Source organism: Trichomycterus rosablanca, chromosome 2, assembly GCF_030014385.1.
Source record: "Trichomycterus rosablanca isolate fTriRos1 chromosome 2, fTriRos1.hap1, whole genome shotgun sequence".
Classification (NCBI taxonomy): domain Eukaryota; kingdom Metazoa; phylum Chordata; class Actinopteri; order Siluriformes; family Trichomycteridae; genus Trichomycterus; species Trichomycterus rosablanca.
The window spans coordinates 49677763-49749851 of record NC_085989.1 but is presented as its reverse complement, the minus strand read 5'-3'; the positions used below and the strand labels follow the sequence as shown (position 1 = coordinate 49749851).

At 37.2% G+C, this 72089-nt stretch overlaps 3 protein-coding genes across 4 annotated transcripts; all 3 read left to right on the top strand.

The window, feature by feature from the left end:
* Positions 1–20521: 20521 nt before the first annotated feature.
* LOC134309263 (uncharacterized) lies at positions 20522–31812 on the top strand. Of its 2 annotated transcripts, none has more exons than XM_062990913.1 (6): positions 20522–20630; positions 28377–28426; positions 28504–28910; positions 29086–29208; positions 31241–31314; positions 31434–31812. In XM_062990913.1, exons 1-5 carry the CDS (start codon positions 20530–20532, stop codon positions 31295–31297), a joined length of 738 nt encoding a protein of 245 aa, XP_062846983.1. In that variant the 5' UTR covers positions 20522–20529; the 3' UTR covers positions 31298–31314; positions 31434–31812. The 2 variants fall into 2 exon arrangements, with proteins under 2 accessions (XP_062846983.1, XP_062846982.1); XM_062990912.1 differs by having other exon boundaries at positions 20523–20630; positions 31241–31323.
* A 4734-nt stretch (positions 31813–36546) lies between these two features.
* LOC134309262 (uncharacterized) lies at positions 36547–40489 on the top strand. Its single transcript, XM_062990911.1, has 2 exons — positions 36547–36652; positions 39282–40489. The coding sequence occupies exons 1-2, from the start codon at positions 36557–36559 to the stop codon at positions 39900–39902; spliced, it is 717 nt and encodes a 238-aa protein (XP_062846981.1). The 5' UTR covers positions 36547–36556; the 3' UTR covers positions 39903–40489.
* Positions 40490–52805: 12316 nt separating this feature from the next.
* On the top strand, positions 52806–57925 carry LOC134309261 (uncharacterized). Its single transcript, XM_062990910.1, has 5 exons — positions 52806–52922; positions 54565–54611; positions 54712–55130; positions 55303–55425; positions 56943–57925. The coding sequence occupies exons 1-5, from the start codon at positions 52894–52896 to the stop codon at positions 57003–57005; spliced, it is 681 nt and encodes a 226-aa protein (XP_062846980.1). The 5' UTR covers positions 52806–52893; the 3' UTR covers positions 57006–57925.
* Positions 57926–72089: the final 14164 nt, after the last annotated feature.

Sequence of the window (72089 nt, the reverse complement as noted above, 5' to 3'; positions counted from 1 at the left end):
ATGTTTTCAAATGTGCTTGGTAAAGACTGCACAGAATAAGGCCAGCCTTGTTTTTGTGGGTGGCCCACAATGAAATTAAAACTGAGGACAGGCGTTCAAGGATAGCAAAGGAAGAAAGAGCATAAGAGCACTGTACATCCTGTGACTGTGGATGATCATTTGAAACAGAGAAAACACAAGCCTCAGAGTTAAAGAAAATAGTGACGCCAAGTTTGTGCATTAAATCACATCCCAACAAATTGAAAAATTAGTTAGGAATGACCACGAAAAGAACAGGTAGCACCTGTGTCCACAAGGAGGTCATGAACTCCCCCCAATAGTAAAGTATCAGATAGGGAGGTCAAGCAGGACCAATCTATTTGCACCTCAGGGTCTCTGGTGTGTATGCAAATTATTCAAACAAGTGTTGATAGCAAGACGTAAATCAGAACTATTTTTAAGAAATAGTCCTGCTCCGTTTTCCCAGGTTTTAACAAAACTAACTACAAAATCACTTTGTGTTTCTATCTTTTCAGGTTTACAATTAGAAACGATAGATTAATCAGCAGATTTACTATTCCTAAATGTTAGTAAGTCCAGAACATTTTACAAATCTGATACTGAAATAGATGTAATTTCAAACTGCGTATTGTTGCTGTAAGTCACCTTCACAAACAGTATTTACAATATATAAACCAAGATACAACTTAGAATTCATTGTTTGTCCTTGAGAAACAATCCCTACATTCTGTTTTCACTGTCTGACTTATAATATCAGGTTGACCTCAAATCAATACATACTCTGTATTCCTCTTATTCCCTACTTTCTTTTCTTTTCCATCTTACATTCATCCCAAATACCTTTTTTTCTCCATCCAAAAATCTAAACCAGTGTTCAAAATCTCGAGTCAACCCAGTCTAAAATGTATTAAAAAACTTACACTCTGCATCCCTCGGACTGCTAACACACAAAAACACTACAGGGAAGAGACGTACTGTGGTTGTATTGCATTAAGTTTTACAAAAATCCTCTCTTGTGAAGAGATGTGTCTGTGTTTGTTTCTGCTTTAAAGCATACGCGCCATGAACCAATCAGATTTAACATCATTAAAGAAGTTTATAGTTTACTTCTCAATTATTTGTAATTTTACCACTAGCACTGCTCATTGTCTGCATGGTTTCTCTGTAGCTCGGTTACGGCTCTCAAACTAAAACTCAAAAGAAGCTTTACTGGCATGACAAATAAGGACATTCGTATTGCCAAAGCAAGTTACAGAGAAATAATAAAAATAACAATAAAAAAGAACAAATATATACAAAACAGTTACATGTGCAAAAATAATAAAATATTAATAAAAACGCGCAAGTGCAATATAATAACAATAAAAATTATAATATTTACATTAATGAGGTAATGAGCTCTCTCTCTCTCTCTCTCTCTCTGTGTGTGTGTGTGTCGGTGTGTGTGTCGCTTGCTCTCTCTGCGATACTGAAAGTGATTTGAATTTCGACAATAAACAGCTCTTATTATGACTGATTAATTCCCTCTACTGATGGAAGCGGAATGGTTGAATTACAGCCAATAAGAACAGCACAGAAATATAAATATATATTATAACGGCTCCCAGAGGCACGACTCGGTTCCTTTTGTTTATTTTAAAGAGCCGTTCAATAGAATCGGATCATGCGCGAACGACTCATCACTATAGGCAACTCACGCAACCCGTGTTGACGTTGTAGCATGGGGAAAGGGGCGTGTGAGAAAAACTTTGATGTTTGAGGTGGCTAATGGAATACATTTTCATGATAAGTTGACTTTTTTGTATTTTATTATTTTATTTTTAATTTATTTCATAATATCAGTAACATGAGAATATTTTTGACGGCACCCCTGACGAAGCCAGACGGCACCCCGGTTGAGAAAGGCTGATCTAAACCATCCATCATAAATTTATTCTCCCAATCAGGGTTTCAATATTTATCCACTATACACAGTGTCTCAGGTCACAAATATTCAAATTCAAAACTTATGCATTTTATCCACTCATACAAATTATCAATCCAACTTTGTCCTAATCTATCAAGCTATTGTTTATGAGTTTCATGTGAATTTGGGACAATTACTGTTCTTAGAAACTTTGGCACCCATTTCAAACACAAAAGACAAGACAACAAAAGAGAAGGACTTCTTCTCTCACAGGAAATGTTCAATAAATGTTAAATATGCTAATAATTGAATAACAGTGGTATTTTGACCCAGACCAGAGTCATCAGATGGAAGAAGGTTTATGGAACCTTCATGCAGCACATACTCTAACTCTAAATGGCTGACCAGTTTCAGCCCACCGTTTCCGCTCGAGACCGACAATCCAGCAGATAAGTACATTTCTGAGAAAAATTACTTACCTGAACTGAGATTGCCCGATTCTGCACCATTTGTTAGAACATCAAGTCTTTTTGAAGAAAAATCTTGCTGCTCAGATCTTCTACTCCAGTGTCATTTACTGATTATGATAAAAGATGTCCTCTAAACCGTGCACATGGAAAGATACTCTTTATACACAGAGTGAATCTTCCAATTTATTAGGTGGATGAAGCAAGCTTATATAGTTTGTGTCTGCGTGAGTAATGTGAGCGTATGCATAAACTTAGTTACATTTTAATGGTGAGATTGCCTGAAGCTATGTTAATGGAAAAAAACATAAAACTTGTTAACACAGGTGCTGTGGTTAACTTACATTTACATTTTCAGCATTTAGCAGACGCCTTTATCCAAAGCAACTTACAGTACAGTTACAGTATACAGTTTGAGCAATTAAGGGATAAGGGCCTTGCTTAAGGGCCCAACAGCAGCAACCTGGCAGTTCTGGGGCTTGAACCAGCAACCCTCTGATCACTGGTCCAGTATCCTAACCACTAGGCTACAGCTGGCCTTAACTGGCTGGTGTTAACTATTACTACCATAATATCTACATACCATGTAGAATGTGTAATTGTATGAACATAGCGGTCAGAGTAAGATCAAGTGACTAAAAGTTTATGGACACCTTCATATTCTATCTATCAGTATTTCTAAAGATACACAAACTGTTTCTGAAAAAGTGCTGACTTGAGCTACTTTATTCACAAGTAATTAAATATTCTGTTCACTGGTTTGAACATCAACAAAAAAGCAGTTCTCTAATACCAGACTGATAGCACACAGATAGGCTGAAGCAAGCTGGAGCAGACTGAACTGTTAAAATCTCTGTTCTTTCACTGCCTTGATGTTTACAGCTAACTGGAGCTGTGATATCCCTCACAAAGAATTCCCTGTTGTTTCTCCCTGTGGTAAGTCCCTCTGACCATCTTTTGTGATTATCTGCTTGTTTCCTACAACAATCTTTTCAAAACTTACCTGACATTGTTTTTTTCCTGATTGTAGAACATCTGATGGACCCGCATTTCCACCAGTTTTTGAGAAACCAAGCTGCATCATCAACAGTGGGCGTTACATAACGAAAGTAAAGAAGAGTAACATGATGGTGGAGCATGTAGATTATGTGCGAGCATTTGTGCTGTTGTTACAGATGTTTGTTTTTATACAAAAAGCATCGCTCAGCTATCAGTGATAAGAAGACGTAACATGTTTGTCTCAGTTGTTGTTTTCTTTAGTTCATTGACATGAGAAGTGTTTTGTTTTGCTTTACTCTCATGCGATTCTACCGAAATAGCCGATTTGCTCAGCGCTCGACTTGAGCGATAAAACACTTCAAAGTTCCACGACACGAACAAACATCTGTGTGAAATAACCATCAAATCCAGTATAAAAGCTCCACATGTATCTGTGTTTAACTGGATTTACTTCACGTGTGTTTATGCAGCTCCAGGTTCTGAATCCGCTTTAAAAAGGCTTCACCTAAATAAAGAACCACACAGAAAGATTCAATTTATCTTCGTTATTACTGGTTATAAGTGTCTCTGTGCTGCCCAAATTAATCAGTCATTGTTTTAGTACAAGCAACAAGTGTCCGGGTCACTTTTATCACATCATATTCCACAGTTCATTTCTTTGGAAGTATTAGCAGCAAACTGGATTAAAATTGAATCAGGTGAACTTTAAAAGATGAAAGTGGTTTAAATTCTATGTAATGTTATAATTTCTTGTGAAAGCGTCCAAACCTCGACACCGTGACACGCCCACAGATGACATCACGGTTCAAGCTTAAAAACCCAGTATTCTGTGTTGCCAGATTTTTACATTTACTTTGACTTTTATTTGATGTCAGACAGGATGAAGCTGAGATATTTCATGTTTTATCTGCTCAACTTCATTTCATTTATTAATAAACATCCATTCCTGCATTTCAAACTTGCAACCAAAAAAGTTGGGAAGGTAAAGCATTTACCACATTGTAATGTTGCCGTTCCTTTTCACCACTTAAAAGAGGTTTTGGCACCGAGGAGACAGAGCGATGACGTGTTTAAGCTTTTATTTTGTCTCGTACTTCCTGCAAACACGTCTTAAGATGTGCAACATTACGGGCCGTCGTTCTACCATTTTTTGTTTTAAAATTCTCTATTGGGGACAGGTCAGGACTGCAGGCAGGCCAGTCCAGTACCCGTATCCTCTTCTTCCTCAGCCATGTTATTGTAATGTGTGCAGCAGGTGGTTTTGCATCGTCTTGTTGAAAAATGCTGGACGTGCCTGGAAAAGACGACGTCTTGAAGGCAGCACATGTTGCTCTAAGATCTCAATGTACTTTTCTGCATTAATGCTGCATCACAGCGGTGTAAATTACCTTTACCAAGGGCCCCAATACCATGACAGACCCTGGTACTGACACACCCTCATACTTTGACAGACCCTGGTACTGACACACCCTCATACTATGACAGAGCCTGGTACTGACACCCCACCCCCCCATACCATGACAGACCCTGGTACTGACACACCCTCATACTATGACAGAGCCTGGTACTGACACCCACCCCCCCATACCATGACAGACCCAGGCTTTTGGACTTGTTGCTGATAACAGTCTGGATGACAAACAATTTGTTGACAAACTGGATCCTCTGATCATCTTTACTCGTCAGAGACTCTCAGCCTTTCCTGAATTCTGCTTTTGTACCAAACCATGATTACAATCACCTGTTTGGAATCACATATTTCATATCACATCAGATTGGCGTATCTCAATTTCTGTTGGTAATCATTGCAATTCAAAACACATTAAACCATCCAGCATAACCAGTTCATTGTTAGTTTGTCATGTTCCCAGCAGACTGGTATCCAAACTGCTAAATCTGGGTGTCAGTCAGCACACATGTAGGTGGATTAAGGACTTTTTAACAAACCGCCCACAGTCTGTTAGGATGGGGGCCCATCTCTCCCCTGTTCTGACACTGAGTATTGGAGTTCCACAGGGCTGTGTGCTGAGCCCTCTTCTTTAATCCCTCTACACCCACGACTGTACACCAACCCACAGCACAAATTCAATCATCAAGTTTGCTATGCAGATGACACCACTGTAATTGGACTAATACAGAATGGAGATGAGTCTGCCTACAGGGAAGAAGTCCTCAAACTGTCTGAATGCTGCTCCATTAACAACCTGGCACTCAACACCTCTAAAACAAAAGAGATGGTCATCTGCTTCAGGAGACAGAGAGAGGAACCTACTCCCTTATACATCAGAGGAAACAGAGTAGAGAGAGTGTCTAATTTCAAATTCCTAGGCACACACATCTCCCAGGACCTCACATGGACTACCAACACCACCTCTCTAGTGAAAAAAGCACAGAAGCGACTCTACTTTTTAAGGACACTACAGAAAGCCAACCTGTCCAAGCAGCTACTGGTGTCCTTCTATCGCAGCTCTGTGGAAAGCATACTCACCCATGGCATTCTGGTGTGGTATGCCAGCTGCTCTGAGGCTGACAAGAAGGCTCTTCAGAGGGTCATCAAATCAGCTCAGAGAACCATCAACACTGAGCTGCCTTCACTAGAGAACATTTACAGAACCCGATGCCTGTGTCGGGCCACAAAAATAATTAAGGACTCATTTCACCCTTGTTGCAACCTGTTCTCTTTGTTGCCCTCTGGTAGGCGCTATAGAAGTATCAAGGCCCGTACTTCCAGACTCCTGAAAAGCTTTTACCCCTCTGCCATAAAAACACTAAACTATCAAACTTTACATCCTAGGAAATAATGTGCAATTTATAGGGACTGTACAATAACCTTCTTCTTCTTTTTTTTTCTGTAAAGTTCTTAAAACCACACGTTTATTTTTGTATCTAGATGTGTATGTTTATTTGTAAATAGATGTGTATATGTCTGTGTGTACATACATGTACCGTCAAGGAGATGCTCAAAAATTTCGTTGTGCACTGTGCAATGACAATAAAGGCATTCTATTCTAGTCTAGTCTAGTCTAGTCTAGTCTAGTCTAGTCTAGTCTAGTCTAGTCTAGTCTATGTTCTTCCCGACAAGTGTTTGTTAGGTTTTCTCCCACCTACTGTATAAAACATGCCGGATGACAGATAAATAGATCATCTAGTGCACAATACATTACTGAGAACGGTGGTGGCTGTTGCTTCTTTTCACCTGCTAGAGGAGGGTTGTATGGGTTGTAACCTTGAACTTTTCCTGGGAAGTCCAAGGTTACATCATGTTTGGTCTGTGGAGATTAGATGAAGATGAGAATCAGACTATGGCGACTACAGACTCTTGAATCTTGTATTCTTTAACAAAATGTCCCGACTTTTTTTAGGGCATTTTTTATTCAAAGCTTCTTACAGTTGTGAATACAATGCAGTCTTTTGAGGGTCTTGCTCATGAGTCCAACAGTTTGACCTTGGCAGTAGATAATCCAGCCTGTAACCACTGAGCTGATTCCATGCTAACTTACACTGTATTAACCACTGAGCTGATCCCATGCTAACACTGGATTTCTTATTTTGGCTGCATTAATAAAGCCTGGGTTTAGTTTGATAACTATAATTAATTATACTTGGTTTTTTTTATTATTAAGAACTGGCACTCTGGCTTGGTGGGTAGCACTGTTGCCTCACAGCAAGAAGGTCCTGGGTTTGATTACCCTCTGGAGGTAATGCATGTTCTCCCCATAGGTCAGCGTGGGTTTTCTCTGGGTGCTTTGTTTTTCTTTCACAGTACAAAAACATTGTCAGGTTAATTGTAGTTACTGTTTGATTTCCAGGTGGAGCTGTACCTATCATATTTCCTATCAGCTGTCCTATCATCTGTTTGAATTATTGCCTTCTGGAAAACGTTACAGATTAATCACAAGAAGGACAAATAGGATGAGGAAAAGCTTCTACCCCTGTGCAATAAGAGCTGAACTTAGCAATTTCACTAATTACAATCTAATATTGTGCAATAATTAGTCAACAATGCTACAAAACTAATCACAATCTAATAATGTGCAATAATTAGTCAACAATGCTACAAAACTAAGCACCTTAAATGTACCTCACATATTATGTCATGTGTATTGTGCAATAATTCTACATTTACATTTTCTGCATTTAGCAGACGCTCTTATCCAGAGCGACTTACAGAAGAGCTTCCATAGTGAACATTTCATTTCTCAAGTTTAAGTAAACAACAGTCGAAGAACACAAATCTGCTAAAACCTGTTAGAACCAAATTGTTTTTTCATTTTTTTTTGGAAATGGAAAAAGATTGTTAATAAATAATTAGCTTAAGTGCTTAGTAAAGAGGTGATGAAGGTTTTTAACCGTTTTTTTAAAGACAGCAAGAGACTCAGATGTTCGGACAGACAGAGGAAGTTCGTTCCACAACTTGGGTGCCAGTACAGAGAAGATCCTTAATGCTTGTCTTCCTCGAGTCCTGGGTGGAGGATCAAGTCGAGCGACACTAGTGGCTCGGAGATTGCGCGGTACAGAGCGGGGTTTGATTAGACCGCGAAGGTAGCTTGGGGCTGGTCCATTTTTGGCTTTGTAGGCAAGCATCAGTGTTTTAAACTGAATGCAAGCAGCTACAGGAAGCCAGTGAAGAGAAGGTAGGGTGTTGTGGTGGTGTTTAGGTTGGTTATAAATCAGACGAGTAGCTGCATTTTGAATGAGCTAGCTGGGTAGCTTCCCTGGAGAGAAATGGTCGAATCTTCCTGATGTTGTAGAGGAGGAACCGGCACCATCTTGTCATGTTGGCTATATAAGGAGAGAAGGTCAGCTGGTTATCCAGGACAACACCAAGTCTTCTTACCTTATCAGATGGTCTGATCTGGGAGTCATCAAGAGAGATGACTAGGTCCTGGGTTGGAGATTGATCTCCAGGAATGAGCAACATCTCTGTCTTGCTGGGATTGAGTTTTAGATGATGAGCTGACATCCATTGTGAGATATCTCGCAGACATGCTGAGATGCGAGCTGAGACTTGTGTGTCAGAAGGAGGAAATGACAGAATGAGCTGTCTCAAGTTCTACAGTCTCAAGCACCTTATATGTACTTCATTATAGTGTATATGTATGTGTGCTCCTTGTACATATTGTTATATCTTGTATGATAGCACAGACGGGTCTGCTTTCAATTTAGCTGTACTGCATGCAGTGGAGTGACAATAAAGTATTCTATTCTATTCTATTCTTTCTGTGTGGAGTTTGCATGTTCTCCTGTATGGATTTCCTTTGGGAGCTTCAGTTTGCACCAGATACTAAAATTGTCCATGACTGTGTTTGACAATAAAAACTTGAACTGATGAATCTTGGGTAATAAGTAACTACCCATCCTGTCATGAATGTAACCAAAGTGTAAAACATGACGTTAAAATCCTAATTTGTAGACGACATGACTGATGTGTTTCCTGCCTTTCTCTTAATAAATTGGACACACAGTGACCCTGACCAGGATGAGCCAGTGGTAAAACCGTGAATAAATAAATACATAAATGAATGGATGAATAATTAAGAGGGTAATTGCTTTTTACACAGAGCCAGTTGAAAGCAAACTGCTCTCTGCTGTCCTTGTTTCTGTATATTTGTCACACATTATTGTTTCAGGATTTTTCCTTTGCGGATTAGATTTTTGTTCAGTGGTGCTCGAGCTGCCAGAATAACATGCAACCTTCAGGTTTGCTGCCACCTACCGAATAAAAAGATGTAAAGAAATAAATAATCTGGGCCCTAAACATGCTCATTATATCATGTACAATAAATGTGGTGTACTACGGAGCCCCTTAGGGGTCACTAAGGAAAAAAATATGTGAAGACAAAATCCGTACCCTCGGTTTAGTAAACCGTACCCTCGGTTTAGTAAACCGTACCCTCGGTTTAGTAAACCGTACGCACGGATTTGTAAACTGTACTCTTAGTTTAAAGTCCGTCCGCGGTCACGCTAACTGCGCTACAAGTTTTACTGTGCGCCTAAAACCCGTTTTACGGTAATACAGTTGCGAAGCATTGAAGAGGATAAAGCATCTTTTTTGCAGCTTAATATACTATATATTAGATATTATATACAGTGTATCACAAAAGTGAGTACACCCCTCACATTTCTGCAGATATTTAAGTATATCTTTTCCTGGGACAACACTGACAAAATGACACTTTGACACAATGAAAAGTAGTCTGTGTGCAGCTTATATAACAGTGTAAATTTATTCTTCCCTCAAAATAACTCAATATACAGCCATTAATGTCTAAACCACTGGCAACAAAAGTGAGTACACCCCTAAGAGACTACACCCCTCAATGTCCAAATTGAGCACTGCTTGTCATTTTCCCTCCAAAATGTCATGTGATTTGTTAGTTTTACTAGGTCTCAGGTGTGCATAGGGAGCAGGTGTGTAGTACAGCTCTCACACTCTCTCATACTGGTCACTGAAAGTTCCAACATGACACCTCATGGCAAAGAACTCTCTGAGGATCTTAAAAGACGAATTGTTGCGCTACATGAAGATGGCCAAGGCTACAAGAAGATTGCCAACACCCTGAAACTGAGCTGCAGCACAGTGGCCAAGATCATCCAGCGTTTTAAAAGAGCAGGGTCCACTCAGAACAGACCTCGCGTTGGTCGTCCAAAGAAGCTGAGTGCACGTGCTCAGCGTCACATCCAACTGGTGTCTCTGAAAGATAGGCGCAGGAGTGCTGTCAGCATTGCTGCAGAGATTGAAAAGGTGGGGGGTCAGCCTGTCAGTGCTCAGACCATACGCCGCACACTACATCAAATTGGTCTGCATGGCTGTCACCCCAGAAGGAAGCCTCTTCTGAGGTCTCTACACAAGAAAGCCCGCAAACAGTTTGCTGAAGACATGTCAACAAAGGACATGGATTACTGGAACCATGTCCTATGGTCTGATGAGACCAAGATTAATTTGTTTGGTTCAGATGGTCTCAAGCATGTGTGGCGGCAATCAGGTGAGGAGTACAAAGATAAGTGTGTCATGCCTACAGTCAAGCATGGAGGTGGGAATGCCATGGTCTGGGGCTGCATGAGTGCAGCAGGTGTTGGGGAGTTACATTTCATTGAGGGACACATGAACTCCAATATGTACTGTGAAATACTGAAGCAGAGCATGATCCCCTCCCTCCGGAAACTAGGTCGCAGGGCAGTGTTCCAGCATGATAATGACCCCAAACACACCTCTAAGACGACCACTGCTTTATTGAAGAGGCTGAGGGTAAAGGTGATGGACTGGCCAAGCATGTCTCCAGACCTAAACCCAATAGAACATCTTTGGGGCATCCTCAAGCGGAAGGTGGAGGAGCACAAAGTCTCGAATATCCGCCAGCTCCGTGATGTCGTCATGGAGGAGTGGAAAAGCATTCCAGTGGCAACCTGTGAAGCTCTGGTAAACTCCATGCCCAGGAGAGTTAAGGCAGTTCTGGGAAATAATGGTGGCCACACAAAATATTGACACTTTAGGAACTTTCACTAAGGGGTGTACTCACTTTTGTTGCCGGTGGTTTAGACATTAATGGCTGTATATTGAGTTATTTTGAGGGAAGAATAAATTTACACTGTTATATAAGCTGCACACAGACTACTTTTCATTGTGTCAAAGTGTCATTTTGTCAGTGTTGTCCCATGAAAAGATATACTTAAATATCTGCAGAAATGTGAGGGGTGTACTCACTTTTGTGATACACTGTATATATATATATACAGTCCCTGACAGAAGTTCTGTCGCTTATCCATGTTGTGGAAACAAAAGCTTATAACCTGACTTTAAATTCATCCATTGGTTTTAGAAATGACTCATATGAAAGCTGAAACCCTCCCAAATGAGGTTTAATTTACGAAAATAAATTTGCTTCACTGCAGAAATATTGATCATTTAATGAACACAGAAAGGTCAGATTTTGGCAAGACAAAAGTTTTGTCGCCCACAGAAAGTAATGCGAAAATCAAACAAATAATTTACTTCAAATACAAAGATATGTTTCATAACATTGGTGAATGAAGTTGTGGTGCTATTAGAGCCATATTTAATATTTTGTGTGACTTCCATGAGCTTTAAGGACTGCATCCATGCGGTTCGACAATGATTCATACAATTTATTGATGAAGTCATCAGGAATAGCAAAGAATGCAGTCTTACATGCCTTGGTTTTGTCTTCCAAGCTTCCTCTTTCATCCTACCCCAAACATGCTCAATGATGTTCATGTCTGGTGACTGGGCTGGCCAGTCCTGGAGCACCTTGATCTTCTTCGCCTTGAGGAACTTTGATGTAGAGATGGATGTATGAGATGGAGCACCATCCTGCTGCAAAATTTGACCCCTTTTATGATTGGGAATGTAAGAGGTAGCTAATACTTCTTGATATTTTAGGCTATTGATATTGCCTTCCACCTTGCAAATGTTTTGCACACCCCCATACTGAATGTAACCCCAGACCATGATCTTTCCACCACCAAACTTAACAGTTTTCTGGGTGAATCTTGGATCCATACGGGCTCCAGTAGGTCTCCTGCAGTATTTGCGGCGGCTGTGGTGTAATTCAACTGAAGATTCATCTGAGAAATCCACCTTCTGCCACTTTTCCAGCGTCCATCCGTTTAGCAGGCTGTGGGCCTTTTAATTGCCTTTTGTTTAGTGCTGGCTTCTGGGCACTGATTCGACCATGGAGGCCATTTCGAGACAGAATCCTACAAACTGTTCTAGTTGACACAGGGACTTGAGGTGACCAGGCCTGGTGGAGCTCTGCTGCAGTGGAAGAGGGGCTGGCTTTGGATTTTCTAACCAACAAACGTTCCTCCTTAGCAGTTGTCTTGCGGGGTCTGCCGGACCTGGGCTTGTCAAAAACATCTCCAGTCTCTTCAAATCTTTTTTTAATTCTTTGTACTTGACGCTGAGACACATTAAAGGTGCCAGCCACCTCTGCAGTGGATCTGGTCTTCAGCCTCTTGATAATCAAGGTTTTGGTCGCAGGGTGGATTTTTGGCATGTTGTCAGAGGTGAAGTTGCAGTTCAAGTGAAGGTTTGGGGTGCTGGGGTTCTTTTTATACACACCCACTAATTAACCGATCAATTAGTGAGCACAGGTGAGGCTGTAAACTAGGATTGGGTGCATTATATGACAAGGCGACAAAACTTTTGTCTTGCCAAAATCTGACCTTTCTGTGTTCATTAAATGATCAATATTTCTGCAGTGAAGCAAATTTATTTTCGTAAATTAAACCTCATTTGGGAGGGTTTCAGCTTTCATATGAGTCATTTCTAAAACCAATGGATGAATTTAAAGTCAGGTTATAAGCTTTTGTTTCCACAACATGGATAAACGACAGAACTTCTGTCAGGGACTGTATATATATATATATATATATATATATATATATATATATATATGTGTGTGTGTGTGTGTGTGTGTGTGTGTGTGTGTGTGTGTGTTATATATAGTATATTAAGCTGCAAAAAGATGCTTTATCCTCTTCAATGCTTCACAACTATATATATATATATATATATATATATATATATATATATATATAGGCAACAAAAGCACATAACATGGTAAAATTATGCAAATGTATAATTTTAAAATTCCATTAAACAAGTGGAATTGTTACAGACCAATTTGAAAGGTCTAAAATAAGGAAATCAAATCAAAGCACTCCACTTTTTTCTTTAAGAGCATTAACTCTTTTATTAATGGAATACATTTCAGTAAAGATGTCTTTACTGTAGTAATCTGGTGTGATGGGATAGCAAACTTATTAAAAAGTCAAATCAATAACAATAAATAAACAATAAATAAATCAATAAATAACACTAGTACTCTTCTTGTGATTTTGAGACTATTTTACCCTAGGAATTTAGAATAATAGGATTGCAAACCAACGTAAAGTGAAATGCAAATCAAATTATTATCAAATCACCCCATCAGACTCTTAAAGAATACTCCTACTTCTACTTACTGACTTTATGAGTCTCAGACATTTATACTGTACATTTCACTTTTTACGTTGGTTTGCAATCCTATTATTCTAAATTCCTACGGTAAAATAGTCTCAAATCACAAGATGAGTACTCGTGTTATTTATGATTGTGGGGTGGCATTTGATAAGATTTTGATTTGACTTTTTAATAAGTTTGCTATCCCATCACCCCAGCTGTAAAAAGATGCTTTATTCTCTTCAATGCTTCGCAACTGTATTACCGTAAAACGGGGTGTGGGCGCACAGTAAAACTTGTAGCGCAGACAATCTGTGCGTACGGTTTACTAAACCGAGGGTACAGATTACTAAACCGAGGGTACAGATTACTAAACCGAGGGTACGGTTTACTAAACCGAGGGTACGGTTTACAAAACCGAGGGTACGGTTTACAAAACCGAGGGTACGGATTACTAAACCGAGGGTACGGTTTACTAAACCGAGGGTACGGTTTACTAAACCGAGGGTACGGATTACGCTCTTCATATATATTTTTTTCCTTAGTGACCCCTAAGAGGCTCCGTAGTGTACAGTGTAAAATGTGTTCTTATAGGCCATCCCCTCATCAGTAATCAGTTATGGTTCAGGAACTGAGGACAACAATCTTTTAGTTGTAAAAGTACAGTTTTACCCCTTTTTGCTTCATATAATACAACTCCAAATCAGAGAAAAGGGAATGGCATGGAAAATAAAAATAAAAAAATAAAAGTTTCTTAAATTTACTTTAAGTATCATTTGTTTGCAGACAGGATGAACCTGAGATATTCCAAAAAACATTACAAAAAAGTTGGGACAATTTAGGGCTAGTAATGAGGTGAAAATACGAAATAATGATGTGACTCCAAACAGGTGATTGTAATCTTGGTTTGGTACAAAAGCAGCATCCAGAAAAGGCTGAGAGTCTCTGATGAGTAAAGATGATCAGAGGATCCAGTTTATCAACAAATATGTAAAAAAATGATTTTAATGTTTAAAAACAATGAACCTTAAAGAATGATTGAAAGGGATTTGCATGTTCTCCCTCTACAGGGCAGAATATCATTAAACCATTCAAAGAATCAGTAGGAATTTCAGTGTGTAAAAGCCAAGGGTGCAAGCTTAATCTGAACGCCTATAATCTTCCATCCCTCAGACGAGGCTGCATCAAGAACCTCCACTCAACAATAGCTGATATAACCACATGGGTGAGGGATTAGTTTATCAAACCTTTATCAAGCTCTACAATATAGAGTTACTGCACAAATGATACTTAAAACTTTACTTTGCAAAAAAGAAGCCTCATGTTAACCATGTCCAGAAGCGGCATCGACTTCTCTGGGCTCAGAGACATCTAGGATGGACCATCACACAGTGAAAAAGTGTATTGTGGTCAGATGAATCAGCATTCCAGGTCTTTTTGGAAAAAAACACACTGTTGTATCATACTCAAATTCATTAATGACAACATAAAAACAATAAGGGAGAACGCGAATATATTAGGAGACAACGCAAATGTTTTAAGGTGAAACGCAATTACGTTAAGGGAGAATGCAATGAAATTAAGGAAAACACAAATACAAATCCTACACCGGAAATTCTCCCAGTCACTAGGAGGCACCTCTATATTTTATTATCTTGATAAACATTGCAGCAAAAAAGCAAGAAGCAGCGCAGTGTATTGCCGAGAATCTGGCTTCAGTTTAACTTTAACGTTCAGTGCTGTGATTCTAAATAAAGCACTTACTGTATATAAGTGGTTTAATAAACACCTTATAAGACTTAAATGAATTCTTACACATGAAAATAGGCAACATACTTAAAAGCAATTTCATTTTAATTTTAAGATCGCGTCTATTTTTTTAAAGAAAACTAATGGGAAAACTGAGAAATATTTATAACATATATTGTGCATTTATTTTTCATAAAAATGAATCCATTAAAGTGCCATATAATTAACTAAACTAATTTTTATACACACACACACCAATGTCTCTCACCTTCTACAAACCTTGTACAAAACAATACAAAACTTGTATTGAATTTCTTTTATAATAATGTTATTGTGCAATAAATAAATAAATACATCTATTTAAATCTTCTATCATTTGATTAATGTCAAACCATTTTATATAGACACATAAATGGACACATAAATATAAAATACAATTATTATACAATTATTATATGTAAAAAAAGGTTTGTAGTATAGGTGAGGGGCATGTATGTGTATATATAAAATTATTTACGTTAATAAATACAATCATATCAAATAATTCTATAATTTATAATTATCCTTTATGAAATAAGATAATGAATCCTTTATTTATCATATATACATATACAGATGATGATGATCATTTATTTACATTTACATTTTCTGCATTTAGCAGACGCTCTTATCCAGAGCGACTTACAGAAGTGCTTCCACAGTAAACATTTCATTTCTCAAGTTTTAGTAAAGAACAGTAAAAGAACACAAATCTGCTGAAACCTGTTAGAACCAAAGTGTTTCTTTTGTTTGTTTGTTTGTTTTTTGGAAATGGAAAAAAAAAATAAGTAAATAAGTACAAGTCAGCTTAAGTGTTTAGTAAAAAGGTGGATTTATTTATTGATCTTAATTATAAATTCAAATAAATAAAGGTTTGTAGTAAATGGGAAACACTGATGTTTGTATTAATAAATGAAATTATACGAGATGTTTATAGATTAATTCATCTCCAATATAACATTATCACAGATTTATTGATCTTTGTTTAAAATTAATCTAAAAACAGAGTGTGTCGTAGGTGAGGAACATTGATGTGTTTGTATTAAAATGGTTTGACATGAATTTATCAAAATCTCACTTTTATTTAGAATTACAGCACTGAACATTAAAGTTAACCTGAAGCCAGATTCTCGGCACTACGCTGCTTCTTGCTTCTTTTGCTGCATGTTCATAAAGATAATAAAATATAAAGGGTGTCTCCTAGTGACTGGGAACATTTCCAATGTGGGAATTGTATTTGTGTTCTTCTTAATTTCATTGCATTCTCCCTTAATGTAATTGCGTTCCACCTTAAAGCATTTGTGTTGTCCTTAATGAATTCGTGTTTTTTCCTTAATGTTGTTGTGCTTTCCTTAATGTTTTTCATGTATTATTTTTTTTGTGTTCTCCTTTATGTTTTTACGTTGTCAGCTTTTGTTTGTTTTGTAAATGTTTTGACTCAGCAGGCCACCGTACTCATCTGATAACAGCATTAAATTGTACTGTCCTTCTGTCCATCTAAGATAAGCTGGGGTCAATATAATTAATGTACACCTTTCTCTTTAAATAATAGACTCTGAAAGACCTAAAGACTTCTAGACTGACTCACATTTCTATCCACTAGTCTCCCACTGTCCACTTTTTACTTTTATTACACTTAAAGTGTGTTGCAGACATAACATTCTAAATGTGTTTCTATTTACAAAATATCTGTCCAATTAAAACAATGAAAATCTTTACTGTCTACAAAACCCCACAACCATGTTAAAAGCCTTTACAGAAGAGTGGAGACTGTAATCGCTGCAAAGGACACATATTAAACGTGCCAATGTTACTAATGCTGGAACACTGCTATCACCTAGAGGTGAATTTAGTTAACTTACATGACAGAGTTCATTCCAGAAGTGTTCAAATAAAATTCCAAGGAATCCAGACTTAAGTTACTCATTAGCAAAAGATTGAATCATCATAAAGTTAGTTCTTCGTACAGCTAGATGATGTTATGGAACTGGTCCTGCCTCACTGCAGAGGTGCCAGGTGAAACCCTTCATCTGTGAGGTTGTAAGGTATGAATCCAATATACAGGATGCTTAACCAAGACAGAACAATACTTTGGCTGAAGAGTGACAAAAAAGGGCAGAGGAAATAAAACCAAACAAAATCTGCAGCCCAAAGCAGAGAAAGTGGGTCACCTCACAGGGACAGAAGTCCACACTTCTACCAGCAAACATGAGTAAACTCAGATGGATCTGCTCTTGCCTCACAGGAACATCAGTGATATACCCCCAATGAAGCACACAATGTTTTACCAGAGCATTTAGGAACACTTTAGCATTCGCAGTGACTTTATATTTTACTGTGGTATAAATATGAGGTGAAAATGAGATTTAATAAATCAGTTAATAGCTTTACAAGAAAAGCTAATCATCCAAAAATGCTCATAATCACTGTGAGAGAAAGAAGTGTGACCGGTGCTGTGTGTACAGTGATGAATATAATCCTTTCTGTCAGATATAGTGAAGAATAAAATGTGTGGATATCGCCATCTATGGCTCTGTCCTGGTAAAGATTGACGGTTTTCTTACTGTACCCATACTGTAGGACCTTTATTTTATACTAATACTAATCATTTTTATTGTATTAAATTTTTACATTTCTTGATTTTTAGTAATCCCATTGTTATTGTAACTATACTGTACGTACAGGTGTAGTAAAGTGGTACATTTTTACTAGGTAAGTACGGCAATGTTTATTATTTTAAAATGTATTGTGGCGCCGGCGAGCAGGAAGGCGAGCGTCGGGACCTCGAGTGAGCTGCCCTTGGCAGATCTCTCAGTGGTTTAGGACGTACACTCATACATACACACATACATTCATACAACAGACAAACATATAAGCTACCTATCCAGCTCTCACCGCAGCCACCCAGTCTGCCACACTGGGATACACGCTGACGGTAAGCCTGGATACCACGGCTCCTCCCACTGACGCTACAGTATATTTATTTATTGCTAGTGATTTTTACACGATTTTTTTTACTATAGCCATACACTAGGCTTTTTATTCTGTAATACAGGTATAGCAAATATATTGCACATATTGTTATATACATGTATATTGTGTTCATATATAATATCCAACATTACATAACTACATTACTTTAAAAAAACTTTAAGAAACTTTTTGTGTAGACTACACACTGTGTGCAAATCGTGTAACTAGAAACTTGAGTCCGTATTTATGTTTTTAATTTTTAAGGTTTTTTTGTCAGTTGTCTGTTTTCTTTTCTTTCTTTTCTTTTCCCATCGTTCTTTGTACTGCAGTGAGCAGTGATCATTAAATTTACTGGTGGGTGGTCAGGATTGTGGACATGAACATGTATTATTCATTTTTTGTTCAGTAATATTTTTCCACTGTTTGTTTGTTTATTAGAATTTTAACGTCATGTTTTACACTTTGGTTACATTCATGACAGGAACGGTAGGTTCACAAGGTTCATCAGTTCACAAGTTCATATCAAACACAGTCATGGACAATTTAGTATCTCCAATTCACCTTACTTGCATGTTTTTGGACTGTGGGAGGAAACCTGGAGGAAACTTACACAGACAATGGGAGAACATGCAAACTCCATACAGAAAGAACTGCCCCACCTGGGAATTGAACCCAGGACCTTTTTGCTGTGAGGCGACATTTTACCACTGTACTGGGGCTAAGTTTGTTGGTTTTTTATATATTTGATCACATATAAGGTTGTTTCATACCATCATACCATCTTCAAAACATTATGTGGTATACAGTGGGAGGGGTGTAAATTTACAGTGTAATCACAGTATTCAAATGTTTTATTACAAAAAATAAAACAATCAGAATGTCAAACGTTGCTTATCCTATCTGATAAGTGTAAATGCGTCTCTGGGAGCCGTTGTATATATTTTTATTTCTGCACAGTTCTTATCGGCTGTAATTCACCCATTCTGTTTCCAATGAAATTCTAATCTGAACACTTTCAGTATCGCAGAGAGAGCAAGTGAGACACACACACACACACACACACACACACAGATGAGGGACAGTGGGTGACCATGTCTCTCTCTCTCACACACACACACAATTTTGTTCTTATTATTGCTTAAATTTAGTTCATGTCACTATTAATTTTTATTTCTTAAATTGTTACTATTTGCACTGTTTTTCTTACATCTTTATATGTATATCTGTATTTTTATATATTGTATGTTTTTAATTATTTTTAATTGTATTTCCTAAATATGTAACTAAGCTTTGGTGATACAAATGTCCATATTCTGCCAGGTTTGAGTTGGAGTTGAGTTGAGTTGAGTTGGAGTTGGAGTTGGAGTTGAGTTGGAGTTTGAGTTGGAGTTGAGTTTGAGTTTGAGTTGAGTTGAGTTTGATTTGAGTTGAGTTGGAGTTTGAGTTGGAGTTGAATTGAGATAAAGTTGGAGTTGAGTTGGAGTTGAGTTGAGTTTGAGTTTGATTGAAGTTGAGTTTGAGTTTGAGTTGGAGTTGAATTGAGATAAAGTTGGAGTTGAGTTGAGTTTGAGTTGAGTTTGAGTTGAGTTGAGTTGAGTTGAGCTGAGTTGGAGTTTGAGTTGAGTTGAGTTTGATTTGAGTTGAGTTGGAGTTTGAGTTGGAGTTGAATTTAGATAAATTTGGAGTTGAGATGGCGTTTGAGTTGGAGTTGAATTGAGATAAATTTGGAGTTGAGATGGAGTTTGAGTTGTTGAGTTGAGTTGGAGTTGGAGTTGGAGTTTGAGTTGAGTTGAGTTGAGTTGAGTTGAGTTGAGTTTGAGTTGAGTTGAGTTCAGTTGAGTTGGAGTTGAATTGAGATAAATTTGGAGTTGAGTTGGAGTTTGAGTTGAGTTGAGTTTGATTTGTGTTGAGTTGAAGGCTGAGTTGGAGTTGAATTGAGATAAATTTGGAGTTGAGTTGAGTTGAGTTTGAGTTGAGTTGAAGTCTGAGTTGGAGTTGAATTGAGATAAAGTTGGAGTTGAGTCGGAGTTGAGTTGGAGTTGAGTTGAGTTGAGTTTGATTTGTGTTGAGTTGAAGGCTGAGTTGGAGTTGAATTGAGATAAATTTGGAGTTGAGTTGAGTTGAGTTGGAGTTTGAGTTGAGTTGAGTTTGAGTTGAGTTGAAGTCTGAGTTGGAGTTGAGTTGAGTGTCCGGTAGATGGCAGCAGCTCCACATAGAAACTTCTTTGTAGCTCTTAATGAAGAAAATCATCAAAACAAAAGCGAAAGTGTTTTTTTTTTAGCTCTCTGTTGTTACCATATTCATTAAAATGATAAACCAAAAATTTATCAACAATAAGTGTTGAATTTTGTTTATGTACAGACAGACTTTATGTGTAAAGTACCTTTAAATAAACTGTTCACGCCAACGCCGCCCTGTAGCTCGTTGTGCGCATGCTCGTTGACAGTGTTTATATGCAGCATTTTTACCTTCACCAGCGCAGCGCAGATCCAGAGAAACGCACAAAGACTCGTTTTACATTATTAACAATGAGGTAAGTTTACTTTATTTATATTATATAACACGCCTACACTTATTAAACCCCTCACATATTTTTAACATTTTCACCTGAAATGTATTTATACATTTATTTTGTACTAACTGCTCCATCCTGGTCTGGGTCGAGGTGATTCAGTAAATGTCTAAAACCCTGAACGTCATGTTTATTAGGATTATAACGGTATGTTTATCAGGATTTTAACGTCATGTTTATTAGGATTATAACGTCATGTTTATCAGGATTATAACGGCATGTTTATCAGGATTATAACGGCATGTTTATCAGGATTATAACGTCATGTTTATCAGGATTATAACGGCATGTTTATCAGGATTTTAAAGTCATGTTTATCAGGATTGTAACGGCATGTTTATCAGGATTATAACGTCATGTTTATCAGGATTTTAACGTCATGTTTATCAGGATTTTAACGTCATGTTTATCAGGATTATAATGTCATGTTTATCAGGATTATAATGTCACGTTTATCAGGATTGTAACGTCATGTTTATCAGGATTTTAACGTCATGTTTATCAGGATTGTAACGGCATGTTTATCAGGATTATAACGTCATGTTTATCAGGATTATAACGGCACGTTTATCAGGATTGTAACGTCATGTTTATCAGGATTGTAACGGCATGTTTATCAGGATTGTAACGGCACGTTTATCAGGATTGTAACGGCATGTTTATCAGGATTGTAACGGCATGTTTATCAGGATTGTAACGGCATGTTTATCAGGATTATAACGTCATGTTTATCAGGATTTTAACGTCATGTTTATCAGGATTATAACGGCATGTTTATCAGGATTTTAAAGTCATGTTTATTAGGATTATAACGTCATGTTTATCAGGATTTTAAAGTCATGTTTATCAGGATTATAACGTCGTGTTCATCAGGATTATAACGGCATGTTTTTCAGGATTGTAACGTCATGTTTATCAGGATTTTAACGTCATGTTTATCAGGATTATAACGTCATGTTTATTAGGATTATAATGTCATGTTTATCAGGATTATAACGTCATGTTTATTAGGATTATTAACGTCATGTTTATCAGGATTGTAACGTCATGTTTATCAGGATTATAACGTCATGTTTATCAGGATTATATAACGGCATGTTTATTAGGATTATAACGTCATGTTTATCAGGATTGTATCGTCATGTTTATTAGGATTATAATGGCATGTTTATCAGGATTGTAACGTCATGTTTATCAGGATTATATAACGGCATGTTTATCAGGATTATATAACGTCATGTTTATCAGGATTATAACGTCATGTTTATCAGGATTGTGACGTCATGTTTATCAGGATTATATAACGTCATGTTTATCAGGATTATATAACGGCATGTTTATTAGGATTATAACGTCATGTTTATCAGGATTGTAACGTCATGTTTATCAGGATTATATAACGGCATGTTTATCAGGATTGTAACGTCATGTTTATCAGGATTATATAACGGCATGTTTATCAGGATTATATAACGTCATGTTTATCAGGATTATAACGTCATGTTTATCAGGATTATATAACGGCATGTTTATTAGGATTATAACGTCATGTTTATCAGGATTGTAACGTCATGTTTATTAGGATTATAATGGCATGTTTATCAGGATTGTAACGTCATGTTTATCAGGATTATAACGTCATGTTTATTAGGATTATTAACGTCATGTTTTACACTTTGGTTACATTCATGGCATGAACGATAGTTACTCATTACACAAGATTCACCACTTCACAACACTGGAGGTAGAATTTTAAAATGCTTTCCCCAGTCATATTTGACCTTTAATAGTCACCGGGACTACTACAATTGTTCTTGTCTCTTATTAATAAGTACAACTACTACAAATAATAATGTATTAATAAGAAGACAAAGATGAAGAGTAAGAATAATAAGAACAATTAGAGATGGACCGATTAGGTTTTTTGGCACCGATTCCGATCTCCGATCTCCTTTCAGGGATATCGGCCGATAACCGATTCCGATCGGGGGGGGGGGGGGGGGTAAATAAAGTAAATAAACTTAAAAAGAGCCCCACAGTGAAGATAAACGGGAGCAGTGCGCGCGCGCGTGTGTGTGCCTTTAAGAGAGACGGACGCTTTGTTCTCAGTATTGCTGTAAGTGATTCATTGATTCATGAGTCGATTCGTTTTGTGCAAAGCGTAAGTTTCTCTTCTCAGTTATCTCTCCGTGTTTACTGTTATTAATTAAATGTCGTGGTTTTAAATAAACATCAGCTACTACAGAACATTTTGTGTGACTCTCTTACATTAAAACGCTTAATTAAAAAGCTTAATTAAACTGCTATTACCACAGATCTGTAACCGAGTCAGACTCGTTCCGTCTAAAAGTTTTCTGATTATCCTAAAGGTTCAGCAGATGATCCTGAACTAACGAATTTGGTAATGAATAAACTTTTGCCTCTGATTGGCTCTGTAACGTTTCTGTTCTCATCTACATCACAAGCAAGAACCGCTTACGATTTACCAAAGTGAACCAGGAGTTTATATAACGTGCTCATAGAATCGACTCAGATGTGACCGGGTTGAATTATCTTTTTAAAGTAAATATTACAATCAGCAAAATTGCATCGTATGTATGATGCACAATGTTAATGATGTTATTTTAGGTCGTGAGGAGCTTTCATGATGGTTTCTGTACGATGGTTGATGAATGGTGATGTGATGGTTGGTGCTTCGTAGCTGAAAGTCTGGATCAATCCACTGAGCTGTTAACTTAACGTGATCTTTTATATATCACACGATCGGATCGGCTACATTTAGGAAATATCGACCGATCGCCGATAGCATATTTTGATTAAAAATCGGCCGATACCGATTCATAGCCGATCGATCGGTCCATCTCTAAGAACAATATTAACAAAAATGTACATACATTAAGCACTCAGTGTTTGTGCATCTCTTGTAAGCACTTTGAGATATTACCTATGAAAATACTCTGTAAAATATATATACTTTATTATAATTTTAAGTACAATATATAGAGTACAGTTAAAACAGTAACAGAAAAAAACAAATGTACACCAAAACACATTTATCTTTTTTTTTGTTTATATATATTTTATTTATTATTAGTTTGCCAAAAACTTTGTCTTGTCAAAAAAGTTTGTCTTGCCATAATTGACTGCTGATCTCCTGCCACACACTGGTCTTTAATTCTGGAATGAAAACAAAAACAGAATTTAATGCTATTTTTTTACAGATAAATGTGGATCTTATTCATCTTATTCAACATTTTTAGATCCAGTTAGTGGCATCACTACCAGCAGTATCCAGAACAGTGCTAGAGCAGAAGAAACAGTGCTTTTAGTAGGCTGAAGAACATGAGCGCATACTTATAAGACTTGTAAATATGTGCTTTAGACATGATAATGTGCTTTTTTGATGATAATATTTTCGGAGTGTCTATTTGCACCCGGGTACACATAGCATTCCCCACACAGTACAGCTATTCGTAGCCCAAAAAGAAAAAGAGCAAACAAACTCAACTGTGCATGTCTACCAACAAACTCAACTGTGCATGTCTACCAACAAACTCAACTGTGCATGTCTACCAACGACTGCTCTGCTGTAGGGCGGAGTTGCAGAAAAGGCGCCACTTTGAAGTTTGGACGCTTCCAACAAAAGCTCTTTTGCTCTTTGGAATTATCAGTGTCACCACTGCAAATTTAAATTAACTTTTTTTATATGTGACAAGCCTCATTGTCCCAAAGCAGCTTAACAGAAATAAGGGTCCAAGCAAAAGGATAGCTAAAAAGCTAAGTCTAATTATTAGACAGTTACACAAAGGTGTGAATGGTATATATTTCTCTTTATATTAGGGTACAAAAAAAAGACATCACTGTTTACACATGAATGTATAAATTGCTGTTTGCTACAGGTTGTATATTTGTATTAGTTTTACACTAGTATATAAACACTATACATGGACATGCTAAAGGTCAAGGGATAGCAGTAAGTTGTTCATGAAGTGTTGTTACCTGGGGACGGCTTGGGAATGCCCATATCTGTATAGGTTGTGAGGTATTATCTTGTGAGTAAGGCTGACCACTGGCCAGTGTGCTCATGGCAAGGCGATGCGAATTAATGGAGTTTGAGTGAGGCTAGATTGTGGGTACCAGATGAGTGGGACATTTAACATTACTTATTCCAGTGTCACATGTACTGGGAATATGTCATAGAGGGACCAGAGATCCTGCACCTACAAATACCACTGACCTGTGGGTGGCTATCCAGATGGCACGGGTCAACACCCCTCCAGATATTTCCGTCCACTTGTGGAACCAATGCCTGCTGCAATTAGCCAGGCTAAAGGGGTACCTAACATGCTACTAGTTCCTGTACCAATACTTTTGGCATGTCAGTATATATTGTGATTTTACACCTGGGTGTAGATAATTTTTAATGTAAATAATACAGTCTGAAAATAATATAAAAAATAATGAAATTATTTGTAATCTTGTGATATTTACACCTGGGTGTAAATAGTATAAATTGCTGTTTACACCAGGGTACAAATGGCATCTGCCTAATATTTTACAGTGTTATGTACAGTGCTTGTGTGCAGTATCCCTAATCAATCTTGAAAATGTCTTTTAAACTGTATGTTGATAAAAGCAGCTATTGTAAACATCTTACCAAGATCAGTGAAGGCCAAATAACAGAAGGTGGCTGTGTGAGCTGGATTCAAGAGTGCACAAAAAGTCACTGCAGAAATATAAACACTTCATTAGTTCAGTCATTCAATCAAGGAAATTCATAAAGACTTGTAATTATGTGCTTTAGGCATGATGATGTGCTTTGTCTTTGTAAACATGTTTTCAGGATTAATTTATGCCAGCCAATGACAAAAGAATGTAAGAAGTAAAAAAGAATGTAAGTTTTTATAATATTGTCAACTGCCAAGAAGAGGGAACTAAATCCAGCCTTTTATATACATCACGCCCCTTACAGAAAAAAAACCACCCGCTCCATACAGCTGTAGCTGTGACGTCTTCCCTAACACCAGCACAGGTAACTAATGTCATCGTTTTAAATATTATGTTTGTAATATAACTTCGTATTTATAATATCACTGTAAGTTACGTTTAGATGTATGTTTCAAATTAATTTTGATACCCTTTTGCTGCCATTTTTATTTATAGCTGGCTAGAGAGTTAGTTTAACGTACCTGACAAGCTAGCATTTTTGGCAATGTTAAAACATAGCTATAATACATTTATTTAATATCAAAAATACAAAATAATTTGATTATATCTTTTGTTCTGTTACTACAATATATCAGTATTTTTGATATAATGTTTTATTAAGTTTTAGTCCTAAAGACCAGCAGTTAACGTTACTTTGAAATCCTCAGTGAATAACTGATAAAGATAACAGATTTTTTATATTTAAACTGAACTAAATGCACGAGGCTCCTCGTGCTTGTTTTCAGGGGAACTTTGGTGTTGAAGTAGTGAACTGATTCAATCTGACATCACCGTGTATTAACGTTAAGGTCGTTGTCAAAAATCACTTGTCAGTTATCATTGTTATAAACAGTTATCATTGTTTATAGTACGTACACCTGGTTCAAGTCAAACAAGCTTATCAAACGACTAAAATTATTTTACACATACATTAACAACTATTAAACTGGATTTAAAAAGTTGAGAGACATTTTCTGTATGTCTAGTACTTTACATATCTTTGTAAAAAATATTTTATAATAGTGAATATGATTTTTTTTTTACAGTTCACATTACACCCTCCAGCAGTTGTGGGATGCCCTGCAGTCAGCATGGCTCCAGATACCTGTCACATACCAGCACCTGACTGAGTCACTCCCAGTTTGTCTAGCTGCACACTGCACCCTCTGGATATTAGCTGGTCATAATAATGTGACTCGACTGTGTATAGCCTATATTTGAATTCATAAATTAATATTTAAATTTTTTTTCCATTTGCACCCGTCCAGATTGTTTATTTATTATTTATTTTACTTGTTATTGACTTTTGCAAAGTTTGGTACAAGGTAAATATTCCTAATGAATTTATTGTGGCGTGTGTTGGGGCAAGGACTATGTATAACTGCCCAGTAGTTCATCCTTGGGAGCAAGATAAGTAAGCACATTAATTACATTTAAATGAGTTGGGTTTATTTATTCATGACACATGGTCATTTTGATTTTGCACACATTAAACTTCTGATGTAAAAATATATAGAAAATGCCTGTCCTATAATAAAATATTTTATCCATATCATATTTTGTGGTCTTTTTCGCGTGTGGTCTGTTTAATGCCACTGGTGATTGGCAGAGCTGCGTCCCAGCTAGCACGATAGATCTGGGCCAATTTAATTTATTTATTCTTTTATTCATATAGACATATATAGTTTGTTACTCAACCTAGAAACACTTTATACCAGTGTGAGCCATGATAATTGCAACAAAAGCAAAAGGCAGCGGGTGAAAGGTTCTTTCACATTTAGTCCAGTGTTGAAGTGGGGATTGCAAAAAATCTCTGATCAGTGCATGATGCTAAAACTTTGCAGTGACATTGTCTCAGTCTGCCGACAGTGCCAACATTCGGTCATATTCGGGCCAGATGCGGAGTGCCGCAATCTCTCCATGTCTCAGTCAGCCGACACTGTCAACATGCAGCCGTATTCAGGTCAGATGCGGGGCGCCGAGCCGACAGACAGTCGACACTGCCGACCCTGAGCTGGAATCGGCCCAGATCTATCGTGCTAGCTGCAACCCCCCCTGAACGTGAAGAAAGCTTACTCTGGTTTAATTTGCTAAAACAAGGACCTAGGAACACCAAACTTGTCTCATTTCATACTGGTCACGAGTGATGTCTACTGCTGAAATGACCAACCTGTGGTCCAAAAGAACAATAATAATTTTATGTTAAAGGTTTTCCCCCCATTTTTATTATAAGAACAAAGCGTAACGTTGCTTAAATGTACTAAAACAATGACCCAGGAACACCAAACAGTCAAGGGTGTTTAGCTTATGCGTGTGTCCTTGCCCTTTACACAGTGTATAATGATATTATTCACTGTAGAGGGATAAACATGTAAAACCCTTTCAATATTTTTTGATAAACATTGTATTTAAATTAACAAACTGATCCTCTGCTGATCTTTGCTCCAGCTTTGTTTTTATATCAAACTGAATTACAAACACCTGTTGATATTTTCATCTTTATTTAGTTCTCGTAACCTCATTACTAACCCTAAATTGCCTCGTCCCAACTTCTTTTGTAATGTGTGGCAGGTCTGAAATGCAGGAATGGATGTTTATTACCAAAAACAATGAAGTTGATTAGACAAAACATAAAATATGTTGGGTTCAAACTGTCATAAAAGTCAAAGTAAATGTTAGAAACACTGTTTTTTATATATTGGCTTTTTTATGCCATCCAAAGTTGTTCTGATTGAGGTTGTATTAGTTAAACTGTTGGTCAGTCTGTTGTTCTGCTTTGTAAAAACAAAAGCCTGCAGTTACTCTGCAGTCACTACTTTTGGATAAGCTTGGTCATCCCTCTTCTACAGCCTTCAGTCTGCATTAATTGAACCACTACCTACTGCTGTGAATCAGTTTGATTTTGGTCCATTAAGCCACATTAAGCTTTTACTTTGTAAAATCATAGTTCAAAGAGAGAAAGTTTATTTACAGCATTTCTTTTGTCTCTTTATCATGTAGCAAGCAAAACGACATTGAGAAGGATTTTCTTCAGCCGGATCTTAAAAAAGGTAACTTTTGTATCATGGATTAATTTTTTTAAACAGCCAGGATTAAATGTTGTTTTATTAATGATTTTCTTGTTCAGATGGGAAAAGTAAATATTTCGAGAAGATTGGTGTGGTCGTCAAAAAACATCGTGATTCACAGATTGAGTTAAACACAAAGACAGCAGCTAAGCAGGAGAAGTACAGATTTAGAGTCGGGTCTTTTGAAGATACATCATTCAAACAGTATCCTGACATGTTAGGAGAGTGGGAGCAGTTCTACCTACCAGATGAAATGAAGATGAAGGTTTTTGGTGTTCTGGAAGATTTTCCCTGTGACAGCTCTGATGATAAACTGGTGTTGATGGTGTGTGAGGACGGTAAAGTGTTTGGCTATGAAGAAGAGATGCTGCATGTGGTGGCCGACAACCTGAATGAGCTCTTTGAAAGTGGGTTTCAGTTTCCAGGCACTAAACAATTCTACAGAGGCCAAAGCTTTGAGGACGTGGTGAGTAGGAAATAAAACATAAAACAAAGAAAGTTACAGTTTTCTTAGCACATGTAGCTGACATTTACCTAATAAGTAAATATGACTAAAACTACTGTTTTGATAAAAGACTGAAGCTTAGTAAAAATGTGCTGCTTTTATCGCATTATTAAAATATATCATGTTTCATTTATAGACAGGTGATGAATGGGATGAATTAAAAGAAAGGAGTCAGATGATGAAGGAACACAAGAAATTTTTAAAGAAAGAAGAGCCTTCCTACCTAGCGAGTCTGAAGAGCATCATGGAGCCAGAACATGTAAGTGTTGTTAACTCTTTCACTAAGATACAAACTGGTTAATCTAAAATTAAATCCTTGGAAAGAATAAAGTATCTATCTCAAGTTACCTAACTGGTTCTTACAAATGTAATGCTATGCCTTAGCTAAACACTGAGCTAAACTAAATTAAGCAGGCATTTAGCTTTTATACTGCTCTTAGATTGTACAATTTATAAGCGAACGTCAAAAGAGACAAGCAAGCAAACTGCCGAGCTGAACACTAAACACAGTGGAGCAGCATTTAGCTTTAACCTGCTTTCAGATGGAACCAAATGTTAGAAACACTCATACATTTCTAAATCTAAACAGAAAAACAATGAACACTTGTTTTAGAAATACAACATCCTGATGCATCAATCCTATAGTGCATGTACACAGTAAACAATGCAAGGAACTAGTGGTGGGTGGATCAATCCAAATATTTATATTATCGATACCAATGTTGGTATTGGTATCAGATCGATACTAGTGTGATGGGATCGATACTTTAGTTTCACCTTTCTCTCCGCTACATTCAGCACATTTCTCCCGTTTCGTTAGAAAGTAAAGATCGTGTGTGTATAGACTCGCCTCTCTCACATCTTACATTCTCACATCGCTCCTCCCCTCCCGCTCTGCTGTGTTTTGTTGTGGTACCGTCACGTTTTTATGTTGTTAAAATCCTAACAGACATTAGTACATTGGTAGGCATTGGAAGATTGTAAGTTTTTGAATACTTTGATTTGCAGATACAGAAATAGGGGCGGTTTTATGGAAATAATAGTGTAAACTATACGTACATAAAGTAAGGATGCACCTTACGCACTTTGCGCACCCTACGCAAATGAATCGAGGCATGTAATGAGGCTCTTATTCCATGTTTTGGTGAATGAGAGCGCTTTTTTTTTACTTTGTGCTTATAAATGTAAACAAAATAGCATAGACTTTTTATTTTAAATTAACAAGGACACGTGTGTTCGGTCAGTATTAAAAATGTACATATTTATTCACCCAGCAAACACAACTATGTGGTATGAGTTAGCCTTTTTGTTGTGAGAAAGTAAAGCACCAGAAACAAGAAATCTGACTGCTTTAAACAACTGAATTTATTTACATCCCTACTGAGAGCAGATACTTACAAAAATGTATGAATTACAATAATACATTTAAATGTCATTAAAATTCATTTAGATTTAGCAATTTGATGATGCATCTACCTTAATTATTAAAAAGTATCGGTATCGGATCGTTATCAGCGATACTGGCCCTGTATTTACTTGGTATCGGATCGATACCAAATTTTGCAGTATCGCACACCACTACAAGGAACATTGAGAATTTTCAGTACATATAGGGCAAGGATGCAGGCCTAAGCTGAACACTTGTGATTAGGGCTGCAGCTATTGATTATTTTTGTAATCGAGTATTCTACTGATTATTCCAGCGATTAATCGAGTAATGGGATAAGAAATACTTTTGCTTTAATAAAGAGCTAAAATAAATACATATAAGATTAAATAAGACTCTTAAAACAAACTGTATGTTTATCAAGACAATACAAAACCACCTGCTGCACACATTACAAAGGCGTGGCTGTGGAAGAAGAGGGTACGGGTACTGGACTGGCCTGCCTGCAGTCCTGACCTGTCCCCCAATATGGAATGTGTGGAGGATTTTGAAAGACAAAATGTCTGACATCAAATACAAGTAAACGTAGAAATCACTGTTTTACTTTCATTAGCATTTTCCATGCTGTCCTAACTTAGGGATATAAAGGCTACCACTGGCCTAGTGGTTAGAGCTTTGGGCTATCAATGGAAAGGTTAGTTTAAATCCGGCTTTGGCATGCAGCTACTGTTGGGTTCTTGAGCCAGGCTCTTAACCCTCTCTGCTTCAGGGGCGCTGTACAATAGGTGACCCTGCACTCTGACCCCAACTTCCAAAAGAATTTGTTTTTAATTGTACTGTAGATGTGTATATGTGTATGTAACAAAGGCGTTCATTCTGTTCTTCTGTGTTTGTTTTGCTACAGCAACATGATCCTGCTCGAATGGGGGGAGCAGCAAATGAAGTTGAACCAGTTTTTTAAAGAAGTACAAGAATCAAGTACATGGAGTATAAAAAAATAAATCTCTCTTTATTTGCTGTTATTTCTCTAAAAGTAAAAAATGTTTCAGTTAAACTGATGTAAAACTTTTTGTGTTTCTCTTACTGTTCAATCTCAGATACTGGAGTGTGTAAACTGTTCACTTCACACTTTCTGGATTGTGGATATCATTCTGAAGACCTACAACATTCATGTGTTAATCAAAAACTGTTCACCTTCACTTGTCAGTATACTAATATGATATTATGTGTGTTTCTCTATAAAATCAGTATAAACACAATGTGGAATTAAATGTACAATTGTGATCGGAATATTCTAGATTTATTCTTAGTAAATTTCCTCTGTACAGTTTAACTTTGTCATGTGGTAAAGGACATAACATGACTGTTCAATGAAGAAGCTCATTCCTCAAAGTTCAGTGATTAACTGATCAATCAACAAGGTCAATGTTTATAGATTAATCCATAAACATCCATTAAAAGATAATTCTGACAGTCTTTACTGTATTTGTTTACTTCATAAGGAAATAATGTTGATGTGAATTGTAAAATCTGCTAATAATTCATTTAAAATGAGATCGTCCTGTTTTCATGAGTTCTAAGAGGGCAAGTGGTCATCAAACCCCACAACACACAGCTTCATGGGTACTCCACATTTGCCAAGTGTTTAGGTTGGGTTATGGTAAAACAGAGTGCATTTGGTAATGTATATAGTTGTATAGATATTTTAATATAGTTTAAATATCCTTGTCTCTTTATTAGGATTACATATAATTTATCATATAACACGTATCCTGTGAGTACAAGTTGTAGGTGTAGAGCTGGAAACTAGAGCTGCTTCTTTTTTTAATGCACAATATGTTGATCTTGCTTCAGTCTCAATATTTCTGTTATTAGCTGACAGAAATGTTTTTTTTACTGAAGCCCTATGTGATCTACTGCTGTTTTAGTCTTAGGGTTCGGGAAGTTAAAAAAATTTGACCAGTTTGCCTGGCATCACTAACCATACCATTATCAGTTAGTGAAATCACAGTTTCTATATTCTGAGTTTGATGTGAACTGGATTAACTGTATATTTACATAAAGGTTCATAAGAAAGAGGCTGGTGAGTGAATACAGTGTACAATAAACACAAACCATATTAAATCCCACAACATACCTGAGACACCAGACCCTCTCATTGTATGCATAAAGCAATCATGCCTACAAAGTTCTCTTGGTGTTTACCACAATGTGCTCGCCCACTTTTAAAGTTTAGGTTTTAAGACAAATCATCTATTTACCTGAAAATATTTTCTTTTAAATACATTTGGAGTTTGATAGCTGCAACATACTCAAAAAAGTTGGGACAAAGGCAAAGTAAGAGTGAAATGTTTATAGAATATTGAAGTTACACAATAAGCCTGTGAATTAGTAACAGGTAAGAGAATCATGACTGGGTACAAAAGCAGGATCCCTTAACGGATCAGTCTTTGCAAGCATTGATTTGTTCATTTGTTGTGGCTCACCACTGCAAAACTGAGAAAATTGAAATTAAATCAAATACAAAATTTCTTAATGCAAGATTGAACATATTTTAGGTCTTTCACCATCTACTGTACACAACATTTTGAAAAGATTTTGGGAATCTGGAGAAATATCAGTCTGTTTTTGGCAAGGCTGAATACCACTGTTGAATGTGTATGACCTTTGAGCTATCAGATGACACTGACTGAGATACCATCATGCTGTTGGAATAAATATAGCCACATGAGCTCTAGAGTACTTTTGAAAACCCTTGTCACTGAATACAGCCTGACGCTTCTATTGTGCAGAAAAAAGCCTTACATTGATTGGTTGATTGATTGATTACTTTATTAATCCCTGAAGGGAAATTGCGGTGTTACAGCAGCTATTCACAATTTTCACAAACATCACATACGACATGACAATGTAGTACAGGAAAAAAAAAATAAGACAGTAATCAAATATATATATAATAAGAATATAAGACATCTAACAGAACAAAAACTAACCTAGACTAAAAGGTGCAGTTATAGACAGTGTGCAATTAAAGCAGTGCAAATAAAAATAGTACCATGTACAAATTGCAGATCAAGTAGCTCTAATTACAAGGTTTATTGTGTTATGTGGGTACTATAGGTTCTGCATTTTTACTTGCACCAATGAGAGTTATTGTAGGTTGCCACAGCTGTGAGCAGAAATGACTTCCTGTAGCGCTCTTTGTTGCAGCGTAGTTGGCGGAAACTACCACCCCTCCCCCCCTCGTCTACACAGGGTCTAAGAAAAAAAAACTTCATCAGCAGTTTCACAATAAAAGCTTCTCTTTTGTACTGAGCTGCTAGAAAACATTTACTTTAACATGAATATGGAACGTATCAGCAGCCTTCCTTATAAGCTTGTTCAGCTTCTGGGAGTCTTTGGCTCTGGTGCTGCTTACTCACTAGATACTGTAGAACAACAAATTACACTTTCCACTACAGATAAAAATATGTAGCATCTTGCTGCATATGTTAAAAGAACCTGAGCCTCCTTAAAAATATTCTGTTACATTAATTCTATGCAGAAACACCAGCAAGTTCAGTGAAAATATATCAAATCATAAATCCATCCATTTATCTATCAGACATTTGCCACCACCCTCTACACACACACATTTCCTCTTTTTACTGAGCAGGCCACTCCTTCTCCTTTTACATTTAGCCTAAAATCAACAGCAGCACAAAGCATCGACTTATCTTCTCCTGTTACAGTCAAGGTAAAGCTGCTCTGGTTTATAACTTATTTATTACCTGTGATTGATCTTTCTCTGATGTGTTTAATAATGTGCATTTTCTTTTTTAACAGATGACAGATAAATCAAAAAGGTACTGTGTACATCTGTGTAGATGAGTTTTAGAATTTGTCATACATTTACTAAGCAGAATTATTATAAGAATCTAATTTTACTTTTGTTTTGCTGTATGTTGTAAAGTCTTCTGCTGTGGAGAATTAAATCTGTTTACTCATTTCTCTTTCTCTGATCAATGTAATCATTTAACAGGGCAGAAGCATTCCTGAGGAGTGATGTTTTTCCTAAGAATGCCTTTGTCCTCATCAAAACTGCTACTGAGCTCGTCAGTAAAGCAAGGCATGAGAATAGACCTCTGTTGAAACAACTCCTGGAGAAGGTAGGTGTTATTTTCCTACATGCACATACAGGGGTTGGACAATGAAACTGAAACACCTGGTTTTAGACCACAATAATTTATTAGTATGGTGTAGGGCCTCCTTTTGCGGCCAATACAGCGTCAATTCGTCTTGGAAATGACATATACAAGTCCTGCACAGTGGTCAGAGGGATTTTAAGCCATTCTTCTTGCAGGATAGTGGCCAGGTCACTACGTGATGCTGGTGGAGGAAAACGTTTCCTGACTCGCTTCTCCAAAACACCCCAAAGTGGCTCAATAATATTTAGATCTGGTGACTGTGCAGGCCATGGGAGATGTTCAACTTCACTTTCATGTTCATCAAACCAATCTTTCACCAGTCTTGCTGTGTGTATTGGTGCATTGTCATCCTGATACACGGCACCGCCATTGGATGCACATGGTCCTCCAGAATGGTTCGGTAGTCCTTGGCAGTGACGCGCCCATCTAGCACAAGTTTTGGGCCAAGGGAATGCCATGATATGGCAGCCCAAACCATCACTGATCCACCCCCATGCTTCACTCTGGGCATGCAACAGTCTGGGTGGTACGCTTCTTTGGGGCTTCTCCACACCGTAACTCTCCCGGATGTGGGGAAAACAGTAAAGGTGGACTCATCAGAGAACAATACATGTTTCACATTGTCCACAGCCCAAGATTTGCGCTCCTTGCACCATTGAAACCGACATTTGGCATTGGCACGAGTGACCAAAGATTTGGCTATAGCAGCCCGGCCGTGTATATTGACCCTGTGGAGCTCCCGACGGACAGTTCTGGTGGAAACAGGAGAGTTGAGGTGCACATTTAATTCTGCCGTGATTTGGGCAACCGTGGTTTTATGTTTTTTTGGATACAATCCGGGTTAGCACCCGAACATCCCTTTCAGACAGCTTCCTCTTGCGTCCACAGTTAATCCTGTTGGATGTGGTTTGTCCTTCTTGGTGGTATGCTGACATTACCCTGGATACCGTGGCTCTTGATACATCACAAAGACTTGCTGTCTTGGTCACAGATGCGCCAGCAAGACGTGCACCAACAATTTGTCCTCTTTTGAACTCTGGTATGTCACCCATAATGTTGTGTGCATTGCAATATTTTGAGCAAAACTGTGCTCTTACCCTGCTAATTGAACCTTCACACTCTGCTCTTACTGGTGCAATGTGCAATTAATGAAGATTGGCCACCAGACTGGTCCAATTTAGCCATGAAACCTCCCACACTAAAATGACAGGTGTTTCAGTTATTTTGTCCAACCCCTGTATATTCTGTATGATTTTTATTTCCAGGATAATGCAAATTGGGAAAGTCAGGGAACTAGAAGGCAAAAACCACAAATTGTTGAGGGTCAACCACTCACCCGCTCACTCACCCACTCACTCACTCAAGTTTGTATTCATGAGCCAGCAGTTTGTACCACTTTCAATTAGTTTTTTTTTTTTCAGTAATTGTTATAACTATAATCTTGCTTTCATTTCTTTAAAAGTAGATGTATCGTGGGTAGATGTATCATTTTTCATCTGTTTCATTGTGGCCAGTTGATGGAGCATGCTATTATGAGTTTGGCTTTGTGATGGAGGAATTCTGGATTGGGAGAGTTGGTACCAGAACTTGCAGCATCGTTTTTCTATGTCAAAACTCAATGGGTACCTCGATTTACGTGAAGAATTTTTTTGCAGAATTGAAGATGAAATAATTCTGTTGGTGTTTTGTCCCAAACCTCATGATTTTTTATTTGTCATATAACAGTAAGGGTTGGATTATTGATTTGACTGTAATGGTTGGGTTGAATTTCGAATTGGTTTTTTAATATATAATATAATAAGCTCTGCGTGCCTTTTCTGTTAACATTGTTAATGATGGCTTGAGACTTTCTTATAAAGTTGAGAGTTTATTAACTTCCAAAAAAATCTAATATCTCTCTCTCTCTCTCTCTCTCTCTCTCTCTCTCTCTCACTCTGAAGATGCTTCACAGCATCTTTTTTATAGGACAGATTCGTCTGCCACCATTTACTCCAAAAGACATCTTTAAATATGACAAACAATTGAACAAGGGCATGTATAATGAAACTAAGGAAAAATTCCCTGGACCATTCACAGACTATGAAACACATGTGGCTGGACGGACACCTTTCTCCTACTTCCTGGAACTGGTTAGTGAGTTCTGTTCTTCCTTTTTATTTCTCTCACATTCATCATGCTTCATCATGATACATTTAAAATTGGTCACTCAACTATATTTAAAGTTACTGGATTTATCTGATTTGCCACTAGATTAATAAATAAAAGAGAAAACATGAATGTCACCCTTACTGGAATAACCAGTGAGATGTGTTTAAAGTCAGCTTTGATTTGTTAACTGGCTTCTATTCATTAACTAGCAAAAAATGTTACTTGATGCCACTGATAAAGGTACCATGTTCGGGAATGAAATGTTTCTATCACTAGGCTTTGTTACCAACTTAAAAACTTTAGTTTATAAAAATGTTAGGATAAGAAATAATGCAATTAAATGCAGAACTCAGTGATTTATAAATTACCTTTGCAAAATATGCATCAGAACAGTCTTTCTTCTTCCTTTGGCAGCTCTCGTTAGGGGTCGCCACAGCGGATCGTGATCGTGATTTAGCACAAGCACAGTTTTTATGCCGGATGCCCTTCCTGACACAACCCTCCCTATTTTATCCGGGCTTGGGACCAGCCCTACAATGCACTGGTTTATGAATCCTAGCAGCTGGTACCTATAGGACAATTCAGTGTCTCCAATTAGCCTGACTGCATGTTTTTTGGACTCCTTGCTGTGAGGCGACAGTGCTACCCACTGAGCCACTGTGCCACCCTAAAGCTTTAAGTAATTAGAAAAGACTTTATTAATCTTGTTAGGGAAAACAACCTGTTATACAATTCAAAAAACAATGAGAAAAAAACAGATGAGAACTAACAAATAGAGAAAGAAAGACACACAGACTTAGGTTAACAGTTACACGACAATTTGCAGTGTATATTTTACACAAAAGTTAATAAAAAAAAAAAAAGTAATGTACTTATGTATTGTAATATATTATATATGAAAACAATATACTGTTTATGTATATAACAATATATGCAACATAGTACATATTAACCCAGGACCTTCTTGCTGTGAGGCGACAGTGCTACCTACTTAGCCATCATGCCACCTATGCCACCAGTTTAATAACAGCAAATACAAAAGTGAGGCATCTAAATGCTCTACAGTGCAGAAAAATGTACTGTATATGTACATGTAACTCTTGTAGGTAAAGAACAAGGCGAAAAAGCACTACTGAATGCCTGTGACCTTTGATCTCTCAGACAGAATTCTGTGATGGATGTCACCACATGGGCTGAGAAATACTTGAACAAATTGTGGTCAGTAAGCACAGTTAGTTGCTGCGTTACTTACGTTACATATGTAAACTAACACTATGCTGTGATGAGCTAAAGCCATCCACCAACTTTTTTGGACTCAAGCTCACCTGAATGAAATGAATGTTTGATATGTTTATTAACAGCAGCAGAATTATGTTATTAAACATGTTAATTCATTTACTTAACCAGCAGTAAATATTCTATAGTTGATCATGTTGTTTAGGTGAAAGCTTAATTTTTTTTTTACCTAATGCAGTTATTAAATTTTTATTGTTTGTCATTATCCTATTTTATACTGAACAAAAATATAAACGCAACACTTTTGTTTTTGCTCACATTTTTCATGAGCTGAACTGAAAGAAGGCTTTTTTCTCTCAAATATTGTTCACAAATTTGTCTAAATCTGTGTTAGTGAGCACTTCTCCTTTGCCAAGATAATCCATCCACCTTACAGGTGTGGCATATCAAGATGCTGATTATACAGCATGATTATTGCACAGGTGTGCCTTAGGCTGGCCACAATAAAAGTCCATTCTAAAATGTGCACTTTTAGAATGGACAGAGAAAAAGGCCTTTCGTGTACTTAGGCAAAGTTTTAAATCTTTTAGTTGTTCAGTATACTTTAAAGTCGTGCACTATGTGAGATAGTACTTTTCAGGCCAGTTCCTCACACATGAATAGTTACAGATAAACGACTAGTGATCTGAATATTCTGTATATGTAAATAGCCTGCTATGAAGTCCAGGTAGTTTCTTCAAATTACTTTACTTTAGATTGATCTTTATCTAATTAATATAATTAAAGTTTGCTGTTTACATGACAATATAAATAATCAGACTATAGCATGAGTCAAACTGTTAGTCTGTAAATAAAAACACTTGTTTATAAAACGGATAGTTCCGGTCCTAAAATCTAATTGGCTGAGCCGTGTTCGAAGCCGTTGTAAAATCCCTGATAAACGCCTAAACACTTAGGACCACCTCTCATCATTCCATATTAATATGGACACTGTTAACAAACTACCTGGGGTCGCGGAAGAATGCTTTTTGTAAGTGTTTTTGTAAATAAAAACATTTATAAATTGAACATTGTTGTATTTTATTATATTTTATGTTGACCGCCGTTTTATAAAAGCAATAAGCCACTCGAGACTGTGCGTTACTGCTATGATTTTATCACGGGGATAGATGTTTTAGGCAAAACATCCTTCCCCGTGATAAAATTGCAGTAACGCACGGTCTCTCGTGGCTTATTGCTTTATTCTCTATCAGTGGTGCAGGTAAACATTGTTTTGCTATTAACTGCATCATATTAAACGATGTGACACTGTTAGATTTGACCCCAACATGTCAGTCTTTGGACTTTCAAATGTAAACTTTTAAAATTTTTCAGGTCTGGAGAGTCTACGGCAGAGACAATGACAGCGATGTAAGAAAACAACTGTCAGAGACACGTAGTGATTGTAGAAATTCTAATGGCAGATATGCATTGATACCTGCAGTCATTGTAGTCATACATGTCAGTGACAAACGTAACAAAAGAAAATACTATGGTGCATCTGTGAGCTGCATAGATAGATGCAAAGAGCTCCTGACGCTTCTGTCCTGTAGGCATGACTGGCATCCTGATGTTCAATCTGCTGTAATGTCTGTGTTTCCTGACAGAGAAGATAATGCAAGGCAGATACAACTAAGACCAGATGAAGTAAGTTGTAAGGCTTATGACATGCAAAATATCAGGGTGGAGATACCACCTTGTAAACGCTGCAATCAGCTTTACTGTCTGCCTAATCACACATACCATCTAAATCCTCCTGGTAACTGTGCTGAGACAGAAGCAATAAGCAACCTCCTCAAATCAGAAGTGAATGTGGTGCTTGAAAAGACCACCATTCCAGAACATCAGGATGCAATTAAGGAAGAAATGAGGAGTTACTTTAAAACAAACATTAAACCAAAACTGAAAGAAGCAAATAAATACAACATTGATCATGTTTATATTCCGGAAAACTAAATTGAAATTTAAGAGTTAAAATGACTAAATATCTCAATAAAGAAAGTTTTGTGATTATCTCACTGTTTGGCTGATTAACTCACTTTAACTGTAACTTATTTTTTGATCGGCATTTGCATTGTGCTTCCGGTATGTACAAGGGATCTTCAAAAAGTCTCCTCACTTTTATATTTAGGTTATAAGCGGTAAGGATGGGAGGAGTCATAATCGGTCGTGTCTGAGAGACTGATAGACGCTTATTAGCTCCATGAAGAAGATTTTCATGTGATGATGTGAAAGCAGCAGCGCATCAGTGGCTATGAGCTCAACTAAAAACATTTTTTGCTGGCAGCATTAAAATGATACGATGTTGGAAGAGTGCATCACAAAGGAAGGTGACTGTAGAAAAGTGAATTTAAAAAGTGTGGAAACCTTTTGAAGATCCCTCGTATTAGTTCAAGGCCAGCTAACAACATTTAAAAATACATCATATTTCAGAATTGTGCAGTAATTCTAATATGTAAATACTTTGTACTTTATTTTGTAGATATTTGTAAATAAAGTCATTTTATTTTAGAATCAGAATGTAGCAATAAGTAACCATTGTATGCAGATATACTGTAAATAAAGATATAAATAAAGACATTACATGTGAGTGGTGTATTTATAGTGAGTGGTGAAATTAGCAAGTAACAGTGAACAGTTAACCAAATATTTTAATGTTTTCATGAATCTTCATAATTGCATTTATGAAGACTAACACACGTCTGAGTGTTCACAATTTCATGAAGTGGACAAAAATATTTACAGATTTCACATAATCAGTTGAAATGAAATAAACTGTGCAGGTTACTAAAGTGATGTGCAAATATACACTGAGGAAAATAAGTATTTGATACACTGCCGATTTTGCAAGTTTTCCCACCTACAAAGAATGGAGAGGCCTGTAATTTTTATCGTAGATACACTTCAACTGTGAGAGACAGAATCTAAAAAAAATCCAGAAAATCACATTGTATGATTTTTAAATAATTAATTAGCATTTTATTGCATTTGATACAATAGAAAAACAGAACTTAATATTTGGTACAGAAACCTTTACAGAGGTCAGACGTTTCCTGTAGTTCTTGACCAAGTTTGCACACACTGCAGCAGGGATTTTGGCGCACTCCTCCATACAGATCTTCTCCAGATCTTTCAGGTTTCGGGGCTGTCGCTGGGCAACATTGAGTTTCAGCTTCCTCCAATGATTTTCTATTGGGTTCGGGTCTGGAGACTGGCTAGGCCACTCCAGGACCTGGAAATGCTTCTTACGGAGCCACTCCTTAGTTGCCCTGGCTGTGTGTTTCGGGTCATTGTCATGCTGGAAGACCCAGCCACAACCCATCTTCAATGCTCTTACTGAGGGAAGGAGGTTGTTGGCCAAAATCTCACTATACATGACCCCATCCATCCTCCCTTCAATACAGTGCAGTCGTCCTGTCCCCTTTGCAGAAAAGCACCCCCAAATTATGATGTTTCCACCCCCATGCTTCATGGTTGGGACGGGTTGTACTGATCCATCTTCTTCCTCCAAACACAGCGAGTGGAGTTGATACCAAAAAGCTCTATTTTGGTACCACATGACCTTCTCCCATGCCTCCTCTGGATTATCCAGATGGTCATTGGTGATCTTCAAACGGGCCTGGACATGCTGGCATGAGCAGGGGGACCTTGCGTGCCCTGCATGATTTTAATCCATGGCGGCATAGTGTGTTACTAACGGTAATCTTTGAGACTGTGGTCCCAGCTCTCTTCAGGTCATTTACCAGGTCCTCCCGTGTGGTTCTGGGCTGATTCCTGACCTTTCTCATGATCATCCTTACCCCACGAGGTGAGATCTTGCATGGAGCAGCAGACCGAGGAAGATTGACAGTAATCTTGGGTTTCTTCCATTTTCTAATTAATTGCGCCAACAGTTGTTGCCTTCTCACCAAGCTGCTTGCTATTGTCCTGTATCCCATCCCAGCCTTGTGCAGGTCTACAATTTTGTCCCTGGTGTACTTAGACAGCTCTTTGGTCTTGGCCATGTGAAGAGGTTGGAGTGTGAGTGATTGAGTGTGTGGACAGGTGTCTTTTATACAGGTTACAAGTTCAAACAGGTGCAATAAATACAGGTAATGAGTGCAGAATAGGAGGAGCTTCTTAAAGAAAAACTAACAGGTCTGTGAGAGCCAGAATTCTTGTTGGTTGGTAGGTGATCAAATACTTATTTCATGCAATAAAATGCAAATTAATTATTTAAAAATCATACAATGTGATTTTCTGGATTTTTTTTTAGATTCTGTCTCTCACAGTTGAAGTGTCCCTACGATAAAAATTACAGGCCTCTCCATTATTTGTAGGTGGGAAAACTTGCAAAATCAGCAGTGTATCAAATACTTATTTTCCCCACTGTATATGACTTTTTTTTATTAAATAATTACTACTTGTTTAAATTTTGCAAGCGGTAACATGAGAAACTGGGACTGTTGTGGAGGGTCCAATAAGCCGACCTTAATTCTGCTCAATCAGGCAATAAAAATGAGACTCAGGCAGAGTAAAAACATTAACATCATGTAACTATTTAATCAACTTTCACGAAAACAGTTTTGAACACAATGTGCAGGTTTTAAACTTTACACAAAGTTCCATTGCTATTTTGTTTTCAGTTTTTAAGTTCTTTGTTCTTGTTGGATATTCTTTCTAGAAATCACAAAGCTGGTCTCGACTGCTCTAGTCCTGGATGTGAAAAGCTTAATTAAAAAAAAAAAAAATCCTTGTTGCTTCTGCAGTTCAGATGTGATGCTCTGCACCATACAAGTTCAAGTATTTCTCTGTGTTTAGTACTGTGTTGTGTTTAAGGATTTTAATTTCAATCACAATTAATATAGTCACCACAAAGTAAACACACAGCTTTACATCTGACTTAAATAAATAAATACTTAGACGTCCATGTCTTGTTAAAAACTCTTACAGCTTGTATCAATCACACACACTGTTCTATTAGCCAACATGTTACAGTAAAGCTGAATATGCTCGCATACATGCACAAATGTACACATTTAGGTAAACTGGAAAAATAACAGTCCCTTTAAAATAAAAACAATGATATTGTATTGTGATCATGTTAAATAATGGTTCCCAGATGCTTCCTTATGGGAGGAAGTGGGAGTGGAAGGGAGTGGGAGTGGGAGTGGGAGGAAGTGGTGCATGTTTCCTTCAAAAATAGATATCTTTTACACAGTTTTGTGTGTGTTCAACTCTAAGTTGCTAGCATCACACCAAACCACCAGAAGGACTTGAAATCATCATTTAAAACCATTGTTGTAAAGTAAATAGAGCTGGAGAGAAAGTAAGTTCCTTTGTGGAGCACCATTGTTGAGAATTAGTGGGTCTGAGATGTTATCAGGCACCATAACACTGTTATCGTTGGACATTTCTGTTTCACTTTCAAAGTAAATATTTTCATCACATCCATGCATTACATAATATTAGATCATTTTAAACATTCATTTTAAATTAACACTGATAAAATACAAATGAAAACAAAAATCAGTAATGAGTAAAAAAATCAGTAATGTATGTACTGTTTTACATGTGCTAAATAAAAGATATTTGTTGCCTTATGAATTTTGTTAATTTTGTAAATATATACTACATTTATATATTACATTTTCTAATGTGATGCCTGCAAAAAATGTCACAAGGAGAGTGATAAAAAATAAAGTTTTAGAAGTTTCCACAAGTAAACAGGTGAAAACAACGTATAAAGCTTTATATAGAATGAAAAATGTATCCATTCGAGGTTACAAGATGGACTAAGTACATCTGTAAGGGATGCAACTACAGAAGCCATACAGTCTCAGACTTCAGAATGGCACAACTGTGGGTGATCCTGTACATCTACATCATGCTTTAATGGGCTCTTTGCACAACTACTTCCGCATTTTCTTTAGTGCTGCTCCGGCGTTTCCGGTTTGGAGTTTCCGGTTTTCCACTACATTCGCAATGGCGGTATTTTTCAGTCGGTGTTTACAAGAGCTTCCAAAAATGAACGTTAAGGACGTTCATCGGATATGTAAGAAGACCAGTAAAGCCCCCTCTAGCAAGCTGAAGAAAGGCTTTAAATTGTATGCCTCATCATACGTCCAAAACTACGAAGGTAAGGAAATGCTTATCTTATATTTTAGGTTAGCCCGCGATGTACGGAAAGAAGCTAGTTAGCTAGCGTTAGCAAGGGTAACTACATTACTGTTAGCTGGGTTAGTTTGTCCTGTTGACAAGTGGAAGTCTTATGTTGAAACTGCAACTTGGCTGTTGTTCATGATATTTACTTCTAGGCATGTTTTCCATTAAAATTATTAAGTTTTATGTCTTTTTTCACCCTGTTATGCTATAATGGTCAGTATTGCTAACACAGCTTAACAGCATGAAAACGTTGCTAATTTGTTTACTAACCATGAGGTATCTAGCTATCTAATGTACTAACTGCACAGTTAATTTGTATGTTACTTTTATTCAGTGTCAAATAGGGACAGGCTGTCAGGGGAGGTCAGTGTGAGAGTGACAGATCCATGAAGAAGAACGAGTCAGCGCACAGTTTACGAGTAGGGAGGAAGTGTAGGGCTAAACCAGGGGTTTCAGACTTCACTCCTGTGTCCACAGCATTAAATAAAGTTAATGTTCACTTCTTATATAACTGTCTTGTTCTAAAATTGGAAAAAGCTGTTGACATAGTATGGTATAGGAACCCCTGAATTAAACAAAGTCATTACTAATTTTGCTTACCGCCTTACAGATCGGGCTACGTGATTCATCTCCTGTTGTGCTGACACACACATGCTGTTCATGTGTTGCAGGCACTGCCCTCTGCAACCACATAGTGGCTTTGCTTTTTCAAACTGCACATTTCTCTCAGCTCAGTGTGCCAGTAGTTCCTCCTGTAGACAGCTGTACTGAAACTGAACAGCGCTGACACCAACCTCGGACAATTGTAAGTTTATAATAATCACACTTGATAAGCATTCTAATTTAATGCACTGTCTGAACTACATTACAACAATATTTGTCTCTCTTATTAGGGTGTAAAGCCAGGACCAATCAACAGCATGATCACAAAACCTGTGCCAAATCGAAAGTCTCAAGGCGTAGTTAGGTAGGTGATTCATTACTTTACAAATCTGCTCATTAGACCTGCAGTTGTACAATTTACCTGCTCTACCACACCTGAAATGTATAAATAGTTATAATTAACTTTAATTTATTATTATCCTGAATGCTTATAGTTTGGGGTATTGTCTGTACTTAAATTTGTAGGAGTGGACTCTACAGGGGCATGGTGGGCCCTTTACCGGATCCATGCATGTTTAGAGTGGCAGAGGCTTATGAAAAATTCAGCCTTGAAGACAAGCCGCTGGTGACCACCATGGGCATGGAACTCAACAAGCCAGCTGTGCAGTGTGCATTTGGTATGGTGCAGGAGGGCAGTGTTCTGTCATATCGGCAGCCAGTTTTACAATTACGACACATCACGCTGCATCCTCCATCAACCCCACTTCTGCCTCTGAAAGACCACCACCTTGATGCACCCACCTGTGCTTTTGTGTGCACTGAACAGGAGCTTTTTGATATGGCTCACAAAATTGAGGTGTCAACTCGGGAGCAGAGTTCTTGGGCTGACTGGCATCTGCTCCGCAAGCCTAGAGTAACAAATAATGGATAAATAATAAATAATAATAATAAATAATAAAAAATAATGGAAACAGAATTTGTTTAGACTTAATGTTTTAATATACAAAATATTTACAGAACCTGGTGTGTCTAAATGTGCTCTTGTACAGTTTAATAAATACATAATTTGTGGACAGAAATGAGAAAATGTAAATATTGAATATTCTGTATACTTATTAAATTATAGGGTGTCACGGTGGCTAAGTGGGTAGCGCTGTCGCCTCACAGCAAGAATGTCCTGGGTTCGATCCCTAGGTGGGGCGGTCCGGGTCCTTTCTGTGTGGAGTTTGCATGTTCTCCCCGTGTCTGTGTGGGTTTCCTCCGGGTGCTCCGGTTTCCTCCCACAGTCCAAAGACATGCAAGTGAGGTGAACTGGAGATATAAAATTGTCTGTAACTTTTCAATATAACCTTGTGAACTGATGAATCTTGTGTAATGAGTAACTACCGTTCCTGTCATGAATGTAACCACAGTGTAAAACATGATATTAAAATCCTAATAAGACAAACAAAATTAAATCCTATGTTTACTTAATAAAAGAGTGTTTGTGTTTTTGTGAAACAGTGCATTGTGTTTTTATGTAAAGAACTGGTGTGTAATGCAAATTATTTACATGTTTGCTTAATTAAACCAGGAGCTGAATTTAAAGTGTTGAGAAATACAACAGTATAAACTACAGAGGGCATGGGGTCCCTAGGACTGGAGTTGATAACTACTGCTTTATTTTTATTTAACCCATACCTTAACTAGTGCTTTGTTTTGATAGTTTGACAACAGGCATGCCACTGTGAATAACTGGCTAATGTTTACTGTATGGGAAAGGGAAATTAATTAGCCGAGTGCTGTAGCCGTTCCATTCAAAAAGCAATGGTACTGCACCCTTCGTCAATCTTCTCCGATTTTCTGGAATTTTTGGTTCAACCAAGTAGTCTGGTAAGAAATGTCTGCTATAGACCTTCGTATGAGGCGAAATAGTAAAGTGGTCCTGATGGATATTTATTAGCCACTGCCTCCTGAGTTCACTCTGAGCTGGGAAGCTATGAAAACTTCCATTAAACTTCGCCGACGCTGAGCAAAGAGGCACACAACAGTGCTCTGAATATTTATTGAGCTGTTTCTGGAAATGTTCCGATTTAAAAACTTTACATCAGACACTCATTTTAATCTCACGAAGGTTTTGCGTATTCCGATGAATGTAAACAATACAACTGGAAACGATCAAGCCGCACTATTTGAAAACGGAAATCGTCACAGCCTTGAGTGCAAGGAGTCCATTTTATGTTTGGTCAGAAACATCTTTAGAGTTTTTGATAAGAGAAAATAAATGATGACACTAGCATTCAGCAAGATGAGATAAAAAATGTAAATGAATCAAAATCAAAACTGTGCACGGGTTCCACCAACCCTCAGACAGTACAGTGTTAAGTACTGTGGAAGCAGCCATATGCAGCCCTATTAACCATTTTGGGGACATGAAGTACTTCCATACCTACTAAATAAATGACATGCTTTACATGAAGTTGCTTTATCAGAAATGAATCCTAACTGAATGTAAAATAGTACTTTATTGCAATTCGATACCACAAAGTGTCTAGCATCAATCAGGTCAAATCATTGCATTTAGTTGAGAAGACAGTTTTATAACTTCTTCAGTTGCCACATCTGCATAAACAAGAGTGGTGTATAAAGTACTGGAAGGCCATACTTGAGTAAAAGTACAAGTATCTTAACAGAAATTTACTTTGATAGAAGTAAAAGTCACTGTTTAGAATATTACTTGAGTAAAAGTCTAAAAGTATCTGATGTTTAATGTACTTAAGTATCAAAAGTAATTTGATATTAAATGTACTTAAGTATTAAAAGTAGAAGTAAAAGTAAATGCTGTTAGTATAAATGGAAGCGGTCATTTTAAATATAAAGATTGTTCTTTTAAACCTGTAAACCACCTTAACAATTAACCTGTTTTCCTCCTTTCATCTAAACATGATTTGTGCCAATTCATGATCATAATCAACTGTTGACATCACCTGTTTGAAATCATGATATTATTTAGTTGTTTTTTTTAACTTATTACTAGCCCTAAATGTTCCTGTTCCAACGTTTTTAGAATATGAGTCGATGTAAATGTAAGAAACACTGTATCTATTTTATTTGCATTTTCTATACTGTCCCATTTTTTTTATTTGGGTAGTATATTTCAATAGCAAAAAAATAATTTTGGCATAATTAATTTAAAGCAAAACTCGAGAGTTTAACAAAACGTGTGGCACTTTTATCCCTTTAATGATTGTTCAACCATTAATTTAAATCAAAAAATATTTGAGTAAAATAATCTGTATTTAAATAATATTCTTTGGGGCCGTATCTACTCACTGAATGGCATGTGTTAAACTAAAAAAATATTGGTGTTCTTACTTTAAGAAAACACCATTTCTAACTTGAAGCCAACAGCTGAAAAATCATTAATAATAAGTTGGATAAGTTTATGAGTTCTTGTTGAGATGATTAAAGGGTTAAAGACGTGCTGCATGTTCCTCAGCACCATGAATCTCTCCTCTGGTCTAATACAGAAGTTATCTGAGGAAATATCTGTCCGCAGGTGAGTTTTTAAAACTTATGGACGTGTCTTCATGAGTTTTGCAGTCAATGAATTCCAAACAAATGTAATGATTTATGAAACGTTTTATTTGTGGTTCGAATGTAATCGGTAAAAATGGTAGGTAGATATCTGAACAATGTTAATGCTAATAATATAAAAAAAACCGCTGATGCTGCAGCTTTACTTTGTTAATCATTGTTAACTTACATCAGTGTTGGACGGGGAGATTCTGAAATCTCCATATTTGCGGGTCTTTGGGTGAACGACGCACTTTTAGAAAACTCCGACAGCTTTTAGAGAACGTTTGCACATGCGCATTAATGTGTTTAACCACCGTCTAACTTTCACCAAACCAGCGTGCAGTCCGTCACACATCTCACATCATTTACCTTCATTCTGTAGTAACGAGTAACGAATTTACATACAGCGAATGTAACGGTGTAAAAGTACACAATTTCTTTAGAAAATGTAGTGGAGTAAAAGTGAAAGTTGCCGAAAATTTTTATACTCCAGTAAAGTACAAATACTTCAAAAAACTACTTAAGTACTGTAACGAAGTATTATTACTTCATTACTGTACACCACTGGGCAGTTCGGGTCCTTTCTGTGTGGAGTTTGCATGTTCTCCCCGTGTCTGCATGGGTTTCCTCCTGGTGCTCCGGTTTCCTCCCACAGTCCAAAAACATGCAGCCAGGCTAACTGGAGACACTGAATTGTCCTATAGGTACCAGCCGCTAGGATGCATAAACCAGTGCACTGTAGTGCCGGTCCCAAGCCCAGATAAATAGGGAGGGTCGTGTCAGGAAGGGCATCCGGCATAAAAACTGTGCCAAATTAATAATGCGGATCACGATCCGCCGGCGACCCCTAACCAAGGAAATAGATAAAGTAGTATGCCAGGCCGCCATTGTAAATAAGAAGCTGTTCTAAATAACTTGCCTGCATGGTTAAATAGATTCAAGATTCAAGATTTACTTTATTGTCATTTTACTGAACACCGAAGTGTACAGAAAAAACGAGATTACGTGCATTAGTTCACATTAAAAACACCACAGGTTTAAAGAATAAGAAATATGTATAGAATAGTAATAGAATAGTAAAGTTAAATAATAGTAATAATAATAATAATACTGGCATTTACAAAAATTGCACATTGTAGTTAAAGTATTGCACATGCAGAAAAATTTCACAGTGGTTGCACATAATGATAATTATAATTATTGCACATTTTGTTATTGCACATTTGTTACTGCTTGTTAAGATATAATGATATTGCACACGTTATACCCGTAGATGAAAATATTTATCAGATTTGGGTTAATTTGTTCTGTTCAGAAGTCTGATGGCAGTTGGGTAGAAACTACTTCTGAAGCGGTCCGTGTTGCAGCGTAGACTACTGTACCTTTTACCCGAGGGCAGAAGGGTGAACAGTCTGTGACGGGTGAGTGGAGTCACTAATGATGCTCCTGGCTTTTGACGAGAGGTGCTTTAGAGCCAGATCCTCAATAGGTGGAAGTCTGGCTCCTATGGTCTTTTCTGCTGACCTAACCACTCTCTTGAGGGCCTTTTTTTCTGAGCTGTTACAACTCTCATACCAGAGAGAGATGCTGCTGGTTAAAACACTCTCTATTGTGCCCCTGTAGAAAGTGGTGAGGATGGGTGGACTGAGATGGGCCCTCCTTAATCGGCGTAAGAAATGCAAACGCTGGTGAGCCTTTTTGACCAGAGAGGAGGTGTGCAAGGACCAGGTCAGGTTGTCCGTAACGTGAACCCCTAAGAACTTCGTGTTCTGGACAATTTCTACCGGCGTGCCATTGATGTAGGTCGGGGTGTGAATGGGCTGTTTTTTCCTGAAATCAATCACCATCTCTTTGGTTTTATCAACATTCAGGACCAGGTTGTTATTTCCGCACAATTCCACAAAGAGTCTCACCTCCTCTCTGTAAGCAGTCTCGTTGTTGTCCAGAATGAGTCCCACAACTGTTGTGTCATCTGCATACTTTATTATGTGATTTGTGTTGGACTTAGCACGACAGTCATGGGTCATCAGAGTAAACAGTAGAGGGCTCAGCACACATCCTTGTGGAGATCCTGTAGACAGTGAGACCGTGGTTGATGTGTTGTTGCCTACATGCACAAACTGAGGCCTGTCTGTGAGAAAATCCAGAATCCAATTGCACAGTGTGGTGTTTAGTCCCAGTGTGCCCAGTTTGCTGGCCAGATGCTGGGGGATTATTGTGTTAAAAGTCGAACTGAAGTCGACAAACAGCATCCGTACATGTGAGTTCCTTTTCTCCAGGTGCTCCAGGCTTAGATGAAGAGCAGTTGAAATTGCATCATCAGTAGACTGGCAAGGGCGGTAGGCAAACTGAAAAGGATCAAGTGATGGAGGTAGGACAGATGTTATATGGTTCTTGACTAGTCTTTCAAAACACTTCATTATTATGGGGGTGAGTGCTACTGGTCGAAAGTCATTTAGACTAGTTACTGTGGATTTTTTTGGAACTGGGATAATAGCTGAGGTTTTGAAACATGATGGAACAACAGCTTGACTCAGGGAGATGTTAAATATGTCCGTTAGGACAAGAGTCAGTTGATCCGCACATCTCTTGAGCATACCACCAGGTATCTTGTCAGGACCTGCAGCTTTTCGAGGATTTATATTCCTCAGGGTTCGGCGGACTTCCGATGGGTCCAGAATTAACACCGGGTCGTCAGGATGCGGTGTGACTTTTACTGCAGGTGTATTGTTAAGAGCCTCGAACCTACTGAAAAAGTTATTGAGGTTGTTTAGAAAGTCAGTGCTGTCATCCCAGGTTTGAGGAGTAGACTTGTAGTCTGTGACAGACTGGATTCCCCGCCACATGCTCTTTGTGTCTCTGTGGTCCTGAAAGTGTCCTTGAATTCTTTGCCCATGGGCTCTTTTTGCCGTTCTGATGGCCTTGTTCAGATTCGCCCTGGTAGATCTGAGGGCAGTAGTGCCAGATTTAAAAGCTGAGTTTCTTTTTTTCAGCAAAGCCCGAACCTCAGTAGTCATCCATGGTTTTTCGTTTGACCGGACAGTGATGTTTTTTGTGACACTGACGTCGTCCATGCATTTTTGTATGTAATCTGAGACTACTTCAGCATACTCATTGATATCTGTGATTTGGTCCTTGGTGGCCGCATCTTTAAAAACAGACCAGTCAGTGCAGTCAAAGCAGTCCTGCAAGGCTGTTGTGGCTCCCTCAGGCCAGATCCTAACCTGTTTTGTGGAAGGTTTAGTTCTGGTGAGCAAGGGTCTGTATGATGGTGTTAACATCACAGTTATGTGATCAGAAGAGCCAAGGTGGGGACATGGGGATGCTTTGAATGCTCCCTTGATGTTAGTGTAAACATGGTCCAATAGATTGTCACCTCTTGTCCCAAAGTCCACATGTTGGTAAAAGTGAGGGAGAACTTTCCGCATATTTGCTTGGTTAAAATCTCCAGCAACAATAAATACTGCCTCAGGATAGGTGGTTTGCCAGTCATTAATTGAAACATAGAGGGTGTTTAGGGCTGCCTTTACGTCTGCGTCGGGGGGTATGTAAACAGCGCTGATTACTATGGTGGAAAATTCCCTTGGGAGATAAAAGGTATAAATAAATAAATAGATAAATAGAGGTTGTTTTAAACTTTTTTTTCGCGTAGGCCCCCATGTGTTCATGAAATGTGTCTGGGACCCCATTGACACAGTTATGAAATTATTCTTATTCTTTCAGCAAGAATGACAAAAGAGTTCTTGCTCATTGGAAACATGATGAATGTAAATATCTTGATATTTTCTGATTTTGGTTGATGTAGTGGGTTTATGTCGGGTGAACTGGTGGTAGGAGCTTCCTCACCTGGGTCTACTTTATCATGATCTGCATCAACACCTGAATCACAATCTGTTCATTGACCTTTGCTTTTTTGCTTGTAGGTTATATAGGTAGTTATATAGATAGTTTTACATTTACATTACATTTTCAGCATTTAGCAGATGCTTTTATTCAAAGCGACTTACACACAATGAGCAATTGAGGGTTAAGGGCCTTGCTCAGGGACCCAACAGTGGCAACTTGGTGATGGTGAGGCTTGAACCGGCAACCTTCTGTTTACTAGTCCAGTACCTTAACCACTGAGCTATCACTTCCACTCGTTTTAAATAGATCTAGTGACATCACATGAGATCTGCTAATAGCTTATTGATTTTCCAGACCCATTACGTGTGATTAATATTTTTCACTCTCAGTTAAATGCATTGGAACCCCCTTTTAGGCTCACTGAACCCCCCTGTTCGAGAACCACTGCTCCACTCCATTTCTATCTATAAACCCAGATGCATGATGTGTTTGTGTCTGATAGGTGGCAGCACCTCCACATAGAAACTTCTCGGTAGCACTTGTAGTCACAAAACAGTGTAAAAGTGTAGAGTTGTGTGTATATAAAGACAAACTTCAAGTTTTATCTGAAAAGTACCTTTAAATATCCTTCTCAAACTGTAGCACCGCCCTGTAAGCTCGTTGTGCGCATGCTCGTTAACAGTGTTTATATGCGCAGTTAGAAACACATGCAGCGTTTAACTTCACCAGGTCAGATCCAGAGAAAGAGATCAGAAATCAGATTCAGAAAGGTGTATTTGGACGTTGTTTATTAACAATGGCTACTGCAGTTACATGCATACAAACGTGAGTTTGTTTTATTTATATTATAATCTGCCAGGCATTTGCTGAAAAATGTAAATGTTAAATGTTCCTTCAGTTATTAAACCTTTTAGATTTTTCGCCTTCTTTAAATATTTTCACCTGAAATGTATTCATCCATTCATTTACACTAACTACTTTATCCTGGTCTAGGTCGAGGTGATTCAGCAAATGGAATAGTCTAAAACGCTTAACTTAAGAAGGCTAACTGTGGTTTAATGTACTAAAACAAGGACCTAGGAACACCAGACTTGTCTCATGTGATACTGGTAATAAGTTCTCTCTATTGCTGAAATGACCAACCTGTGGTCCAAAAGAACAATAATAATTTACAAGTTAAACTTTTCCACCCATTTTTATTATAAGAAAAAAAGCCTAACGTTGCTTAAATGTGATAAAACAATGACCCAGGACAACCAAAACAATCACGAGTGTCTTTTGCACAGTGAATTTTCTTCCAGAGTCCTTAATTCATTTAATGATATTATGCACTGTAGAGGTAGAAATATGTAAATCACTTTTAACAGTTTTTGATAAACATTGTATTTAAACATTCTGATCATTTTCTCATACATTAATTAACAAACTGATCCTCTGCCCAACTTTGACCCGGCTTTGTTTTTATATCAAATTGAAATTACAAACACCTGTTGACAATCCTTATTTTTTAACTCATTACTAGACTTAAACCTATTTGCCTTGAAATTGACCTCATAATTAAAAATGAGCGGAGCGTATTTTCCTTTTGGACCACAGGTTTGTTGTTTCAGCAGGTGTAGAGAGGCTATGATCAACAATAACTGAGAGACGTGTGGTGCTCCTAGGTCATTATTTTAGAACATTAAGTGTTCGTTAAAGCAATAAGCTGTGTGTTACTGCAATTTTATCACAGGAAAGGATGTTTTGGCCTAAAACGCCTTTCCCTGTGATAAAATCATAGCAGTAACACATGGTCTCGAGTGGCTTATTGCTTTTATAAAACGGCGGTCAACATCAAATCTAATAAAATACAACAATGTTCAATTTATAAATGTTTTTATTTACAGAAACACTTACAAAAAGCATTCTTCCGCGAAATCAGGTAGTCTGTTAAGTGTTGTTAGGCAACATGAGGGTGAACATAACATTCCCAATAAACATTCCTCCACAAACACTATTACACTACTTCTTGGACGAAACACCCGCTTAATGATTAGGATTACTGTTTATATTAATCTGGACATTTCCATGTATAGTACATGACTTAAAATAGTGTTCAACCAAGTTTGTACTTTTTCTTTTCAGTGGCGTATTAATATGGAATGATGTGAGGTGGTCATAGGTGTGCGTTTATCTGGGATTTTACAACGGCTTCAAACAGCTCAGCCAATCAGATTTTAAGACCGGAACTATTAGTTTTATAATAAGTGTTTGACTCTTCCTCAGCAGGAGTCTAATAATACACTATGGACATGGCAGCAGTCCTTCATAGAGCATCACAAACTCAGACATTCAGTCACTTACTTACACATAAAAGCAATACATAACGGCTAATCCATTTTCTACATGTTTTGGGAGGAAGGGGGAAATCATAGTACGAAGAGAGAAACTTGATTTACATTGTTTCTTTTGTCTCTTCATCATGTAGCAAGCAAAAACACATTAAGGAGGATTTTCTTCAGCCTGATCTTAAAGGTAACTTTTGTAAACACAAAAATGATTTATGCTTGAAAAATTGATTTATTTTTTAAACAGCCAGGATTAAATGTTGTTTAATAATGATTTTCTTGTTCAGATGGGAAAAGTAAATATTTAGAGAAGATCAGTGATGTCGTCCAAAAGCATTGTGATTCACAGATTGAGTTAAAAACAAGACAAAAAGACAAGACACCAGCTAAGCAGGAGAAGTACAGATTTAGAGTGAAGTCTTTTGAAGATACATCATTCAAACAGTATCCCGACATGTTAGAAGAGTGGGAGCAGTTCTACCTACCAGATGAAATGAAGATGAAGGTTTTTGGTGTTCTGGAAGATTTTCCCTGTGACAGCTCTGATGATAAACTGGTGTTGATGGTGTGTGAGGACGGTCAAGTGTTCGGCTATGAAGAACAGAAGCTACATGTGGTGGCCAACAACCTGAATGAGCTCTTTGAAAATGGGCTTCAGTTTCCAGGCACTGATCAATTCTACAGAGGCCAAAGCTTTGAAAAAATGGTGAGTAGGAAACAAATAAAACAAATAAGGTTACAGTTTTCTTAGCACATGAATCTATCAGTTACCTAATAAGTAAATATGACTAAAACAATTATTTTGATAAAATACTAAAGCATAGTAAAAATGTGCTGCTTTTATCACATTTTAAAAAGATATCATGTTTCATTTATAGACAGGTGACGACTGGGATAAACTGAAAGAAACAAGTCAGATGATGAAGGAACACAAGGAATTTTTAAAGAAAGAAGAGCCTTCCTACCTAGAGAGTCTGAAGAGGATCATGGAGCCAGAACATGTACGTGTTGTTAACTCTTTCACTAAGAGAAAACAGGTTAATCTCAAAAACTTCCATTGAAAAGAATAAAGTATCTATCTCAGGTTAACACTAACTGGTTCTTACAAATTTAATGCTATGCCTGAGCTAAACACTGAGCTAAACTAAACTAAGCAGGCGTTTAGCTTTTATACTGCTCTTAGATTGTACAAAATGTCAGGGAACATCAAAAGAGACAAGGGACTAAAATAAACACTAGGGTTTAGACTAAGCAAGCTGCCGAGCTGAACACTAAACACAATGGAGCAGCATTTAGCTTTAACCTGCTTTCAGATGGAACCAAATGTTAGAAACACTCATACATTTCTAAATCTAAACAAAAAAACTAAAAACGCTTGTTTTAGGAGGACAACGTCCTGATGCATTACTCAGTGCATGTAATCATTAAACAATGCAAGGAACGTAAAGAATTTTCAGTACGTCTAGGACAAGGATGCAGGTCTAAGCTGAACACTTGTGATTTCAGATCCCTCAGGCGGCACTACATTAAGAACATTCATTCATTGATAGCTAATAGAACCACATGGACAGGGATTACATTGGCAATCCTTTACCAAGCACTACAATACAGAGATACATTCACAAAAACACTTAAAACTTTTCTATACAAGTCATATGTTAACCATGTTCAGAAGCAAAGTCAAGTTCTCTGGTCTCAGAGGCACCTGGGATGGACCATCATATAGTGGAAATTTGTTTTGTTGTCAGACAAATCAGTATTTCAGATCTTTTTAGGAAGAGATGGACGCTGTGTGCTCTGGACCAAAAACAAAAAGGACCATTCAGACTGTTATCAGCAACAAGTCCAATGGTATGAGGTTGTGTCAGTGCCAGGATCTGTAATGGTATGGGGTCCTTTTCCAGGAATGGTCATGCACTTTTCAACAAGACGATACAAAACCACTTGCTGCACACATTACAAAGACATGGCTGAGAAAGAAGAGGGTACGGGTACTGGACTGACCTGCCTGCAGTCCTGACCTGTCCCCCAATAGAGAATGAGGAGAATTTTGAAGTGAAAAATATGACGACGACGACCCCAAACTGTTACACATCTTAAGACGTGTTTGCAGGAAGAACGAGACAAAATAAAAGCTGAAACACTAAATCACTTGGTCTCACCTCTTTTAAGTGTGGTGAAAAGAAACGACAGCATTACAAAGTGGTAAATGCTTTACTGTCCCAACTTTTTTTGGAATGTGTTGCAGGCCTGAAATGCAGGATTGGATGTTTATTAATAAATGAAATGAAGTTGAGCAGATAAAACATGAAATATCTCAGCTTCATCCTGTCTGACATCAAATAAAAGTCAAAGTCAGTGTAGGAAACTCTGTATTTTTATTTTATTTCCATTTTCCATACTGTCCCAACTTTTCAATTGTATGTTCAATTGAATGTTTCAATTTCTGATTTGGGGTTGTTGTACATGTGACAAATAAAGCCAATTGTTTTGTTCTTCTGTGTTTGTTTTGCTACAGCTACATGATCCTGCTCAAATGGGGGGAGCAGCAAAAGAAGTTGAACCAGTTCCTGTTTTTTAAAGAAGCACAAGAATCAAGTTTTTGTGTAATGTTTCTCTTACTGTTCAACCATAGATACTGGAGTGTGTAAACTGTAGCTGAAACTTCACACTTTCTGGAACGTGTATATAATACAGAAGACCTACAAAATTCATGTGAACACCAGCAATTATTGTACCGTTTACTTCTGGATAGTGATTATTTGTTTTCTCTGTTTTTCTATAAAATCAGTATAAACACAATGAGGAATTAAATGTACAATTGTGAAGGGAATATTCCAGATTTATTCGTAGTAAATTCCCTCTGTACAGTTTTACTTTGTCATGAGGTAAGGGACATAACATGACTGTTCTATGAAGAAACTCGTTCCTCAAAGTTCAGTAATTAACTGAGCAATTAAGATCAATTTGTATAGATTAATAGTTAAACATTTTTTAGGAAGTTATTCTGATGGTCTTTACTGTATTTGTTTACTTCATAAAGAAAATGATGTAAATTGTAAAATCTGCTTATAAATAATGTAAAATTAGATCATCCTGTGTTCACGAGCTCTAGGAGGGCAAGTAGTCATCAAACCCCACAACACAGCTTCATGGGTACTCCACATTTGCACAAGTGTTTAGGTTGAGCTGTATATGTACATAAAGGTTCATAAGAAAGAGGCTGGTGAGTGAATACAGTGTTCAATAAACACAAACCATGTTAAATCCCACAACATACCAGAGACACCAGACCCTCTCAGTGTATGGATAAAGCAAACATGTCTACAAAGTTTTCTTTACCACAATGTGCTCGCCCACTTTTAAAGTGTAGGGTTTAGGATAAATCATCTTATTATTTACCTTATATTTAAAATTTATGTAAATTACTGCCTGTGCCTTTTGCACCACTGAACTCTCGAATGTGCATTTGTTTTTGAAATTACAACTGTAATTACTCTCTGGGCTTGTTTTTCTTTTATCTATTAAAACACAGAATCTACAAACTTTATGTTTAGAAAAGATTGGATATTATGTAAATGCAGTGAAAATATTTTCTTTTTTTGACTGACTTAAATGTATTTTTTTAAACATAAATACATTTAGAATTTGATGGCTGCAACACACTTAAAAATATTGAAGTTACAGTGTTTTGAAATGTTTTACAATAAGCCTGTAAATTAGAAACAGGTGAGAGAGTCATGATTGGGTCTTTGCAAGCATTGATTTGTTTATTTGTTTGACTCACCACCACAACACTGCAAGAAAATTGACAATTAAATCAAATACAACATTTCTTAATGCAAGATTAAAAATATTTTAGGCCTTTCACCATCTACTGTACACAACATCTTGAAAAGATTTTGGGAATCTGGAGAAATATCAGTCTGTTTTTGGCAAGGCTGAAAACCACTGTTGAATGTGTATGACCTTTGAGCTTTCAGATGACACTGACTGAGATACCATCATGCTGTTTTATAGAAACATGAGCTCTAGAGTACTTCTGAAAACCCCTGTCACTTAATACAGTCTGACGCTGTATTAAGAAACACAACTTCTATTGTGCAGAAAAAAGCCTTACATTGATTGGTTGGTTGATTGATTACTTTATTAATCACTGAAGGGAAATTGCGGTTACAGCAGCAATTTACAATTATCACAAACATCACATACGATATGACATTGTAGTACAGGAAAAAAAAATTAAGACATTAATGTAAAACAAAAGTAAGCTATAACAATCGAAAAAATATATATAAAAAACAAGAATATAAGACATCTAACAGAACAAAAACTAACTGAGACTTAAAAGGTGCAGTTATAGACATTGTGTGCAATTAAAGCTGTGCAAATAAAAATAGTACCGTGTGCAAATTGCAAATCAAGTAGCTCCATTTCCAAGGTTTATTGTCTTATGTGGGTACTACAGGTTCTGCGTTCTTCTCTTGCACCAGTTAGAGTTATTATAGGTTGCCACACCTGTGGGCAGAAATGACTTCCTGTTGTGCTCCTTGTTGCAGCGTAGTTGGCAGAACCTTCCACTAAAAATGCATTGCTGTTTAATCAGCAGGTCGTGTAGCGGGTGTGAGGTGTTGTCCATTATATTGAGCAGCTTGTGCAAAATTCTGTGCTCAACAATTAGCTTTAGGGGCTCCAGAGCAAAACCCAGCACAGAGCCAACCTTCCTTATAAGCTTGTTCAGCTTCTTGGAGTCTTTGGCTCTGATGCTGCTTACTCAGTAGATACTGTAGAACAACAAATTGCACTTTCCACTACAGATAAAAAGTATGTAGCATCTTGCTGCATACATTGAAGGACCTGAGCCTCCTTAAAAAATGTTATATTACATTAATTCTATGCAGAAACACCACCAAGTTCAGTGAAAATATGGACAATGAAAACATGTGCATGTCAAGTTTAAGTCCAAGTTTTGACATATTTTTGGGAAAAACTGATGTTAAGTTCTCTGTCTGTCTATCTATTTATCTGTCAACCAACCAACCTACCTACTTATCTACATACCTACCTTTTCCCCTACCTACCACCTTCCATCCATCCATCCATCAAATCATCAATCCATCCATTTATCTATCAGACAGTTGCCATCACCCTCTACACACACATTTCCTTATTTTACTGAGCAGGCCTCGCCTTCTCCTTTCACATTTAGCTTAAAATGAACAGCAGCACAAAGCATTAACTTATTTTCTCCTGTCACAGTCAAAGTAAAGCTGCTCTCAAGGTAAAGCTGCTCTGGTTTATAACATCTTTATTTATTACCTGTGATTGATCTTTCTCTGATGTGTTTAATAATGTGCATTTTCTCTTTTAACAGATGACAGATAAATCCAAAAGGTAAGGTGTATATTTTTGTGGATGAATTTAGAATTTTGTTTTGCTGTATGTTGTAAAGTCTGTTTCTCATTTCTTTTTTAATGATCTATGTAATCATTTAACAGGGCAAAAAAATTTCTGGAGATTGATGTTTTCCTTAATAATGCCTTTTTCCTCATCAAAACTGCTACTGAGCTCGTCAGTAAAGCAAAGCATGAGAAAACTCTGTTGAAACAACTCCTGGAGAAGGTAGGTGTTATTTTCCTACATGCACACATATTCTGTATGATTTTTATTTCCAGGATAATTCAAATAGGAAAGTCAGGGAACTAGAAGGCAAAAACTTTATTACTCACCCACCCACCCACTCACTCACCCACCCGCTCGCTCACTCACCCACTCACACACACTGAAGGTCCTGGGTTTGATCCCCAGGTGGGATGGTCCGGGTCCTTTCTGTGTGGAGTTTGCATGTTCTCCCCGTGTCTGCGTGAGTTTACTCTGAGTTCTCCGGTTTCCTCCCACAGTCCAAAGACATGCAAGTGAGGTGAATTGAAGATACTAAATTGTCCATGACTGTGCTTGATATAAACTTGTGAACTGATAAATCTTGTGTAATGAGTAACTACTGTTCCTGTCATGATTGTAACCAAAGTGTAAAACATGACATTAAAATCCTAATAAACAAACAAAAAACACTCACTCACACATGACTATAGAATGTGTGCAGTGTAATACCCATGATAGAACAAAAGTAACAGAGCTCATGTAAAGCCTTAAGATTTGAATATACAAGTTCAGTGTCTAGGCAGTAACAGTGTACGATAAATTACACAGTCAGGCATCGAGACAAAATTACAAATATGCCACAACTATTAAGGAGCAGGAGAACACTGGTCCTGTTCTCAGGAAATCTTTTTGTGTTTCAAGAGGAAAATTTTGTGTTACAAGAGGAATTGTAGCAGAACGGAACTGTAAGGCGAGTCAGTGTGTGTCTTTTCTACAATACAGAGCAGTGCTAACCAATTATAGACACCACATTTATGTAACAATAAAAATTCATAATATTGATAATATGAATACATAACTGTGTTCATATAGCACAGTGAGAAATAAGAACACTGAATGATAGAAATTATGAGTTCAGATCTGTATCTCTTTAAAAAAAATTTTCCCAAAAGAGTTCCCAATTCTATAGTTTCTCACCCAGTAATTTTTTTTTCAGTAATTGTTTTAACTATAATCTTGTTTTAATTTTTTCAATTTCTTTAAAAGTAGTTGTATCATGTGGTTCATTTTTTATCTGTTTCTTTGTGGCCAGTTGATGGAGCATGCTATTATGAGTTTGGTTGATAAGGAAGGCTTTGTGATGGAGGAATTCTGAATTGGATTGGGTGAGGTGGTCTCAGAACTTGCAGCGTTGTTTTTTTGTGTTCAAACTCGGTGGGAATCTACAGAGCTCGGCTCTGCTGGTGAGGTTGGAAGTATTTATTGCAGAATTGAAGATGGAATTCTGTTGGTGCTTTGTCCCAAACTTCATGAATTTTTTTTAGACCCCAGATTTGTATTATTCCTGCCATATAACAGTATTGCTTAGATTATTGATTTGAATAGTTTTAGCCAGACTGTAATGGGTGGGTTGAATTTAGAAATGGTTTTCTTAATATTATAATAAGCTCTGCATGCTTTTTCTGTTATCATTGTTAATGATGGCTTGAGACTTTTAGCTGAGTTTATTATCACGCCTAGATAAGCATAAGTAATAGTGTGGGATATTATATTATTTTTAATAAGAATTGATACTTTTTGTCTTGTTTTCTGTGTGTATTCTAAAAAATTACAATTAAAATTGTTTTCAAGGGCCCAATCTTTGCATTAATTGTCTAGAATTAATAGACTTTGTTGTAGCGCATCTTGTGTCTGTGATAGTAGGACTAAGTCATTAGCATACATTATAAATTTTATTGTTTTGATTGCTCCAGGGATCGGTGAGTTTAAACAATGAGGTTTACATATCATTGAATGTCAGTGTACATTGCTTTAATTATATTGTACACCTGCTACCCACACCACTTTGTAACAGTTTGTAAAGTATTCCATCATGTCATACAGTGTCAAAGGCTTTCAAAAAAATCAACAAAGCATGCAAAGATTTTTTAATTTTTGGGTAAGGAGCCAATATGATATTTGTTTATTATTTTGTTTTTGGTAATAAATCTTGATTTTGAGATTGAAGATGCTACAGAATACTTTTTTCTTAAATTAATCACCACTCTTAAAGATGGGAGTAATAACACCTTTGTTCCAAACATCAGGGAATGTACCTGTAATTTTGTAAAATGTGGTTAAATAGTTTTAGAACAGCCCCAAAAGCTTTTTCAGTTTGAATTTTTTAATTTGATCTTTCCAGGATTGTAAAATGGCTAAGCAGGCCATTACAGGGTTAGAAGCACCACACATTTTGTGAAAATCTTGTAGATTACTGGTGTATACAGTATATATGACGTAAATGTACAACAATCAACTACTACAAATGAAACAAATTAGGACAGTATAGAAAATGCAAATTTAAAAAAGACCATCTTATATGAACCCAGGATAGTACATGTTTTGTCTGGTCAACTTCATTTCAACTGTTAATATACATAAACATGCAGTTTAGGCCTACAACACATTACAAAAAATTTGGGACGGGGCAATTTAGGGCTAATAATGAGGTAAAAAAAAATTAAAATTATAATCATGATGTGGCACAAATCATGTTCAGACAAAGCAATAAAATTTATTTAGTTCTATAAATTCTAATATTGTGAAGACCTGGTTTTTCTGTAGGTTTGGGGTTGGCTCCATTGTTAAGGTGATTTACAGGCTTAACAGAACAATCTTTATATTTTTCAAAATTCTGACCACTTGCGTTTTTATTAACCGCATTTATTTCTACTTCAACTTTCAATACTTAAATACATTAAACATCAGATACTTTTAGACCTTTACTCATGTAATATTCTAAAAGATGACTTTTACTTCTATCAAAGTTTGTTTGTTTGTTTATTAGGATTTTAACGTCATGTTTTACACTTTCAGTTACATTCATGACAGGGACGGTAGTTACTCATTACACAAGATTCATCAGTTCACAAGTTTAATGTCAAACACAGTCATGGACAATTTAGTATCTCCAATTAACCTGACTGCATGTCTTTGGGAGGAAACCGGAGCACCCATAGGAAATCCACCCAGACACGGGGAGAACATGCAAACTCCACACAGAAAGGACCCGGACCGCCCCACCTGGGGATCGAACCCAGGACCTTCTTGCTGTGAGGCGACAGTGCTACCCACTTAGCCACCGTGCCGCCGGGTTTTGCTTTTACTCAAGTATGAGGACCTGGGAATAACTTGGGTTCTGTGTACAGTAAATGAGAATGGAGATCTAATATTAAATTCTTAGGATTTTTTTCCACATGTGATAGCTTTTTAAAAGTAATGGTTTATTTTTTTTTTTCCTTTTATCGCCTCTTTAATTTTTCTTACATACCTAGCTTTGTTTTTGTATGTAATACACTTTAAACTAATTCCTTTAACTGTCAGTAAAGAGTTTTTAAAAGTTAAATCTCTCGCTCTCTCTCTCCGAAGATGCTCCACAGCATCTTTTTTATAGGAATCATTCGTCTGCCACCATTCAGTCCAGAAGACATCTTTGAGAAAGACATGTGTGATAAAACTGATAAAATATTCCGAAAACCATTCAAAGTCTATCAAACATATGTGGCTGGACGGACACCTTTCTCCTACTTCCTGGAACTGGTTAGTGAGTTCTGTTCATCCTTTTTATTTCTCTCACATTCATCATGCTTTACAAATCATGATACGTTTAAAATTGATCACCCAACTATATTTAATGTTACTGGATTTACTTGGTTTGCCACTGTGTTGATAAATGAAAGATGAAATGTACATCTCACCTTTACTGGAATAACCAGTGAGATGTGTTTAAAGTCAGCTTTGCCACTTGGTTTCTATTCACTAACTGTCAAAAAATGTTACTTCAGGCCACTGATAAGGATATCAGTGTCTTTTATAAGTGAGAAAAATGGTTACGGTTCGGGACGTTGCCAAAATATGCATAAAAAGAGCAACAGCAAATACAAAAGTGAGGCATCTCATGCTTTACAGGGCATAGAAATCTTGGGGGTAAAGGGTAAAGTGATGGGTGTCACTACATGGGCTGAGAAATACTTGAACAAATGGTTGTCCTTAATCACAGAGTCGTACACTATGTAAAATAGTACTTTTCACATACACTTTTAGTGTTGTACTAAGAACCTCATCAAACTCTCTTAGACACAGCATGACTCGAGCCAGTGGCTTTTTCCTCACACATGAACAGTTACAGAAACATTTACATTTTCAGCATTTAGCAGACAACTTTATTCAAAGCGACTTACATTACAGTGACAGTATACAGTCTGAGCAATTGAGGGCTAAGGGCCTTGCTCAAGGACCCAACATCAGCAACCTGGCAGTGGTGGGGCTTGAACCAGCGACCCTCTGATCACTGGTCCACCTTAACCACTAGGCTACAGCTGGCTCTAAACAGGATCAGTAATGTGAAGATTCTGTATACATAAATAACCTGGTATGAAGTCCAGGTAGTTACTTCAAATTACTTTAGATTACTATGACCTTAATCTAATTAACATAATTAAAGTTTGCTGTTTACATGACAATATAAATAATCAGACCTACCAAAGCATGAGTTTAATGAAACTGTTAGTCTGTATATAAACTCACTTGCTTTCTTATCAGTGGTGCCAGTTAACATTGTTTTGCCATTAACTGCATCATATTAAAAGATGTGACACTGTTAGATTTGACCCCAACATGTCAGTCTTTGGATTTTCAAATATAAACGTTTAACATTTTTCAGGTCTGGAGATGCAAGGGCAGAGAGAATGACAGCGACGTAAGAAAACAACTGTCAGCTACACATAGTGAGTGTAAAAGTTATCATGACAGATCTGTATTGATACCTACAGTCATTGCAGTCATACATGTCGGTGACAAACATAACAAAAGAAAATACTATGGTGCATCTGTGGGGTGCCTTGATGGATGCAGAGAGCTCCTGACACTTCTGTCCTGTAGGCATGACTGGCATCCCTACGTTCAGTCTGCTGTAATGTCTGTGTTTCCTGACAGAAAAGATAATGCAAGGCAGATCAAACTAAGTTCAGATGTAAGTTGTAAGGCTTATGATCTGAAGAAATTCGATGAAGAGATAGATCCTTGTAAACGCTGCAATCAGCTTTATTCTTTGCCTAAACACACAACCACTCTAAATAAACCTGGTAACTGTGCTGAGACAGAAGCAATAAGCAACCTCCTCAAATCAGAAGAGAATGTGGTGCTTAACAAGGGCAAGATTAATGATCAAAAGTTTCAAAGTGAGGATAGGATAAACATGAAAGACTACTTTAATAAAACACTTAAAAAAATGAAAGATCAACGTAAATGTCAATGTACAAATGTTTCTGAATGTAAATGTAAACACATAAATGTATCTAAATATGAAATAGAGATGTTATATACAGTCATGTGAAAAAGTTAGGATACCTCATTAGAACCTTTGTCTTTTTGAACATTTTTAAACATTTGAACATTTGAGCTTCATTTGAACAGTACTGAGAGATGGAGCTTATATCATCAAACAAATAAAACTGAAAAAATTACTTTTAAACTCAGGTTGTAAAATGTAAAGAACAAACATGGAAAATGATTGTGAGGAAAAAGTTAGGACACACTGTCCTAATAGCTGGTATTTCCTTCTTTGGCTGAAATAACCTCAATTAGACGTTTCCTATAACCATCTACTGTGTTCTACCATCTACTGAGGTTTGAGGGGTTTCTTGCATGCACAACCCGTTTCAAATTACCCCACAGCATCTCAATAGGGTTAAGATCTGGGCTTTGGCCATTCCAGAATTCTCCATTTCTTTTTTTTGAGCCTTTCCTTGGTGGATTTACTGGAATGTTTTGGGTCGTTGTCATGCTGCGTGGTCTACTTCTGCTTCAGCTTTAGTTTTTAGACAGATGGTCTTACATCATATATTCTATAATGGAGAGCTTGTCAGGCCCTCCCCAAACCATGACATTTCCAACTCCATGCTTCACAGTTGGTATGAGGTTCTTCTGCTCAAATGCTGTGTTTGGTTTGCACCAAACACGTCTTCTGTTACTGTGCCCAAATAATTAAACTTTGGATTAATCTGTCCACACACTGTTTTTTTTGCAATGTTTTTTTTTGTTTTTGTTTTTTTTTGACAGCAAGGGTTTCCTCCTTGCTCTTCTCTTTCTGGTGGTAGAGTCATGTACCTTGATATCAACTATGGCAGGAGGTCCCATGATGACATTGTAGGATTATTGGAGACTTCTTCATGCATCTTGCATTCTTGGGCTGAACTTGCTAGGACGGCCTGACCTGGTCATGTTGGCAGTAGGGGTGGGTGATATGGCCTTTAAATTATATCTTGATAATTTGGGATATTTTTGCGATAACGATATTCACTAGTGATATACAGTGGGGCCAAAAAGTATTTAGTCAGCCACTGATTGTGCAGGTTCTCCTACTTAGAAAGATGAGAGAGGTCTGTAATTTTCATCATAGGTACACTTCAACTATGAGAGACAAAATGAGAAAAAAAATCCAGGAAATCACATTGTAGGATTTTTAAAGAATTTATTTGTAAATTATGGTGGAAAATAAGTATTTGGTCACCCACAAACAAGCAAGATTTCTGGCTCTCACAGACCTGTAACTTCTTCTTTAAGAAGCTCTTCTGCCCTCCACTCGTTACCTGCATTAATGGCACCTGTTTGACCTCGTTATCTGTATAAAAGACACCTGTCCACAGCCTCAAACAGTCAGACTCCAAACTCAACCATGGCCAAGACCAAAGAGCTGTTGAAGGACACCAGGAAGAAAATTGTAGACCTGCACCAGGCTGGGAAGAGTGAATCTACAATAGGCAAGCAGGTTGGTGTGAATAAATCAACTGTGGGAGCAATTGTAAGAAAATGGAAGACATACAAGACCATTGATAATCTCCCTCGATCCTGTGGGGTCAAAATGATCATGAGAACGGTGAGCAAAAATCCCAGAACTACACGGAGGGACCTGATGAATGACCTGCAGAGAGCTGGGACCAAAGTAACAAAGGCTACCATCAGTAACACACTACGCCGAGAGGGACTCAAATCCTGCAGTGCCAGGCGTGTCCCCCTGCTTAAGCCAGTACATGTCCAGGCCCGTCTGAAGTTTGCCAGAGAGCATATGGATGATCCAGAAGAGGATTGAGAGAATATCATGTGGTCAGATGAAACCAAAATGGAACTTTTTGGTAAAAACTCAACTCGTCATGTTTGGAGGAAGAAGAAGAACCCAAGAACACCATACCTACTGTGAAGCATGGGGGTGGAAACATCATGCTTCGGGGCTGTTTTTCTGCAAAGGGGACAGGACGACTGATCCGTGTTAAGGGAAGAATGAACGGGGCCATGTATCGTGAGATTTTAAGCCAAAAACTCCTTCCATCAGTGAGAGCATTGAAGATGGAACGTGGCCGGGTCTTCCAGCATGACAATGATCCCAAACACACCGCTCGGGCAACGAAGGAGTGGCTCCGTAAAAAGCATTTCAAGGTCCTGGAGTGGCCTAGCCAGTCTCCAGACCTCAACCCCATAGAAAATTTGTGAAGGGAGTTGAAAGTCTGTGTTGCCCAGCGACAGCCCCAAAACATCACTGCTCTAGAGGAGATCTGCATGGAGGAATGGGCCAAAATACCAGCTACAGTGTGTGCAAACCTGGTGAAGACGTACAGGAAACGTTTGACCTCTGTCATTGCCAACAAAGGTTATGTTACAAAGTATTGAGTTGAACTTTTGTTATTGACCAAATACTTATTTTCCACCATAATTTACAAATAAATTCTTTAAAAATCCTACAATGTGATTTCCTGGATTTTTTTTTCTCATTTTGTCTCTCATAGTTGAAGTGTACCTATGATGAAAATTACAGACCTCTCTCATCTTTCTAAGTAGGAGAACTTGCACAATCAGTGGCTGACTAAATACTTTTTGGCCCCACTGTATAAAAACACTTTTTTAAAAAGTTTATTTTAAAAACACTTTTGATTTGCAGACACTCAGGAAATGTAATGTACAAATGTTACTAAATGTACATAAAATTAAGCATCACTTTCAGTAGGGCTGGGCGATATGGCTAAAAAACTAATATTTCGATGTGCTTTTGAGAAGTGGCGATATACGATACGATATAATGTAAACTTAAAGTACAATGGCAGGCCACTGCCCGTATTTTACCTTATATTGTTTATAAGTTCTCTTAAAAACACAAAACATTGTAGTTCTGATCAATTCTGACTCATTACAGTGTTTATATTTTGTATTATTACAGGCTGTATTTGTATTAATATTGACAACATTTATATTAAACAAACCAGCAGAATCTCACAATCACATTTATGCTCTGCTTTACTACAAATAAATGAGCATGAAAAAATCCCGAAAATGTTTAATATTTGATGCTTTGCTATCATTGCTAAATGAAAGTGCATGGTAAACAGCAGCACTGCTACCCAGATCAACCACACAGCAGCATAAAATAATAACCGCAGTTTACCTTGGAGGTCATCTTGTATATTTCCAGAATATTTCCAGAATATAAAAATCCATATTTAACAGTGTTTATCCACCTAACTAATGAAAACCGTCTTAGATCATTTAACCTAATTTATTCTCTCGGCTGTCGCGGTTGAAATCTGAAACTGGTTATTAGTTCACTTATCAGTTGTCAATTATACAGCAACCAATGAAGAGATAGATTCCGCCCAAAATCTAAATTCAAAGCTCTGACTGGTTTATACATCTGAATCTCTTGAACCGGAGTTGTTTTGCCCACAGAGTGAGCTAAACAAATGAATCTTTACCATAGATAAGAGCACAGTTTTCTGATTCGATTCCAATTAATAATTCATCTGAAAAGAGTCGTTTCTGACTCAGTGATTCAGTTTCCATGCTCGTACGTGAAGGAAAGCGTTCCGTTTAGCTTTTTTGTGTTTTAAACGTTCTCAGATGGTAACCTGTGTATGTTTGTTTACTGACACAGTTTTTGACCCTACATCATTCTCATACTCACGCAGTGACGGACACTCCTCGTACTCACATGGGTGCTTTCACTTTAGGTGGTGAAATAAAGTTGATGTGTTGCCACCTTTTGTTGCCAGTATTTTTGTACGTTTTGCAAATTACAGTTATTGTTTGGAGTCTGACCTTCTGTATCTGTAAAACTTCCACACTAGTGATGTAGCTCCCCTTTTAGGGACTAGCTTCGGTACTACTCTCTGCACTGGTCGCCATTATTTCACTGTTACGCGCTTAAGAGCGAGTGATGCACGTTTGCTAACAATATCGTGATGTGGCAAAAATCATATTGAATTTACAACTATACCGGTATTATCATGAACGAAAATTATATCGCCCACCCCTATTTGGCAGTTCTTTTAAATGTTCTCCAATTGTAAATGATTTTCTGGACAGTGGAAATGCTGATTTCTAATTGTTTTGAGATCTTTTTAAATCCCTTCCCAGACTCAAATGCATCTTCAACCTTATTTCTGAAGGCCTCAGAGAGCTCTTTAGATCTCACCATGGTGATACACCTCACTTCAATCAAGAGCAAACCAAACTAATGTCTGAGGTTTAAATAAAACTCCAGTGTCCTCTAACGATGGTCTAATCATTACAGCTGATGTGGTGACTGGATTCTAATTTTAGTCATTTTAGGTAGTAATAAATGTGGGGGTGAACTTTTTCCTCACAACAGATTTCCAATTTTGTTCTTTACATTTTACAACTTGTGTTTAAAAGTAATTTTTTCAGTTTTATTTGTTTAGTTAGCTCCATATATAAGCTCCATCTCTCAGTACTGTTCAAATGAAGCTCAAATGTTCATATGTTTAAATATGTTCAAAAAGACAAAGGTTCTCATGGGGTGTTCTAACTTTTTGACTGTAAGTGAAATCAGTGGCACAATGGGTAGCGCTGTCACCTCACCGGGTAAAGGATCTGGGCTTAGTTCTCCGCCTGGCTAGCCAGGGTCATTTCTGTGTGGAGTTTATATGTCTATAATTGGCTATTTCTGAGGGTGAGATAATTAAAAGGATTCTTAATTGCTGCTTCATTTGCAGCCTTTGCTGGCTGGTTGAAGGTGCACAGAGGAGGGGAATTAGAAAACAGTTCATTATTCTCTTTATGCGCATAAATACATTTAAAGATGTTGAAAAATCTTGATTTATAAAAATAACATGTTTTAGGATGAGCTAATAAACATTTTAAGAAATGTGTAGTAATTGTAACATTTGAATGTTTTGTAGTTGTAGATATATGTACATAAATTATTTTCAGTTTTGCCATTTTATTTTAGAATAAGAATGCTTTTATTTGCCAAATATTTGTGGTTCCACATACAATACAACACTGTACAAACATTACAATACATCTCATGAAAAAAAAAAAATATTAAGAAGTGGGACATAAAATAGATTGTGCAAACTATGTATTTGTTCATTTGTTGTAGTGCAAATAATGTAGGAATGACTAAATGCAAATATAAATAAAGATATTGATAATTACATGTGAGTGGTGTATTTATATAGAATATGCAAACCTGAGCAAAACAGGGCCAAACCCAAATTTTGTTTTAATGGTCCTGACAACAAATAATGGGTCAGTAAATCAGCTAAAAGCCAAATATTTAAATGTTTAATGCATTTATTATAAAGACTAACACACATCTGAGTGTTCACAATATCTTTTGTTTGCTGTTTCTTTTTTTGTTCTGTTTTTTCTTAAAAGTTTAGTTGTTCTGGACTGGACAAAATATTTACAGACTTCACATAATCAGTTAAAATGAAACAAACTGTGCAGGTTACTAAAGTGATGTACAATATGTTTCACTTGTTATAAAATAGTTTACACTACATATTCCTGTTTTTTGTTTTGAAGGGAAACACTGGAATAAATAGAAACTGGGAGTCTAAGCATGATTCCTTTCTCTGAAGGAATATAGATCTGAGAAAGAGAGGAGATCTGATTGAGCTGCTGTTACAGTCCCTTGGATGGTATATGGGTATGGGCGGGGTCGGTAACAAAAATGAACTTTGGTGAAGTACCAGAGTAGCAGAGTACGAACAGACCCAGACAAACTCTAGATTATATTGACCTTTTACTGAAGAAAATGAGAAAATCAATTGAACAAACACAGATATTTGTGGTACAATATATAAACAAAGGATATACAATATAAATGTACTTAACAACGGAAAAAAAAAACATGTGGCTCTGGGCTTAGGTGGTGCTAAAGCAAAAAAAAAAAAAATAAAACATAACAAATCTTCCCTACTCTGCCCACCAAAATTTCTAACCCCCTAACAAACAAAAGTCAAAACAAAATCTACACTAGGCTTACCTGTATTAATAAAAATACAAGGGGTGGCACATACCTCTTACCTAATGTATCTAGACAGGGGGTTACCTACGTGTAGCAATTATGTATGGGCGTGCCCTTGATTACCTGCCCAGGCCCCGAAACACAGCCACGTGCCCGCCGCAGCAACTGTACATACGAACACATACAAACACAAGAGTTAGACTTCCAACAGCAAAGGGAAAACACAGAACAATCTGTGTGTACTTCAGCTAATACAAAGTTACAAAAAAATGAAAATTCTCACCACTCGCGCAATATACAACAACCGAATGACTCAAAACGTCACTAGGGATTTCTTCCAGGATGAGTATTCACTCTTTCTCTTTGCCATGCCATGCCACCGATCATTCTCATGTTGCTTATATGATGTAAACAATGTGGTCCAACCTCAGCGTTGTCCTGATTTCTCATGTATTTGGATAGAAAGAGTGTTAATCACCATGGAGCATAAATATTTTACAATAAAATAAACACATATGTGCCTGGGCACATAACAGCTGCGCTGCTCACAATACACTGAATTTTACACTTTTAGTGACAAATTGCAGAGCTGGACCAGATAGAATAGATGGATTTGATGATTGATTCTATGTGAAGTAAAGCTTAAAGTTAAATTTCTTAAATGTTCTTCTTAAATTTCTCCCACTGTTTTAATTGCAGGGCCGTCTTAATGATTGTTTTTATGTTCCAGTCCCATTTAACATCATGCTGAATAGTGGTTCC

Bases quoted from the DNA above. Each gene is read 5' to 3' on its own strand.
- LOC134309263 (XM_062990913.1), top strand. From the start codon at position 20,530: ATGCTCGTTGACAGTGTTTATATGCAGCATTTTTACCTTCACCAGCGC. The intron at 20,631-28,376 runs GTAAGTTTACTT...TTTATCATGTAG, and splicing joins TTTACATTATTAACAATGAG to CAAGCAAAACGACATTGAGA. The intron at 28,911-29,085 runs GTGAGTAGGAAA...TTTCATTTATAG, and splicing joins GCCAAAGCTTTGAGGACGTG to ACAGGTGATGAATGGGATGA.
- LOC134309262 (XM_062990911.1), top strand. From the start codon at position 36,557: ATGTATAATGAAACTAAGGAAAAATTCCCTGGACCATTCACAGACTAT. The intron at 36,653-39,281 runs GTTAGTGAGTTC...AAAATTTTTCAG, and splicing joins TCTCCTACTTCCTGGAACTG to GTCTGGAGAGTCTACGGCAG.
- LOC134309261 (XM_062990910.1), top strand. From the start codon at position 52,894: ATGGCTACTGCAGTTACATGCATACAAAC. The intron at 52,923-54,564 runs GTGAGTTTGTTT...TTCATCATGTAG, and splicing joins GCAGTTACATGCATACAAAC to CAAGCAAAAACACATTAAGG. The intron at 55,131-55,302 runs GTGAGTAGGAAA...TTTCATTTATAG, and splicing joins GCCAAAGCTTTGAAAAAATG to ACAGGTGACGACTGGGATAA.